The sequence below is a fragment of the Hylobates moloch genome, unplaced genomic scaffold (assembly GCF_009828535.3).
Source record: "Hylobates moloch isolate HMO894 unplaced genomic scaffold, HMol_V3 SCAFFOLD_21, whole genome shotgun sequence".
In the NCBI taxonomy this organism is placed as follows: Eukaryota; Metazoa; Chordata; class Mammalia; order Primates; family Hylobatidae; genus Hylobates; species Hylobates moloch.
In genome coordinates this window covers 10007680-10079307 of record NW_026652296.1, presented here as the reverse complement: position 1 = coordinate 10079307, position 71628 = coordinate 10007680, and the positions used below count along the sequence as shown (strand labels likewise).

The 71628-nt window shown below is 44.8% G+C and overlaps 1 protein-coding gene and 1 non-coding gene across 2 annotated transcripts; one reads left to right on the top strand and one right to left on the bottom strand.

The window, feature by feature from the left end:
- Window positions 1-4573: 4573 nt before the first annotated feature.
- LOC116461595 (U6 spliceosomal RNA) lies at window positions 4574-4680 on the bottom strand. Its single transcript, XR_004246127.1, has one exon. It is a non-coding gene; the product is annotated as a U6 spliceosomal RNA (small nuclear RNA).
- Window positions 4681-21699: 17019 nt separating this feature from the next.
- On the top strand, window positions 21700-44321 carry PARD6B (par-6 family cell polarity regulator beta). The gene is made up of 3 exons (XM_032142589.2): window positions 21700-22067; window positions 28115-28337; window positions 40252-44321. Exons 1-3 carry the CDS (start codon window positions 22002-22004, stop codon window positions 41079-41081), a joined length of 1119 nt encoding a protein of 372 aa, XP_031998480.1. The 5' UTR covers window positions 21700-22001; the 3' UTR covers window positions 41082-44321.
- The last annotated feature ends 27307 nt before the right edge of the window (window positions 44322-71628 follow it).

The window sequence follows — 71628 nt, the reverse complement described above, 5'->3', positions numbered from 1 at the left end:
AAGCAACATAAGTCTGAGAAGGAAAGTCATTTGATTCTTAAAACACTGTATCACCCACATGGTGCTGAAGGTGTTTCACAGAAACCAGGTAGGTGGCTGTGTGATGTTCATGCTCACCTGATCTGCTTTCCCTGGGCATGCGGGAGCTCCCATGCCACCAGGTTTTTAAAGGAAAATTTTAAAATAATAACTCCATTGATCTTTTGAAAGTAGAAATTGATGGCTGGGCATGGTGGCTCACACCTGTAGTCCCAGCCCTTTGGGAGGCCGAGCCGGTGGATCACTTGAGGTCAGGAGCTCTAGAGCAGCCTGGCCAATATGATGAAACCCCATCTCTACTAAAAATACAAAAATTAGCCGGGCATGGTGGTGCATGCCTGTATCCCAGCTACTCAGGAGGCTGAGGCAGGAGAATCACTTTAATCTGGTAGGCGGAGGTTGCAGTGAGCTGAGATGGTGCCAATGCACTGCAGCTGGGGTGACAGAGCCAGACTCTGTTTAAAAAAAAAAATTAGCTGGGTGTGGTGGCACACAACCTGTAGTCCAGCCAGTCTGGAGGCTGAGGCATGAGAGCAGGAGGTCAAGGCTGCAGTGAGCCATGATCACAGAACTGCACTCTACCCTGGGCAGCAGAGTGAGACCCTGTCTAAAAAAATAAAATAAAGTAAACATTGAGACAGAAGCCACTGCTATTTTTGACATTTCATGGGACCCTCTTAACACACCCCTGGCGGATGCTGGGACCACTGTTTGGGAAACCCAGGTAAAACCCACAGGGCTCTACATCCTAACGTCATCACTTCCTGGCTGTGTGACCTTAAGTTGCTACACCCTGTTGGCTCTCAGTTTCCTCATCCATAATAGAGGATAATAATAGTTCCTATCTCCTAGGGCGGTTGTGAGAATTAAATGGCATCCTGCCTACAAAGGCCTTAGCTTTGCACAGTCAACTCTCCACAAGTGGCAGTCATTAATATGGAAACCAAAGGTCGGGGGTTGGGCCAGAGCCTAGAGACCTTGGAAAGAACTGAGTATTATGCTAAGGGAGGGGGAAGGGAGGGGGCAGGGCAGGTTGCTGCCCCTGCAGCCCTCAGCAGAGGCCTCCTGCAACCTCTCTGGATGTGGCTTTTAGTTCTGGCAGGAGGTGATGAGTATCTGACCTGGGGATGCTGTTACATGCTGACAGGGGAAGACCAGCATGTTAGAGGTTGTTTTTTTGTTTTGTTTTGTTTTGTTGTTTTGAGACAGGGTCTCACTCTATCGCCCAGGCTGGTGTGCAGTGGTATGATCATAGCTCATTGCAGCCTCAACCCCCCAGGCTCAAGAGATCCTCCTGCCTCAGCCTCCCAAGTAGCTGGGACTACAGGCATCCACCACCATGCCGGTTAATTTTTGTATTTTTTGTAGAGATAGAGTTTCACCATGTTGCCCAGGCTGGTCTTAAACTATCCTCCTGCCTCAGCCTCTCAAAGTCCCAGGATTACAGGCATGTGCCACTGCGCCTGCCTGTGTTAGAGGTTTAGAATCAGGCAGCTACATAGATATGGAGAGTGACGGAGAAAGAGGGTTCAAAATAAAGTTTGAGTCCTGGATGACTGGAGAGATAGTGGTGCCGTTAACAGAGATGGATTACATGGGAGATAGGGCAGTGGAAGACAAATGATAATACTTAGGACACAAAGAGTTCGGAGAGGGATTAAAGCGTAGGGAGTGTCCATGGAATTTTGGTACATGGCCACTTCTTGACCTTAAATAACCTCCAAACCCACAGAAACATTATCTTTCCATATCACCCTAAAGACTGTGCAGCAGTGATGAGTAAAATGACTCTGACCTCAATTAATTCGAAATTCTAGGAACACGCCAGCTCCTTCGGAGTTTCTTACTAACGCTCCTTTCTCTGTCTCTGATTCCCCACTTGCAGCGCAGACAGTGCCCTCTGTTGGAAACCTCAACCACAAATCCCCGTCCTCGACTCCATGGCGAGAAGGACCTAGAAGGAAACAAACACCTCCCAGGAGCCTTTCACACACATTGTTCTCATTTTATCCTTGCAGTTGCTTGGTGAGGTTACTGTGTCCAACCTGGGGAAGCTGAGGCAGCTGCCCCAATCACAGCCAGAGCAGAGCTGAGATCGGAACTCAAGGCGGCTGCCTTCAAAGCTTGTGCTTCACTCCCTCTACCTAGCTGTAGCTGTAGGATGATTTGACAAGGGACTTGAAGATACAATCTCAAGGACAGAGGTTTTTTTTTTTGTTTTTTTTTTTTTGTTTTTTTTTTTTTGAGACGGAGTCTCGCTCAGTCACCCAGGCTGGAGTGCAATGGTGCGATCTCGGCTCACTGCAAGCTCTGCCTCCCGGGTTCACGCCATTCTCCTGCCTCAGCCTCCCGAGTAGCTGGGACTACAGGCGCCCGCCACCAAGCCCGGCTAAATTTTTTTTGTATTTTTAGTAGAGACGGGGTTTCACTGTGTTAGCCAGGATGGTCTCCATCTCCTGACCTTGTGATCCGCCCATCTCGGCCTCCCAAAGTGCTGGGATTACAGGCGTGAGCCACCACGCCCGGCAGAGGTTTGTATTTGACATGAATTGAAAGCCTTCCCACCTGATTCTGTGCAGGGCATCATACCAGTCAAGGTAAGTAGCCATGGGGCTTTTAAGAGGTTGACAGGAACATCAGAACCTTGCTGGATAGAGTCCGGAGGCTGTGTTCTTGGCTGGCCCTCCCACCACGTGACCTTGATCAAGCTCTTCCCCTGTTCAGCCTCTTGACCTGCAGAAGTGGGGGCAGGTTCAATATCGAACTTTCCAACGTTAACAACTGATCACAATTGGTACTATCTTTCAGGAGGATGATTTTGGCAGTGCATACAAAATTTTAAAAAGGGCACAACCAGTTAGCCAGACGTGGTGGCACATACCTGTAGTCTTATCCCAGCTACTTGGGATGCTGAGGTGGGAGGATCACTTGAGCCCAGGAAGTAGAGGCTGCAGTGAGCTATGACCACTCCAGCCTGGATGACAGAGTGAGACCCTGTCTCAGAAAAAAAAAAAAAAAAAGACACACCCACTCACTTCTTGGAATCTATCCTAAATAAATACACACATAATTGCATAGGATATACCACAGGATGTTCACTGCAACACTTATGAGTAATAATGACCTAAATGTTCACCCTCATAAGACTGCCTTGTGATACACCTATACCTTGGGAAACTACACAGCCACTAAAAAGAATGAGGAAGGCACATAGGTGGCAAAATGAAAGCATCACCAGTGATGTATGATTGAGTGTAACAAGACAGGTTCATTAACAAAAAACAAATTATACATGGCATAAGCCCATTGCCATATTTATATGTGCATAATAAAAGAAAATGTAAGGAGAGACTTTCCTTTTCGCCCTATGAAATGCTCTACTTTTATAATAAAACATTATTATTATTATTTTGTTGGGTTGTTGTTGTTTTTCTTTGTTTGTTTTTTGAGATGGAGGCTCACTCTGTTGCCCAGGCTGGAGTGCAGTGGCGCAATGTCAGCTCACTGCAACCTCCGCCTCCTGGGTTCAAGCAATTCTCCTGCCTCAGCCTCCCCAGTAGCTGGGATTACAGGCGTGTGCCACTACACCCAGCTAATTTTTGTACTTTTAGTAGAGATGGGATTTCACCATGTTGGCCAGGCTGGTCTTGAACTCCTGATCTCAGGTGATCCTCCCACTCTGGCCTCCCAAAGTGTTGGGTATGATTTTGTTTTTGAGACAAGGTCTTGCTCTGTCATAAGTCATGGCACGATCACGGCTCATGACTGACTGCAGTCTCTACCTCCCAGGCTCAAGCGATCCTCCCACCTCAGCCTCCTGAGTGGCTGGGACTAGAGGTACACGCTACCAAACCAGCTAATTTTTGTATTTTTTGTAAAGACTGGGTTTCACCATGCTGCTCAGCCTCCCAAAGTGCTGGGATTACAAGTATGAGCCACTACACCCAGACGATAAAAATTATTTTAAAATATTTTCATCTGTAGTATGCTCTACAAGGCAAGTCTATCTGGGTCAGTTTGAGGAAGCAGTTTGAGTTCTTTACATAATTTTTTTTTTTTTTTTTTTGAGACAGGGCTTGCTCTGTTGCCCAGGCTGGACTGCAGTGATGCAATCACAGCTTATTGCAGCCTCAACCTCCCAGACTCAAGCAATCCTCCCACCCCAGCCTCTCTAGTAGTTGGGACTACAGGCGTTCATCACACCTGGTTAATTTTTTATTTTTTGTAGAAACAGAGTCTCCCTATGTCACCCAGGTTGGTCTTGAATTCCTGGGCTCGTGCCATCCTCCTGACTCAGCCTCCCAAAGTGCTAGGGTTACAGGCATGAGCCACCGCACCCAGCAAGTTTGAATTATTAAACTACCAATGAATGGAACTTGATGAGAGATTTGCTTAAAATTCCTCAGATTCAGGTATATCTAGTGCTTGATGCTTCACCTTCACCCAATAACTTTATGAAGTAGACTATGTGACAAATAAATACATTGAGGCCCCTGGACTCTAATTTTTAATTTAAAAAATTTTTATTTATTTATTTTTTATGGAACACTTCACAGATTTGTGTGTCATCCCTGTGCAGGGGCCACGCTAATCTTCTCTGTATCATTCCAATTTGAGTAGCTGTGCTGCTGAGCCAAGCACCAGAATCTAATCTTTAAGGCTTTTTCTACTACATAGATAATTGAATCCTATGGGTTCCCACAAAACTATTTATGTTCCTATGGTCTGAGGTCTCAAACATATGAGGACATTTACCACACTGTATTGTAATTGTGTCTTCAAGTACAATACTACTCAAAATGTCCTCTGTTGATTCTTTTTTTTTTTTTTGAGACAGAGTCTTGCTCTGTTGCCCAGGCTGGAGTGCAGTGGCGCTATCTTGGCTCACTGCAAGCTCCACCTCCCGGGTTCACGCCATTCTCCTGCCTCAGCCTCCCAAGTAGCTGGGACTACAGGCACCTGCCACCACGCCTGGCTAATTTTTTGTATTTTTAGTAGAGATGGGGTTTCACCATGTTAGCCAGGATGGTCTCGATCTCCTGACTTCGTGATCCGCCCACCCTGGCCTCCCAAAGTGCTGGGATTAACAGGTGTGAGCCACTGTGCCCAGCCTCTGTTGAATCTTAAACTAAAAAATTAAAATTTGTACTTTGTATGTCTTTGAGGTTTTAAAATTTTATTTTTCTGGTAATTTATTTTTATTATATTTTACAGCAGTATCCACCTGCCACAGTTGGACAATTTAAAAAACCAGCACTTTAGCACTCTGAGAGGCACTGGGCTGCCGGAGAGAAAAGAGTTGTCTAAACTGAGGAAAGTAGCCAGGCGCAGTGCTTACACCTGGAATCCCAGAACTTTGGGAGGCCGAGACGGCAGATCGCTTGAGCCCAGGAGTTCGAGACCAGCCTGGACAACATAGCAAAACCCCCGTCTCTATTTAAGTTTAAATAAAGAAGAATTTAAAGAAAAAATAAGCTGTGGCCGGTGCTCCATGTTTGGTGTATGAATGAATACATCACTGAAGGAATGACTGTATGAGTGTGAGAGAATCAGCCACATGAAGAAAAATGCCCAGAATCCAGGTTTCTCATTTAGAGCCATTCAAAGGGTAAGAGCTTAGGACGTCAAGTTCATCACCAGACTTGATATGCACATCACTAAACCTGCACCCTTCTGATTTTAAAGATGGAGGCGGGAGACCTTTCTCCTCCAAGTCATAAAACTGAGCAACAAAGAAAAAAATACCACAAAGAGCCACATATAAATAACAAGCAATATTTACTGCTCGTGATTTTAAAACTCAAACTAGGTTAGTAGACTAAGATAAACATTCTCCTTACCATTTTCGCCAAGTAACAGGAACCACAGCCCATATGCACAAATATCCTATTTTAAGGACTGCTGGTTTTGGGGTTTTGTTTTGAGACAGGGTCTCACTGGAGTACAGTGGTGTGGTCGTGGCTCATTGCAGCCTCAACCTTCCGGGCTCAAGCAATCCTCCCATCTCAGCCTCCTGAGTAGCTGGGACTACAGTCGAACGCCACCACACCTGGCTAATTTTTGTATTTTTTGTAGAGACAGGGTATCGCTGTGTTGCCCAGGCTGGTCTTGAACTCTTTCCTCAGCCTCCCAAAGTATTGGGATTACAGGTGTGAGCCACCACATCCAGTCAAGGACTACTGTTTGAAGTGGAGGCTTTTGAACACACTTACCCTGGGATGATGAAACTGAGGAGTGAGCAGGATTTAGCCCTAGGGCACAAGTTCCTCAAGTCTACCTTGAAGTGCTTCAACTGTGCAGGAAACACCTTCCACCTAAAGTTTCTGCCTCTAAACAGGAGCAAAGACACCCCACTCAAGAAAAGTTCCAGGCACACTTTGCTCCGTTTTGGAAATTCCCACTGGCACTTTCCAGAAACGAGTAGGTTCCTTTAAACTTAAAGGCACCTGGGGCCAGGTGCTGTGGCTCACGCCTGTAATCCCAGCACTTTAGGAGGCTGAGGCAGGCGGATCACCTGAGGTCAGGAGTTTGAGACCAGTCTGGTCAACATGGTGAAACCCCGTCTCTAGTAAAAATACAAAAGTTAGCCGGGCAAGGTGGCATGCACCTGTAATCCCAGCTACTTAGGAGGCTGAGGCAGGAGAATCACTTGAACCCAGGAGGAGGAGGTTGCAGTGAGCTGAGATCGCACTACTGCACTCCAGCCTGGGTGACACAGTGAGACTCTATCTCAAAAAAAAAAAAAAAAAAAAAGGCACCCGGAATTACGAAAATTGCATTTTTTTTTTCCTGCAAAGTTGTGCAGTGGAAAACAATGTCAGAGCAGCCCTCAGTCCTCATCCCAGGCTACTCCCCTTCCTCTTGGCGTAAATCTTTTAGGCAAACCTATTTATTCTCCCCTCTAAAGTAGCAATTTCATGTCTGCAAATAGGATCATAATAATAATAGTACCTGGATTAATGTGAGGATTAAATAGCAAAATGTGTGTAGAACCTTTAGCTTGGGCCTGACACAGTGGGCCTTTGATGAACACAAGCTTGGAGCTCTCTCTAATCACAAGCCAAAGTAGAAACTCAAAGAAGTCTGGACCAGTGACAGATACCATTTATTCAGCACATGCCATGTGCCAGAAACAGTGTTAAGTAAGATCTTTATTAGCTGGTGGGATGCTTTCTTTTCTTTTTTTCTTTTAAGAAACAGGGTCGGCTGGGCGTGGTGGCTCATGCCTGTAATCTCAGCACTTTGGGAGGCCGAAGTGGGTGGATCACTTGAGGTCAGGAGTTTGAGACTAGCCTGGCCAACATAGTGAAACCCCATCTCTACTAAAAATATAAAAATTAGCTGGGAGTGGTAGCAGGTGCCTGTGATCCCAGCTACTCGGGAAGCTGAGGCAGGAGAATCGCTTGAACCTGGGAGGCAGAGGTTGCAGTGAGCAGAGATTGTGCCGTTACACTCCAGCCTGGGCGACAAGAGCAAAACTCTGTCTCAGAAAAAAAAGAAACAGGGTCTTGCTCTGTCACCCAGGCTGGACTACAGTGGCACAAACACAGCTCACTACAGCCTCAAAATTCTGGGCTCAAGCAATCCTCCCACACCAGCCCCTCAAAGTATTGAGATTACACACATGAACCAGCATGCCCAGCGCTAGTGGAATTCCATTTTTTTCTTTTTTTCCTGTGTGTGTGTTTGTTGTTGTTGTTGTTGTTGTTTGAGACAGGGTCTCATTGTGTTGCCCAGGCTGGAGTGCAGTGTCACAAACATAGCTCACTGTAGCCTCAACCTTCCAGGCTTAAGTGATCCTCCTTCCTTAGACCCCCAATTAGCTGGGACTACAGTCATGCAACACCACGCCTGGCTAATTTTTGTATTTTTTGTAGGGATGGGATTTCGCCATGTTGCCCAGGCTGGTCTCAAACTGCTGAACTCAAGCAATCCTCTCTCCTCAGCTTCCCAAAGTGCTGGGATTCCAGGTGTGAGCCATCACACCCAGCTTGGTAGAATTCTTAGTACAACTCTCTGGAGTAGCTACTCTCAATGTCTCATTTTATTTTACTTTTTGTTTATTTATTTTTGAGGCAGGCTCTCCCTCTGTCACCCAGGCTGGAGTGCAGTGGCATGATCACAGCTCACTGCAGCCTCGACCTCCCGAGCTCAAGTGATCTTCCCACCTCAGCTTCCCGAAGAGCTCGGAATACAGGTGTGTGTTATCACACCTGGCTAATTTTGCAGAGATGAGGTCTCACTATGTGGCCTAGGCTGGTCTCAAACTCCTGGGCTCAAGTGATCCTTCCACCTTGACTTCCCAGAGTGCTGGGATTCCAGGTGTGAGCCACTGTGCCTTGTCCTGCATCTAATTTTAGAGAGCCAGAAAGGTGAGGTCCCCTGTCCAAGCTCTCCCAGCTCAGAGAGCCTCCCTGCCTTGCTCCCCATCACCCCACTTTCATGACGTTCATGCTGCCCTGTTCTTGTCCTCTTCTGTGTTTCTCAGCCTGAAAGCGTGGGCATCAACTCTGGCCGGCTTTGTTGTTGTTCTCAAGCTTCTGTCATCATTGGTATAATTTTACATAAACTTGGCATTCCTTTAAATTTCAGAAAACATGTTCACTTCTTAAATATCTCCTGGGGGAGATAAGAGTTCTATAAATGATTTCATTCTCCCCGCCTTCGTGTTGAACTTAAAAAGGTGAAGTCACTGGATCTCCGTTAACAAGTCACGTTGTTTATTGGTTTATTTTCATTTTGGAAACTCTTCTCCATGGTTAACCACTCTTCCTCCTCCTTAAAAATTCCCATGAGGAATTCGGATCAGACGCTGGGGCTGCGGGGCAGATCCTCAGGAGGATATCATGTTTCTAGAAGGCTCCTGGAAGCCAACAAGCATTGCAACCTGACTCTTAATTGACTTTTTACCTGTAGGATTATCTCTGGGCGGGAGGAAAAGACACAGGCATGCTTTCTGGTCCCAAATAAAATGATGTATTTTGTGAAGGAAGAAAGTTTTAAACCAATAATTGAAATTCATTTGACCATAAAACAGGCAATATAAAAGGGTAAGGACTATGGAACCCAATTGCTTGGGTTTCAATACCACACAGCTCTGCCACTTATCTGTGTGATGCTGGCCAAGCTATTTAACGTCTCTGTGCCTTTATTTCCAATTTATAAATTGAGGATGATAACAGTCCCTAAATCCATATGTTTTGATGAAGATAAAATAGGGTACACAAGGGACTGGAAGGTTTCTTGGGACTCTCAGGACTAAAACTGGGAAAGTCACAAGCAAACTGATATGTGCCCATCACCTTAAGATGAAATGAGAGGCCGGGTGTGGTGGCTCATGCCTGTAATCCCAGCACTTTAGGAGGCCGAGGTGGGCGGATCACTTGAGGTCAAGAGTTCGAAACCAGCCTGGCCAACATAGTGAAACTCTGTCTCTAGCAAAAAATATAAAAATTAGCCAGGCATGGTGGTATGTGCCTGTAATCCCAGCTACTCGGGAGGCTGAGGCACGATAATCACTTTAACCTAGGAGGTGGGAGTTGCAGTGAGCCAAGATTGCACCACTGCACTCCAGCCTGGGTGACAGAGTTAGACTCCATCTCAAAAAAAAAAAAAAAAAAAGATGAAATGAGAGTGTATATGTATCTTTATTTTATTTATCTATTTTTAATTTTAAAATAATTTTTTATTTATTAATTAAGAAGGGGTCTCACTGTGTTGCCAGGCTGGTCTCGAACCTCTAGGCTCAAGGAGTCCTCCCACTTTGGCCTCTCAAAGTGTTGGGATTACAGGCATGAGCCACCAAGCCCAGCCTACATGTACCTTTAGAAACAACACCTGCACTTTTTTTTTTTTTTAGACGGAGTCTCGCACTGTCGCCCGGGCATCATCTTGGCTCACTGCAACCTCTGCCTCCCAGGTTCAAGTAATTCTCCTGTCTCAGCCTCCCAAGTAGCTGGGATTGCAGGCGCCTACCACCATGCCCAGCGAATTTTTTGTATTTTTAGTAGAAACGAGGTTTCACCATGTTGGCCAGGCTGGTCTTGAACTCCTGCCCTTGTGATCTGCCCACTTCGGCCTCCCAAAGTGCTGGGATTACAGGCGTGAGCCACCACGACCGGCAAACACCTACACACTTTAATGCTCCTTCATCTTTTCTGTTGCTATTCATGGCTGCCTCCAGCCATCTTGATTCCTTGCCATTTGTCACTGTGGTCCTCATTTCCTCAATATCCACTCTGCAGGGGCCCATGAGATGCCTTTTATTCCTATCACTACACTGACTTGTTTCCCAAAGTTCCAAATACGTGTCCTGGCCAGTCACAGGACAGCCATTAAGAGAATTTATTAAGTGCCAGGCAAAGAGCTTTTCAGCAAATCCTTCAGACATTTCTTCTTCCTCAATTTTCAGGCGAACCATAACTTAAAGGTTAAAATGGGGATGATAATAGTCTCCTCCCCTTGCGTGAATGCCCACAATGGTTTTTGCTTATCTGTCCACTCCTCCTCTGTCCCTTAATAGTTGAAGAGCCTGGTCCACGGTGGCTCCTGCCTGTAATCCCAGCACTGTGGGAGGCAGAGGCGGGTGGATCGCTTGAACCCAGGAGCTGAGGCCAGCCTGGGCAACATAGTGAGACTCCGTCTCTACAAAAAAATAAAATTAGGTGGACATGGTGGCACATGCCTGGGGTCCCAGCTACTTTGGGGGGCTGAGGTGAAAGGATAGCTTGGGCCTGGGAAGTCGAGGCTGCAGTGAGCCATGATTGTGCCACTGCACTCCTGTCTGGGCAATAGAGTGAGACTGTCTCTAAAAAAAAAAAAAAAAAAAAAACCCAAATAGTTGAATAATACAAATTATAGTGACAATTTTTTGAGTGCTTACTATGTATACTACTAGGCACTATATCAAACCCCTTAAAAATATCTCATTGGATCCTTATGAAAAATCCAAGGAATAGGTACCATTATTATCCCCATTTTACAGATGAAGAAACTGAGTCAGGGAGGCCAGCTCACTTCCCCTAGTGGCAGAACCAGAACTTGAACCCAAGTATGACTCCAGAGCCCTTGCTCCAAGCATTTCACTATTCTGTTTCCTCTTCCTTCTCCCGCCTCAACTGTGCTTTCTGGCCAAGTTTCTGCCTTGATAACAAGGCTCTGAGCAGGAAGCCTCACCTCTTCAAGACTCCCTCTGCTCTTCTCTTTTTTCTTTTTTTTTTTTTGAGATGGAGTCTCGCTCTGTCACCCAGGCTGGAGTGCAGTGACGCGATCTCGACTCACTGCAAGCTCCGCCTCCCGGGTTCACACCATTCTCCTGCCTCAGCCTCCTGAGTAGCTGGGACTACAGGCGCCCGCCACCACGCCCGGCTAATTTTTTGTATTTTTAGTAGAGACGGGGTTTCACTGTGTTAGCCAGGATGGTCTCAATCTCCTGACCTTGTAATCCGCCTGCCTTGGCCTCCCAAAGTGCTGGGATTGCAGGCGTGAGCCACCATGCCTGGCCTGCTCTTCTTTTTTTTGAACAATATAAACATGGTGTATTAACACCAAATAGTTGTGAGGATGGAATGCTTGTGAAATGCATAGAACAGTGTTCACAGCCACTGTGATCAGTATTATATGAGTATTTTGATTATTATTCCATCAGTATGTCCCTGTTGTAGACTGAATTGTGTCCCCCAAAAAGATAGGTTAAAGTCTTAACCTCCAGTACCTGGGAGTGAGAACTTATTAGGACATAGGGCCTTTGCAGATGTAATAAAATTAAAATGAGGTCAGGCCTGGCATGGTGGCTCACACCTGTAATCCCAGCACTCTGGGAGGCCAAGGTGGGTAGGTCACCTGAGGTCAGGAGTTTGAGACCAGCCTGGCAACATGGTGAAATCCCATCTCTCCTAAAAGTACAAAAATTTAGCTGGGTGTGGTAGTAAGCACCTGCAGTCCCAGCTACTTAGGAGGCTGAGGCAGGAGAATCACTTGAACCCGGTGAGCCGAGATCATGCCACTGCATTCCAGCCTGGGCGACAGAGCAAGACTTCACCTCAAAAAAAAAAAAAATTTAAAATTAAGTCATTAGAGTAAGTCCTAAATCCAATCACTGGTGCCCTTATAAAAATAGACACAGAAACAGACAGACAGACAGACACACAGACACACACAGAGAACACCACGTGATGCATGTGATGGTGGAGGCAGAACTCAGAGTGATTCAGCTGCCAGTCAAGGAACACTAGTGATTGCTGGCAGCCACAGAGGCTGGGAGAGAGGCACGGAACAGCCTGTCCCTCAGAGCCTCCAGAAGGAGCCAACCTTGCCAATACATAGATTTCAGACTTCTAGCCTCCAGAACTGTGAGACAGCAAAATTGTGTTGTGTTAAGCCACCCAGTGTGTGGTACTTTGTGAACAAATACAGTTCCTGGCCAGGTGCAGTGGCTCACGCCTATAATCCCAGCACTTTGCAGGGCCGAGGCAGGCAGATCGCTTGAGGTCAGGAGTTCGAGACTAGCCTGGCCAACATGGCGAAACTCTGTCTCTACGAAAAATACAAAAATTAGCCAGGCGTGGTGGTGCACGCCTGTAATCCCAGCTACTCAGGAGGCTGAGGCACAAGAATTGCTTGAACCCAGGAGGCAGAGGTTCCAGCGAGCTGAGATCAAGCTACTGCACTCCAGCTTGGGCGACAAAGCAAGACTCTGTCTCAAAAACAAAACAAAACACACAAAAAAACAAATACAGTTCCCTTCCACAGCCTAAGTCCAGACCTTCACATTCTGTGCAAGTTCCTCTTCCAAGGGTCTCTTCAAATGCAGGCCTGCCTGCAGCTCTCTTTCCTCAAATCTGTCTTAACACACCAATTTCTGACTCCTGGGTCAAAAACTTGCGTTGACACCTGAATACTTACATCAGTATTTCCTAAAGTTGCTTGAGACAAGGATCACCAGGATGATAGTCCAAATTACAGGTTCCCTGCTGGGCGTGATGGCTCACATCTGTAATTCTAGCACTTTGGGAGGCCAAGGCAGGTGGATTGCTTTTGCCTACGGGTTTGAGACCAGCCTAGGCAACAAGGTGAAACCCCATCTGTACAAAAAATACAAAATATTAGCCCAGTGTGGAGGCACGCACCTGTAGTCCTAGCTACTCAGGAGGCTGAGGTAGGAGGCTTGCTTGAACCTGGGAGGGCGAGACTGTAGTGAGTAGTGATTGTGCAACTGTACTCCAGCCTGGGCGACAGAGTGAGACCTTGTCTCAAAAAATAATAATAATTATAGGTGTCCTGGGCCCCACTCCAGACTACCAGACATGAGATCACAGAAGAGGCACTTGGAATCTGCATTTTTAATAAGCACCCAAGACAATTCTTTTCCTCAGGCACATTTGGGACACTCTGGCCTACAAGATAAAATCTGGAAGAGACTAAAGATCTTGCCTCGATGATCTCCGTAAAATGGCGCCAGCCTCCCCGTTCAAATGTCATCTCCCAAGCCTTCCCATTGTCTTTACATCCCTCCATGTGAACAGCCTGCCTCACTTTCCTCACCTTGATCAACCTCTGCTCAAACCTTTGTTCTTGCCATTCTCCCGCCCAGAACACCTCTTCCTTTTCTCCCATCATCTAGGTCTGATTCAGATGCCATAGATCTTAAAATTATTTCTAATTGTTCCGAGATGGCTTCTCAATGACCTCAGAATAAAATTCAATGTCCTTGTCATAGCCTGCAAGAGCCTGCATGATCTGGCCATGGTCAGTCTCTCTCTCTTTTTTTTTTTTTGAGATGGAGTCTTGCTCTGTCACCCAGGCTGGAGTGCAGTGGCACAATCTCAGCTCACTGCAACCTCCACCTCCCGGGTTCAAGCAATCCTCCCACCTCTGCCTCCCAAGAAGCTGGGATTACAGATGTGTGCCACTGCGCTTGGCTAAGTTTTGTATTTTTAGCAAAGATGGGGTTTCACCATGTTGGCCAGGGTGGTCTCGAACTCCTGACCTCAAGTGATCTGCCCTCCTCGGCCTCTCAAAGTGCTGGGATTACAGGTGTATGCCACCATGTCCGGCCTCAGTCTCATTTTAAGCCATTCTTCTCCTTCACTCCAAGCTCCAGGCCTGGTCGGGTACAGTGGCTCACGCCTCTGTCTAAGCAGAAGGCATGTGTGCGTGCATGCATGCACACACACAAGCACACACACAACACACACACACACACACACACACACTTGCTCCATTCATTTCAGTCACTGTACCCTGTTTGATTAGTTGCCAACATTTAAAAATCAAGAAGTTTCACATAAAAACATCCAGTCTCTAACTGGATGCAGTGGCTCATACCTGTAATCCCAGCATTTTGGGAGACCGAGGAGGGAGGATCGCTTGAGCTCAGGAGTTCCAGACCAGCCTGGGCAACATAGTGAGATCTCATCTCTACAAAAAAATATAAAAAACTAGCCAGGTATGGTGGCACACGCCTGTAGTCCTGGCTGCTCAGGAAGCTGAGGTGGGAGAATTGCTTGAGTTCAGGGTTTCAAGGCTGGAGTGAGCTATGATTGCACCGCTGTACTCCAGCCTGGGCAATAGAGCAAGACCCTGTCTCTGAAGAAAACAAACAAAAACCATCCAGCCTCTCTTAAAGAATCAGATCTGCCCACTTCAAAGCCCTCATTCCCACACAGCTGCAGCCATATGGACTGGAGGCGAGTCCCTCCTGTGGGGCGGAAGCTCTGGTCCCCTGCAGTCCCCACCCAGCCTCTCCTTCCACCCCACATTGGTGCACTTGCTGACTGTCTCTCACCCTTGTAACCCGGGCATTTAGCCTGTGCCTAGCTCTTAGCTAGACCTCACAAAATATGTGCTGAATGAATGAAAAAATACATGAATGGATGCCCTCCCTCCACTCTAAACCCCCCAGGCCACACCACTCATTTGGCCATTTAATCACAGCCTTCCTTGCAAGACTCACTAATTTGCTGCCCCACTGCCTGCCTCCTCAGTAGATATGATTAAAACACAAATCTGATTCTTTCATTCCCCAGTTTTAAATGTGTGGAGTCTCCTAGCATAAACTCTGCACCATGGCCTCCAAGGCCCTTCTCAATCTGCTTCCCACCTACTTTTCCAGTCCCGATCTCCAGAGAGGGCCCCCACCCAGCACATGCCCACACTCTACGCGCTGGCTGGGGAATACACCATGTTCTTTCCCTGCCCCCACACCACTGCCTGTGAAGCTCTGTCTCCTGGAATGCCTTCTCCCCTCTGTGCCTCTAGCAAACTCCTACTCATTCTTCAGCCCTAGCGCTAAGTCACTTCACCCGTGAAACACTCCAGACCCCCCCGCCCCAGGGCTGACTTAGTCATTCTCTCTCTGCTGCTCCCACTCTTCTCCTTTCATCCCCTGGCCTTAGCACTGAGTAATAGCTTAAAATAGCAGCTGGTGCTTTCTGAGCCCTGCTGTGTGCCAGGCACCAAGTGAGCTTTATCTCCCTTAATCCTCACGCCCATCCTGAGTCCCAGCCCCCTAAACCTGCAGAAACACAAGGATCACTTTCTCACCTCCAATGTCCCAGAGAAGCCATCTTGCTACCCTATTTTAAATTTTCTTTCTCCCTCCACTCCTCACCCCACCACCCCAGGCCTCCCATCCCACTTCCCAGCTTTATTTTCCTTCATGGCTATATACTTAAATTCATTTATTTGCAAATGTCAGCTCCAGGATTTTGTCTTTTTTTAAAACTACAATTTCCTTAACATCTGGAATACTACATGGGGCTGGGTGCAGTGGCTCATGCCTGTAATCCCAACACTTTGGGAAGCCAAGGTGGGAGGATTGCTTGAGTCCAGGAGTTCGAGAACAGCCTAGGCAACATAGTGAGACCCTGTCTTTTTTTGCTTTGTTTTGTTTTGTTTTTTGAGACAGACTCTCGCTCTGTTCCCCAGGCTGGAGTGCAGTGGCGCGATCTCGGCTCACTGCAAGCTCCGCCTCCCGGGTTCACACCATTCATTGAGACCCTGTCTTTACAAATTGTGAATTTAAAAATTAGCCAGGAGCAGTGGTCTGCACCTGTAGTCCCAGCTACTTGGGAGGCTGGAACATTTGCTGGAGGTAGGAGGATCACTTGAGCCTGGGAGGCAGAGGTTGCAGTGAGCTGTGATCACGCCACAGCACTCTAACCTGGACAACAGGATGAGGCTCTGTCTCAAAAAAAAAAAAGAAAAAAAATTAGACTAGTACCTGGCACATAATAGGTATTCAATCAGTAATAATAATTTTTTTTTTCGAGATGGAGTTTCGCTATTGTTGTCCAGGCTGGAGTGCAATGGTGCGATCTCGGCTCACTGCAACCTCTGCCTCCCGGGTTCAAGTGAATCTCCTGCCTCAGCCTTCCGAGTAGCTGGGATTACAGGCATGCAACACCACACCCGCCTAATTTTGTATTTTTTAGTAGAGACAGGGTTTCTCCATGTTGGTCAGGCTGGTCTCGAACCCCCGACCTCAGGTGATCCGCCACCCCTCGGCCTCCCAAAGCGCTGGGATTACAGGCGTGAGCCACTGCTCTCAGCCTTATAATAATAATTTTTTAAAAAAAGAATAGAGACAGAGTCTCACTATGTTGCCCAGGCTGGTCTCGAACTCCTGGAGCTGAAGCAATCCTCATGCCTCAGCCTCCCAAAGAGCTAGGAAACAGGCATGAACCATCACGCCCAGCCTCAATCAATAATTATTAAATCAAAGAAGGTAGATACTATCTTCATTTTACCCTGAGGAAACAAAGATTGAGACAAGTTTCCAGGGTTCCACAGCGGGGTGGTGGCAGAACAACATGTGACCCCTGAATGGTCAAGTCCTTAGCTGCTGTGCCCACCATCTCCAGGGAAGTCTGTGGTTCCCTCTCCATGAGTCTGACTTCTCAGCTTGACTCTGAGTTCCTTGGAGGCAAGCATTCTGTCGAGTTCATGTCTGTTTCTTTGTCTGATCCATGGTAGGTGCTCCAGGAATGTTTGTTGGAGCAGTCTGTCCATGGAGGGCGCAGTGCTCAATGGCAGAAATCAATCACAGTGTCAATTCTTTCGTTGTTGTTTTCCTTTATCTCATGCACAATGTTATACATACAGTTGGGGCTCATTACATACATGCTACATTAATGAATTACATTATGACAGTAGGTAACAAAAATAATTAGCAATAATGACAATAATATGTAACAGGGCATCCTTACTCTCTGTTGGGCACTATCCTAAGTGCTTTGTATGTGAATTAAGACAATTCATTGTCTTATTATGCTCATTTTACAGATGAGAAGACAGATGCTCAAAGAAGTTAAGAACTTGCCTAAGGTCACATAGTTAGAAAATGTCAGAGGCAGGACTCAACTATTTGTATCTGGCTTGAGTCATGCTCTTAATGATTGCTCTTGGCCTCTCTGAGGGATGTCTACTGAGAGGTTACCCAGTGTGAAAACAAAAAGAAGCATTTATTTATTACACATTTCCATTTTATTTCAATGAATTCCTTTCAAAGGCTTTGGTAGGCAACATTATTTGCTAAATGAAACCCACTAATATCTGTATCAGACTTGATGGTTTGCAGAGCAGTTTCATGTATAGTTAACCATCTGAGCCCTGCAACAATCTGGTGAGGTAGGCATTGCTGTCTACTTCTGTTTATAGAGAAACAGAGGAGAAATCCGAGGCTCTGAGTGGTTAAGGGAACAGGGTCAAGGTCACCCAGACAGCAAGGAGTAGAGCAACGACTCAAATAAATGTCTATCAGTTTAAAAAACAAAGATCCGAGTGCCTCCAAATATAAAGTTCTTTCATGCAACTTAAAATTAAATAAGTAAATAGAAAGCAGCTTAGCCAGTTTCTGGCACCTGGTAGGTCTCATAAATGTTAACTATCAACTATCTTCATCAACACCTCCTGGGAAGTGGAATAGTTTGGCTGATGACTGCGGCCTGTCTGTTGACCCTGATGGAAAGATTATTCTTTTCATTCCAGTTCATCCCTGGTAATGTTGAAATAATGATCAATCTCCATTATCCCTGGAGTACCATAGAATGTTATGAGCTGGAAGGGGTTGTGGAGATGATCTCATCAGGTCCTGCATTTACAGATGGAGAAATTGAGTCTGAGAGAGGGGTCAGAAAGCAAACTCGTGGCAGACCAAGCCAAGGGCAAGGCTTAGGCACCGTGCCTGGCATATACTGCCTCCTGCAAAGCTGAGTTTTTACCTAAAAGGGCTCTCACGTCCTAAAGGCTACAGAAAATAATTCATTCGTCTGTCTGTGAGCACCACCACCCCAGCCCCGCGCAAAAAGCAGTACAGTATTATAAGCCATTAACCAGAAAACAGATCATGTGACTTAATTCCACCTCTGCTAAAGGGCTTAAAATGCTTCGGTGAGTAGTCTGATATTCGTAAATATACACTTCAACTATTTCTCAAAGAATGATTAACCAGCTCCATCAGAATTGGAACTTGTGCAATCAAGGAGAAAAAGAGCTGGCAAGAGAAATTTATTGAAAAAATTTTTTACCAGCATTACAGATGACTTCTTGCCACCTTTTTTTTTTTTTTTCCTAAGAGTTGGAGGAAGAAGGAAAGGAAGAAGAATCATTACACAATGATGAATTAAGAAAACTAATTGTGGAAAATTACAAACTCCTTTCACCTCACAAGGTAGATTTCAAACAAACACGACAGGGTGTTTGTAGAACCCAAAGACACAGAGAGTATTGAAAAGGAGCAGAAAGCAGGAGTGTAACCTTCACTAACTTCTTTCAGAGAGTGGAGAGGCCTGACAGTGTATGGGCGTGATTATCTCTGGTAGCCCATTCTGGACTAACGATTTTGTGAACCTATAATTTAGAGAGTCCATAATGTCGTATGTTCACCTTACTTATCTCCCTAACCCACTGAGTATTAATTCTCCCAGGCAGGGGACTAGCTTTTCAGGCCACATGTCTTGATCAGCTTTAGCTTGAGGATTTGGGGGTGGGGAGGGATGATAGAGAGAAATAAGGTTAGCGTTAACCTTCAAATGGAAGAAACGGGAATATAAAATCCTCGTCTGTGCTGATCATGCTTCTCAAGAAAGGCTGAAATTCGGGCCCAGTGAACACACTTGTGGCCTTAACATCTCTCAGAATGAAAGGATTTTCTTCCTTCACAATACCTTTATCAAATTCCAACTATTTTCTACATTTCTTCCTTATACAACCCAGGCGCACGGATTGAAATAATTTTCCTTAAGAAATCCAGGAAGCTCTGGCCTGGCCCTCCCTCTAGAAAGGAAAGTCCAAGTAAAGAGGGATGCCACACCCGGGGAAGGGAGAGAGGATGTGACGACACCTCCAGGAATGCAGGGCCCACGCAGGTGCACTGGCACCCACGAACTTCCTTTTTAAGAGGTCCTGATAAATCAGTACCGATAACAGGAGTAAAACTCAACCAACCCAACACTCACTCACACAGAGCTGGGGTGCTGCTCCCAGGGCGTGGCCTTGCCAATCAGGGAGAGGAGGAGGAGACCTAAGAACAGAGCTCTCTAAAGGTGGTGACATGGTTTCTAGTCCAGCCATGATCAGAGTGTGGTCTCTGGGAGTCCCTGAGACCCCTTTCTTCGCAAGGCCAAAACTGCTTTCAGAAAACTAAGACGTCATTTGTTCTCATCATTCCCATTGTCTCATGAGTATACAATGGAGTTTTCCAGAAGGGACAAGACATGTGATGACATCATCACTCTGATGACTGTTGGAATGCATGCTTGTGTATTTCCATGTTTTGGACACATCCGTTTTAATTTTAAGATAAATATTGAAAGACATAATACATAAACAAAGTACTTTGGGGTCCTCCATGATTTTTAATAGTGTAAAGGGGTCTTGAGAACAAAAAAGTTGGGAACTGCTGTGCTAGTCCAAACAGGGGAGTTACAGGCCCTGACATGCACTTTATTTCCGGCTGAACTTGAGTCACCTCCTATGTGCTTTCGAACAGGGGGTGGCGGCAGCTTGCTTATTTATTATACAGCTTGGATTGGTGTCCTTTCCACCTGTGCTGCCACAGGTGGCCAGAAAAACCTTAAATTCCCCCACAAAGCGTCTGGTGACCTGAATCCTCCAGGGGTAAAAAAAATGAGCTTCTCGCCTTTGAGCCCAGGTGGGAAGAAGAGCCTGCAGAAAGGACACCCTCAGTGGCAGCACCCAGCAAAGACCCATCTGAGTACCCGCTGGGAGTCGAGTTCTGTGCTACTCAATGCCAGCAAAGCACAAGTGGTCCCTGCCTTTGGGAGCTTTCATTCTAGGCTGGTGGCAGATTACTCACAAAACTCAGATGCACACAAAAATGGGAAACCTGGAACTTGTCACAAGTGCTGGGAAATAGGGGTACAAGTGTTAGGAGGCCTCCGAGCTGGGCAGAGAGATGAGGGGAGGAAGGCACCCTAAACACTCTTCTTGCCAAATCTCAGGTTGGACCTTCCCCTCCACCTCCATTCCCCCGCCCCCTTCCTGGCTTGCAGGTTTCAACAGCTCTTGGATTCCCAGGTCCCACAGGGAGCCCTTGGGACCTGGGAATCGCCATCCAAAATCTTCAGTCTTCTCCTCGCCTCCCCATGACCAACAGGGTCTGTGTGAAGACAGGCGGGGCTCTGGGACTTTCAGAGAGGACGTTCAGCGTTTTGTTGCTCTGGGACACAGCTTGGTCACTCCGGGAAACGAACACAACCTAGAGGCTGTCATTTTGTAGAAACAGCGAATGGCCAAGGAACGGCGGGAGGAGGGAAAAGGAAGACTTTTAAAGAAAAAAAAAAAAAGCCCTGAAAGACTGGACTAGTAATCCTCAGGGAGGCTGGGCCCGCAAGGAGCCTTCCCGCGCCTCAGCCCACTTTCCTTCCCTCTCGACCTGACGGACTTAGGGCATGCAGAGTCTCTTCGGACAAAATCAAGCCAAGAGAGCCCTAAGCTTCTCCCCCAGCAACTGCGGCAGAGGCGGGAAAACTTGAATTTTGCAACCAAGAGTTGCAGCGGGACGCCTAAGCGACGATAAGGGGCGGTGGAGGGGCGTCGTTGGGGGCTGCAGCATTCCAAAGTGGAAGCGGGGAGGGGAACCGGCTGGAACCGAATAGCCCCGCGGCGCCTCGGCAACCGGCCGGGCGGCGCATCCAATCCCCTGGGCCGTGCGTGTGACTGGCGCGCGCCAAGCGGCGCCGGGCAACCAGGCGCGCGCCCGCGCGTGCGCAAAAGGCCCACCCAGCCGAGCCCTTCTTCAGGTGCGCTCGCGCTTCCGGCCGGCCTCCCCGCGTGCCTTCCCGGGGCGGAAACTCCGGAACCCGCGCATGCGCCTTCTGGCTCTCCGGCTTGAAGCGGGGCGGAGGTCCATGGCTTCAGGTGATCCCGGCCCTCCCTCGCAGCGCAGGACCAATCGTGCGGTGGTAGGCGGGGTTTTGAGGCGGCAGCCCGCCCACGCACCGCGCGAGGCGTGTATCGATTGGTTGGCGCCGCGGGCGCAGGTGCGCGCTTCCTATTGGGTGTGGGCGGAGCGCGAGCGATTGCGGCAGCTTCGGGGGCTGCAGGTGAGCGCGCGCACGCGCCGCGGCTGTGGCCCGCTTGGGTGCGCGCGCGCGGGCTCGCGGGGGAGGTGGCAGAGGGAGAGGTTGCGGCGCCTGTGGCCTCCGCTCCGCCCCCTCCTCCTCCTCCATCGCTGTCGCCGTCGCCGCCGGGGCCCAGAGGGAGGGAGCTTCTTCCCCGCCTGCCGCGCTGCCAGTCCGACCCTCGGTCCCGCCGTATGAGCAGCTGGTGGAGTGGAGCTCAGCGCGGACGCCGGAGCTGCGGCCGCCCCCTCTGCAGGTGCCTGTGAGGAGGCGCCCGGGCCGCAACCGCTTTCCGAGACCCCCAGTCGCGCACTCGCTCCCCGCGCTCCTGAGGGGCCGCCCGGCCGGAGGAGGCCGTCGCGGGGCTCGGCGTTCAGCATGAACCGCAGCCACCGGCACGGGGCGGGTAGCGGCTGCCTGGGCACCATGGAGGTGAAGAGCAAGGTGCGCGGGGCCCGGGCTGGGCGGAGCGGCGGGCCTGGGGGGCCGGGGCCTGGGAGAGGCCGGGCTAGGCTCGGAGCTCCGGGGGAGGCGACGGGCCGAGCTGCCCCGGGGTCTGGACGGTGTGGTCGGGAGACTGTAGGTAATAAACTTGCCGAGGAGGGGGCGGCGGGGGTCAGGGGGCGCTAGTGTCTGCCCCTGGCCCCGGCAAGGAAGAAGACCTAGTCCAGCATTTAATCTCATTTCGTAAATCTCATTCCCGTGTTCACGGACGGGAGTAGGGGCCAAGGTATATCCGAGGATGGCACACACTGAGTGGAATGCGAGGCGGCTCAAAAGGTGTAGGAGAATCCTGCCGCTGGGCTGTGAGTAAAGGGCCCTGGACCACCCCGTTGTTCCCACTTTCTGTGGTTCAGGGGCGCATCGAGGAGAGAGCCCAGTGAACTAAACAGCCCTTTAAAAGTTGGCTTTGCTTCCTGCTGGCGCTCTTTCTAGCACTAACTTTGGTATGCATTTAATCTGTAAAATTAGCACTATCACCTTACGTTGGAGTAGCACTTTACAGTTTGAGTCTAGATGCTCTTTTCATTCCATCCTGCTACCTACTCACATCAAGTGCTTTTCCCCTTGACCAACGGTATGCCAGTCTGCTGATAATTACTTCGGTATTCACTGAATTTCTAAATCTCAAGGCTCGGTGAGCAGGGTAGTCTGTAGGGAGGGATTAGTTAGGGAATGCCTTCCAAAGGGGGTTTTGAGCTGGAATTTGAAGGTGATCGGCAGCCAAGGGAACATTTTCAGCAAGCGTTTCTTGAGTTGAAGAGTTAAAAGGAGCTTAGATAATCTAGTCCAATTCTCTGAGAAGACTGAGGCTCAGAAAGGTTATGACTTCCCCAAGCTGTTTTTTTGCAAAGCGTTCATGCCTTTTTAATAACTTTTAGGCATTGCAGAATACAAAACAGGACACTGGCTGGGCCCTGAGAACATTTAAAATAGAATTGAGAAGGCCAAAACACAGAAAAGGAGAAAATTGAAAATATATCAATTTCAAAAAAAAAAGTAATGGAGCATCATAGATTGTAAGACTACCAAGGAGTATGTAAAATCAAGGAGTGATTTGAGTGAGGTACAGTGGAGTAAGGAAAGCTTCCTAGAGCCTCTGGGTAGAATAGTTTTATTGTCTAGGGTTGATAAGCAAAGTTCTGTAAGTTTTTGTAACTGAGAACCACATCGAGAAAATCGACATTCGTTTGTAACATTATTAAAAAATGTGATTTGAGGCTGGGCGCGGTGGCTTACGCCTGTAACCCCAGCACTTCGGGAGGCCGAGGCGGGTGGATCACCTGAGGTCAGGAGTGCCAGACCAGCCTGGCCAACTTGGTGAAACCCCATCTCTATTAAAAATACAAAAAATTTTTAGCCGGCCGTGGTGGCACGTGCCTGTAATCCCGGCTCCTTGAGAGGCTGAGGCAGGAGAATCGCTTGAACCCGGGAGGTGGAGGTTGCAGTGAGCCAAGTTTGCACCATTGCACTCCAGCCTGGGCAACAAGAGCAAAACTCCACCTCAAAAAAAAAAAAAAAAAAAATTGGTACGTAACTCATATGAGGATTGGCATTAGTTTCAGAATTAGTAAGAAAAGAAGCGTAGTTATAGCAATTTAAGGAATGTGCATGTCCATGTGTCCTCTGTGCACAGCATAGCAAATTGAAGTGACTTGCTTGAGCTATAGCGTTAAGATGACCCAAAATATATAGCAGAGCTTTTCCTCTAGCGGTGTGGTGGCAGTAGTGGTTCCATGCCCAGCGGTTGAACCTTCTTATGGCATTTCTGTTATAAGACTAGTTTGGATTTGTGGGCATTGAGGTTATGGAAAGAAAAACACTTGTGATATTGCATAATCTTAAAATTTTAAGTTTATAGCCCTAATCTTGGTAACAAGTCTTTAATTTTTTTCCATAGAAAAAAATGAGTAGGAATTCTAAGTTTACTGATAAATACAATCAAATAGTAATTTATCTCTAGTACTAAGAAACCTTGAGTGCTTTAAAACTGGAATTTCAGGCTTTTTGCCTTTCTCTTGTCAACTGTTTTGTGAATCTTTCACTTACTTCTGTCTAAACTACATGTTGTATATTTGAACTGCCATACTGCACTTTCAGTGAACTGTCTTTTAAATAGAATCATACACTGATTCTAGGAACATGAGCTGAATGAAGTCGGTCCCACTATTCTAGCTGTTGACAAATAGGCAAGGTATAGGTAGTGAGTGTTTCTGGTGTGTCTGTGACACCTTATATGTTTCAAATATATATTGCTGATATATTTATTTTCAGTAGATTGAAACATTTGTCACCTTAACCATTTAAAAAATATTTGGAAGGGTTTTTGAAACAGTATTTTCTTTGACATTGCTTTAGTGATATCACAGCTTGTTACAAAACTGATTGCTAAGAGTTTATAACCAAAACTAGGTAGTGTGCAGGTCCTTTTTTTTTTTTTTTTGAGACAGGATCTTGCTCTGTCACCGGGGCTGGAGTACAATGGCACGATCACGGCTCACTGCAGCCTCAGCCTCCTGAGCTCAAGTGATTCTCCGATTTCAGCCTCCTGAGTAGCAAGACAACAGGCATGCGCCACTACACCCAGCTTATTTTTATTTATTTATTTATTTATTTATTTATTTATTTATTTATTTATTTATTTTGTAGAGATGGGGTCTCTCCGTGTTGCCCAGTCTGATCTCGAACACCTGAGCTGAGAGCTCTAGTGATCCGCCCGTCTCTACCTCTCAAAGTACTGGGACTACAGGCGTGAGCCACTGCACATAGCCGGTCCATTTTTCTTTTGCTATTTTTAATTTTTTTAATCTTTTTAGGGACAGGGTTTTGCCATGTTGGTCATGCTGGTCTCTAACTCCTGAGCTCAAGTGAGATGCCCACCTAGGCCTCCCAAAGTGTTTGGATTACAGGCGTTAGCCACCACACTGGGTTCTGGTCCATTTTTAGGATCTCTTTTTCTTCATATAAACAGTAGTGTTGGCCAGGCGCGGTGGCTCACACCTGTAATCCTAGCACTTTGGGAGGGCAAGGCGGGCGGATCACCTGAGGTCAGGAGTTCAAGACCAGCCTGGCCAACACGGTGAAACCCTGTATCTACTAAAAATATAAAAATTAGCCGGACGTGGTGGCGCATGCCTGTAATCCCAGCTACTCCCGAGGCTGAGGCAGGAGAATCGCTTGAACCTGGGAGGCGGAGGTTGCAGTGAGCCGAGATTGTGCCACTGCACTACAGCCTGGGTGACAGAGGAAGACTCTGTCTCAAAAAAATAAAAAAATGCAATAAAGAGTAGTGTCAACATTATTATCTTCACACGTGGAAGGGAAAAATAGTAATGATAGTAAAAGAATGGAGAATGTAAATATACCTATAGTTCAATTTGTGGTACCAGCTAGTATGTGACTTTTATTTGGTAACTGATTTATCTTCCTAATTGTATCTCTAGTGTTGGGAAGATTCTTAATCAATAATCGTGATGATGTCCTTTAATAACCCTGGAACAGTCTTTGAGTCATAAAATTTCCTAATTATTATTCATAGGCAAATAGACTATGAAAATTAAGTTTGCATTTCTATAATGTACCAACAGACACTGGGGGAAGGGAGTCCATACACATTCTGGATGGCTAGGGCAAACTAGGCTATGAAACAGTTGTAAATGGTTCACCAGTGAATAATTGCTGATTGAATCTTAATTTTGTCTCTGAGTGTTTTTGTTCATGCAAAAAGTTCTCTTAATCCTATTGCTGTGTTGCAAGAAGCATAACAATTTCTGTTGTTTTTTTTCCCATGGCAATATTGGCAAAAGTGCACATATACCATGAAGCCATACAATTTTTTATTGTTTTTATCATAACAGTTAAGCAAGAGAAAATCTTGAGCGAAGAAATTTCATCCAAAAGCTTTAACAAAAACATTGAAGCCCTAAAATGTTAAATGATCAGATGTTATTCCCGTTCATATATCATGGGAAGTGATAAACCCTGTAGATGAATCAACAAGCACTAGGAACTTCATGTTTTGATACCAGAATAAAGAAAATGGAGGAGAAACTGTGACTTTTGATAACATCATGAGACTAACTGATATGAAGGGTGTTCCCTGAGTTTTTATTTACTTTGAAATGTGAAGGTGTGACTAAACTTTTTGAGAGCTTTAGGTATGAGTCACCTTATTTTCTTGACAGATGTGAGTGTTTATGTTTCAGGAATGTGTTTTGGGAACTATTTTAATTTTTTGTTAGAGGTAAGAGGTGTTTTTAGTGAGTTTTGATTTTAAAACTACTGAGGAGTATGGGTGTAAGCAGGGCAGATGAACTTTAGATAGAGCAAAACCAGTGAATCCAGATGTCCCATGGGGCCGTTGGGAAAATGAATTGACATATTTGTCAACTCAAATTATTACGGTAGGGGCTTTCTCTACATGATGCTTAAGGCAGTCCCAACAGTACATTAGTATTTCTCTTTTCTTTTTTCCCCTGGGACATAATATGTTTACGTTGGTATTTCTTGCTAGTAATAGATATGTGGAGGAAATACGAGTTCAGTGGTTAAACACATTTGGCAAACGTTTGTTTAAATATTTTTAAAAATCAACATAGGGCTTAAATGAGCCTTTAAAGTCCTGGTCTCCACAGTGATTTCCAAGAGCATAATTATGTAGCATTTCTCAAACTTATATGACTGGGACACTTTTTGAGGAAGGCTGATTAACTTTTCTTAGGTTTCCACGTTTGAGGAAATGCCACGCTATTCCCACAGTGTTATAAATCCTGTTTACTATGGACTAGACGAAGCCAGTCCTTAGTGTTTTTGTTTTTTCTGTTTTTTTTTTCTTTCTTTTTTGAGACGGGGTCTTGCTCTGTCGCCTAGGCTGGAGTACAGTGGCGCGTTCTCGACTCACTGCAACCTCTGCCTCCCAGATTCAAGAGAGTCTTCTGCTTCAGCCTCCTGAGTAGTTGGGATTACAGGCATGTGCCACCGCACCTGGCTAATTTTTGTATTTTTAGTAGAGACAGGTTTTGCCATGTTGGCTAGGCTGGTTTCGAACTCCTGACCTTGTGATCCTCCTACCTCAGCCTCCCAAAGTGCTGGGATTACAGACGTGAGCCATCGCGCCCGGCCTCAGTTCTTAGTATTGAATAAGAGTCACTTTTAATTATTTGACATTGGGAAAACAGAGGTGTGGGAAAACAGAGGTGTAGGGAAACAGACTTCAGAATCAGAACTGTTAAGGTAAGTATTGGGCATGATGGAGGCTGTCTTCCTCCCCATTCCGCCCCATTTGTGTGATCTCTTAATACCTCCCTGAAGTAATTATTCTCTTTACCCACTAATTGGTGAGCTTCTGGAGCAGGCTTGAGGCTTTCAATCTCTAGGGCCTAGCACTGTGCCAAACACATAAACACCTTGTGCGTTAATTGGATAGTTATAGGACATACATTTGATGTATTACTGAAGCTTCTTTTTTTCTGCATTAACATAGGGAAGATCATACCTTAATGCCACGTAGTTCACAGTTCTTTTTGTATATTTTGCTGTTGATTCTTACCACATCCCATGAAATCCTAGTTCCATTTATGGGGGGAGGACACTTAAATGCTTTCCTTTGGTCAAAATAAAGACTTGGGCAAGTCTTTGGTACCCCATGATGCGAGTGAGGAGAGCATTGCCGTCAGAGTCTGGGCTCCAGACAGGGTTTGAGCTGAGTCACTATGCAGAGCAGTCCGCAGTAAGGCCTAGGTACCCCAGGGATAGAGTTGAGCCTGCCTCTCTTGAAAGGAATGCTCTTCAGAGACACAGCAGTCAGGAGGCACATTCTTGTGCCTTTCTTAGGCTTTTTAAAATCCCTAATAGTAAGGTTCCTCACAATAGACAATCTTTCCTTAATTAAAAATACTTGCTCTGCTTGTTAATTTTTCTATGGCATGCATTTTCAAATTGGGTCTTTTTGCTTTTTTTTTTTTTAACTAATATGTTTGTTATGTTTATAGTTTGGAGCTGAATTTCGTCGCTTTTCGCTGGAAAGATCAAAACCTGGAAAATTTGAGGAGTTTTATGGATTACTACAACATGTTCATAAGATCCCCAATGTTGATGTTTTGGTAGGCTATGCAGACATCCATGGAGACTTACTACCTATAAATAATGATGATAATTATCACAAAGCTGTTTCAACAGCCAATCCACTGCTTAGGATATTTATACAAAAGAAGGGTAAGTATCACTGTTTAGAAAAATTGTGTTAGAAATAGAAATAGTGTATTTTCCCCTCTGAAAGGATACCCAGACTTTGCCACAAACTTAGTGAATAAACATTTTATGTGAATCTTCTTCTTATGTTAACTAACATGTAGGTTAAAACATTTGCAATATTGTTGGTTTAATTAATATCTTTATGCTTCACTAAGTGTACTTTAGAAACTTTATATTTCTAGTTACTTTTGTGTTAACCTCTTTAGTTTTATTTTTCCTTAAGTAGAATTGGGAATTTATTGAATATTGGGAATTTATTGAATCTTCACTTTATCAAATGGGTTATTCTCCATTCAGAAAAATGTGAAAAGAGTGTGACTTTGGAATCCAAAGCATTCCTGTTTTTTGGTGGCAACCAACTTTCAAGGGCTGTATTTACCAGTTAATAAATACCAGAAACAAAGCCATTTAATCTTCCCGAATCTCAATGTCTGCACCTATAGAAAGATTATAATATATTGTAGAATTACTATGAGGATTAAATGAGCTAAGTGCAGTGTCCTGGCTTATAGTAAGCACCCAGTAAATATTTTCTTTCTTTTAGGATACTTTTTAAGGAAATTGTGTAAAACTAGTTAATTATCTGGAAAATGAGGTGGGAAGTTACTATTATGGAGGGATGTAAACACTGATATTAGTCTTCCAAGAAAATTGAAATCACTATTTGGCAATAATTTTCTTTCTTTCTTTCTTTTTTTGTAAAGACTGGGTCTTACTATGCTGCCCAAACTGGTCTCAAACTCCTGGTCTCTGGTGATCCTCCAGTCCCCGCCTCTCAAAAGTGCTGGGATTATAGGCATGAGCCACCATGCTCAGCCAAGAATTTTCAAATGTATTTTGAGTCCTAAAAAAAATTTTTTTTTTTTAACCTCATAGCCTCTGTGTGTATATGTATGTGTGTCTGCAGATGGGCAGGGTAGGGCTTATTATGGTATGTACCATTTATTCCTTTCTCAGTTGTAAATGAAGTGGTTTGGGAAGCCAGCATGAGAGCATTGAGCCTGGTATTGGGATAAATTAAAGACTTACAGTATTTATAAGCCAACCCAGAAAGTAGCTTGAGAGCGGCCAGGCGTGGTGGCCCACGCATGTAATCCCAGCACTTTGGGAGGCTGAGGTGGGCGGATCATTTGAGGTCAGGAGTTCGTGACTAGCATAGCCAACAAGGTGAAACCCCGTCTCTACTAAAAATACAAAAATTAGCTGGGCGTGGTGGCACATGTCTGTAATCCCAGCTACTCAGGAGGCTGAGGCAGGAGAATCAGCCAGGAGGCGGAGGTTGCAGTGAGCCAAGATCGCACCACTGCACTCCAGCCTGGGCAACAGAGCAAGACTCCTCAAAAAAATTTTTTTAAAAAGAAAGTAGCTTGAGAGAATGGGTAGGGATTACCTTTAAAGGTGAAAACTATTTCTAATCAGTTGATAAGCATTAGACCACTCCCAGGGCTCTGGAATTCCGCTGATTATGTATCTTTGCTTTCCTGGGTTTGGAGGAACTAAAGTCCACCAACAAAATAAACCTCCAAAGATAACCTCTGCCTATATCACTTGACTTTTTTTTTTTTTTTTTTTTTTTGAGACAGAGTCTCGCTGTGTTGCCCAGGCTGGAGTGCAGTGGCGCCATCTCGGCTCACTGCAAGCTCTGTCTCCTGGGTTCGCGCCATTCTCCTGCCTCAGCCTCCCAAGTAGCTGGGACTACAGGTGCCCGCCACCATGCCTGGCTTTTTTTTTTTTTTTTTGTGTGTGTGTGTGTTTTACAAAATACTTTCACACACAAATTAATGTTCCCAAAGTCTCCTGAGATTGATCTCACAGGTAATTAACAGGGGTGCGATATAATGAGAGTATGACCTTAGGAAGATTCAGTTGGCTGTTCAGGATGAATTGGAGTGGGCAGCAGTCTTACAGCAGAGAGCCAGGAGCAGGCGGTAAAGAAGTGAGGAGACTGACCTAGAACTAGAGGGGAAGGGTGGGGGGAGGGGAGGAGGCAGTGGCGGGAAGATAGGAGGGGAAATACTTGGGAGTCATTGCACTCAATGTGGCTGCTTTGCAGTGAAGGAGAATCCAGCAGAGCATACCTTGATGGTTTGAGTCTGACAGCTGCGACAGTGTCATGAACAAGCAGAGTAGATTGATTTGGAAAAGAAAATTATGAATTTTGTCTTAGGACAAATAATCTTAACCAATCATGCAGGAGATTGGAAATGGTAGACAAGAGTTCAGGATAGAAATCCACTAGTTAGATTTGCCAGCTTTTTGAAAAGTGATAGTTAAAATTTTGGGAGTAGACATAAAGGCCATCTGAGATGAAGACCATAGATAGAACCTTGGAAAGCTATATATAGAGTGCTGGAAAAGGAGGATGAATTTAGATAATTATGGTTGAATAATAGGCTTTTCTCGTTAGCAACTGCAATTTTCATTAAAAAGTTAGTTGCTGTTTGGAATGTGCATTCAAATATAGGGTAGGTTTTTAAAGTATTGCCATCTGACAGAATTTTGTTAGATTATCCCCTTTGTTAGAAAGATTATGACAGTTGAGTTATACCACCACGTGTTTTGTTAATGGAATTATACCCTTGCATGATTATGGAAGTAATCCTAACATCTTTTAAGGGTAGTTATCTTTTATTTCCTTTTTAAGTTTTTATTTATTGGTGATGTAATTTTTATCAAGACCTTTGACAGTTTTTATTGTCATAGGAATTACAACTTAGAAATGTTTCTATGTGCAAATGTTTTCTATGTATTAATAGTAGAGGTAAAATGTCCAATATAATTGATAACCCTTAGAATTTGATTTAGAAATAGGCAATTCAACAGAAATATTTTAGATTTTAAAAATATAAATTTAATACAAATATGACTTTAGCAAAAATGAAAGTAAGTAGTCAGTTCATTCCTGCATAAAACCCTCTGATGATTTCCCATTGCAACCAGAATAAAATCCCTTCTGATTTGGACTTCCCAACCTCATCTTCCCTCATTCTCTCACTCCCTCATCACAGTCAGCCACATTGGCTTCCTTCCTGTTCCTCAGACTTGATAAGCTTGTTTCTTTTTTTTTCTTTCTTTTGAGGTGGAGTCTTGCTCTGTCACCCAGGCTGGAGTGTAGTGGCACACTCTCGGCTCACTGCAACCTCTGCTTCCCAGGTTCAAATGATTGTCCTGCCTCAGCCTCCTGAGTAGCTGAGACTACAGGCGCCCGCCACCATGCCTGGCTAATTTTTGTATTTTTAGTAGAGATGGGGTTTCACCATGTTGGCCAGGCTGGTCTTGGACTCCTGACCTCAGGTGATCCACCCGTCTTGGCCTTGAAGTGTTCTGGGATTACAGGCGTGAACCACTGCACCCAGCCATGAGCTTGTTTCTGTTTCTGTGCTCTTATGCTTGGTTATTCTTAAGGACAGTTCACCCTCAGCTCTTCCCACGTCTGTCTCCTCCTGCTTAGCTCAGATAACTTTGTCAGAGGAGTCTCTTCTGACTACCCTAACTAAAGCCCTCCACCTTCCCACCTTTACCACATCATCCTCTGAAGACCTGGAAGTATCTTATTTAAGAATATGTTAACTTGTTTCCTGTCTGTCTTGTTTACCATCAGGTCCCAGCATCTAAATCTGGCAGACTTACTTAGTGTACTATAATGCATGAACTCTTCCTTTTTTTCTGGGATGGAGTCTCACTCTGTCCCCCAGGCTGGAGTGCGGTGGCGCGATCTCGGCTCACTGCAAGCTCCACCTCCCGGGTTCACGCCGTTCTCCTGCCTCAGCCTCTGAGTAGCTGGGACTACAGGACCCCGCCAACATGCCCGGATAATTTTTTTTTTGTATTTTTAGTAGAGACGGGGTTTCACTATGTTAGCCAGGATGGTCTCAATCTCCTGACCTCGTGATCCACCCGTCTCGGCCTCCCGAAGTGCTGGGATTACAGGCATGAGCCACCGCACCTGGCCGCACTCGTTCTTTTAAGCAAAGTTGAGCAGATGCTTAACTAGAAATCTGATTTTATGTAAACCTTAATGAACATTTAATTCAAGAAACTAATATAAAGTATGACATTAAGTATAGTTACATTTTACTGCTTGATTACAGCACATTTTCTGTTTTCTTTGCTTTTTGATTTCAGTTAGGCATCAGTAAGGCAGAAGTTACACTTAATATGTACCGAGTGATTTTTTTTTTTTTTTTTTTTTTTTTTTTAAAGTCTCGCTCTGTCACCCAGGCTGGAATGCAGGGGCGTGACCTCACTCACTGCAACCTCCGTGACCTCACTGCAACCTCACTCACTGCAACCTCCGCCTCCCGGGTTCTTGTGCCTCAGCTTCCTGAGTAGCTGGGACTACAGATGCGTGCCACCACGCCCAGCTAATTTTTGTATTTTTAGTAGAGACAGGGTTTTGCCATGTTGGCCAGGCTGGTCTCAAACTCCTGACCTCAAGTGATCTGCCCACGTCGGCCTCCCAAAGTGCTGGGATTACAGGTGGGAGCTGCCTTGCCTGGCCCCAAGTGATTTATTTTATTTTAATTTTATTTTATTTTATTTTATTTTATTTTATTTTATGTTATGTTATGTTATGTTATTTTATTTTGTTATGTTATTTTACTTTATGTTATTTTATGTTATGTTATTTTATTTTATTTTATTTTATTTTATTTTATTTTATTTTATTTTATTTTATTTTATGTTATTTTAGTTATTTGAGACAGAGTCTTACTCTGTCGCCCAGGCTGGAGTGCAGTGGTGTGATCTCGGCTCACTGCAGCCTCTACCTCCCAGGCTCAAGTGATTCTCCTGCCTCAGCCTCCCAAGTAGCTGGGACTACAAGCGTGTGCCACCATGGCCGGCTGATGTTTGTGTTTTTAGTAGAGACAGGGTTTCACCATGTTAGCCAGGCTGGTCTCAAACTGCTGACCTCAGGTGATCCACCCTCCTCAGCCTCCCATAGTGCTGGGATTACAGGCGTGAGCCACTGCGCCTGGCCCCCAAGTGATTTTTGAAAAGCAAATTGCAAAACCATTTTAAAATTTAAAACTATGTGATCTTTTAACATCTGATACTCTACTAAAATTTCTTTAAATTCAATGTGTAAACTACTTGGAAGTTTAAGATAGTGTTTGTTGGATATCTTGAAAAATTTTTATAACAGTTTATTGTTAGAAGAAAAACCCCATACTCTATTCCTAGAGCAGTTACCATGGGAGCCAAAACAAAACACAAGAAACCTGGTATCTTAAAAGTTACTTTTGTGAACAGGATCCCAATCCCCCATTCCCTGTTAAGAGTATTAGAGTTTATCCTAATTGATTCGGGAGACGGGGAAGAGAAGGTACAGAATAGACTTTTCCGCTCTCATTGTTGAGGTTATTGCTGTGCACTAAAAATTAAAAAAAAAAAATTTAAAGCTTGCGCCTTTTAAAAATACTCAGGTCATTCCTGTCAGTTTGGAATTCAGCCAGGGAAATGTGTATTTTGAAAAGCTTCCCAGCCAGTCCTGATAATCAGCCAGGTGGAGAATCTGTTGATGTGCTACAGAACAGACCCCTCTCCAGATCTAGTCAGAATCTCTACATCCAGACTTCTTGCTATAACACCGTCTGTTTTTGGTTGACACCAGACACATACGTTTACCTCTTCGATTTATTCTAGTTTTATTAGAAACACTAGAAAGGCTTTGCTTTAAACTTGGTCTCACATAGGGCATGCCCTCACACAGATGTGACTTTGTGGCCCAGATTCTGGTAACTGGGCATCTAAATCATCTCTTAGACTTTGTGCATTGGACATTATTTTGTAGATGTCTTTTAAGGTTACATTTTTATGAATCAGTTTAGTTTAAAATTGTCTAAGGAATATACATTTTAGTAGTAAATTGTAAATTACAGTTTTAACAAAAGATATGGCCTAGAAATGAAAAAAATAAATTATAGCCTGTAATCCCAGCACTTTTGGAGGCCGAAGTGGGTGGATCACGAGGTCAGGAGATCGAGACCATCCTGGCTAACATGGTGAAACCCTGTCTCTACTAAAAATACAAAAAAATTAGCGGGCTTGGTGGTGGGCGCCTGTAGTCCCAGCTACTCGGAAGGCTGAGGCAGGAGAATGGCATGAACCCGGGAGGCGGAGCTTGCAGTGAGCTGAGATCGCGCCACTGCACTCCAGCCTGGGCAACAGAGCGAGACTCCGTCTCAAAAAAAAAAAAGGAAGAAAGAAATTGTGGAGTAGCATCTCAGTATGTGACATCAGTTATTCACAACAGAAACCTGGGTGTCACCTTTGACACATAACCTATTTTTTAGTCAGTCACCAAGCCTATTAAAACTGTGTTCTAGTTATTTTTCAGATTTGTCTCCCCATTTCCACGTCCTCTGCTCCAGGCCAGGTGCCATTGTAATTTACTGAAGTAGCTTCTTTTTTTTTTTTCTGAGAAGCAGTCTCGTTCTCGTTGCCCAGGCTGGAGTGCAATGGCATGATCTCGTCTCACTGCAACCTCCGCCTCCTGGGTTCAAGTGAGTCTCCTGCCTCATCCTCCCGAGTAGCTGGGATTACAGGCATGTGCCACCATGCCTGGCTAATTGTATATTTTTAGTAGAGATGGGGTTTCTCCATGTTGGTCAGGCTGCTCTCGAACTCCCGACCTCTGATAATCCACCCACCTTGGCCTGCCAAAGTGCTGGGATTACAGGCATGAGCCACTGCGCTGGCGGCGGTAGCTTCTTGTCCTCCCCCTTCACTTCCTTCTCCAGCCTGCAGCCAGAGTGAGCTTTGTAGAAAAACCAAATGAGTTCAGTATCACTGTCTTCCCTTAAAATCCTTGGTTTTCCTCCCTTTGCCCTTAGGCTAAAGTTTGTAAACGTTGGTACTTCTCAGGAGGCCTGTTTGTCTGTTTGGCCCCTGGCTGCCTCTGACTCAGCTCCTGACTCCCTCCCTCCTTCCCTCCCGCTTTCCACCCTCTGTTCTAGCTGTATTGGATTTCTTTGGCCTTCCCTCTTCTGGATATTGTCGAATCCTGTGCCTGGACATTCTTCTTGCCTTCTACTGATTAGCCCCTGGCTGGTTTTCCTCTCAGAATCACTTGCCTGGAGAAGCCTTGCCTTACCCCTGCAAGCCAGGCCAGGTCCCCTTTACATACTTCCCCAGCGTGGTGTGCTTATAGCTCTCGGCACCTTTGTTATAATTTAATTACAGTATTTGAAATTATTTGTTAGTTGCCATCTCCTCTTTTAGACTGTAAGTACTATGAAAGTAGGCACCATACCTATTTTATTCACCAAATCTGTACCACAGAGCACAATTCCTGGCACATAGTCAGTGTTCATTAAATATTTGGTGATTAATTATTAGGAATGTATTAGGAAAGAAGGGGTCTGCAGAATTTGAATATTTAATTTGCCTTAAGTGATATTTAATCTTTTTAAAGTTGCCAGATCTGGCCGGGCGCAGTGGCTCACGCCTGTAATCCCAGCACTTTGGGAGGCCAAGGTGGGCGGATCACCCAACGTCGGGAGTTCGCCACCAGCCTGACCAACATGGAGAAACCTCGTCTCTACTAAAAATACACAATTAGCTGAGCATGGTGGCACATGCCTGTAATCCCAGCTACTCGGGAGGCTGAGGCAGGAGAATCGCTTGAACCCAGGAGGCGGAGGTTGCAGTGAGCCTAGATCGTGTCATCGCACTCCAGAGTGAAACTCCGTCTCAAAAAAAAAAAAAAAAATTGCCAGATCTTTCTCATTTAACTATTTTATATTAGAGCAAGAGTTTGCAAACTGAGGCCTGCTGGCTGTTTTTGCATATAAAAGTTTCTTGGAACAGGGTCTCATCATTGCCCAGGTTGGAGTGCAGTGGTGCCATCTTAGCTCACTTTAGCTTCGACCTCTCAGGCTCAAATGATCCTCCCACTTCAGCCTCCCAAGTTGCTTGGACTACAGGCACAAACAAACCACCATGCCCAGCTAATTTTTGAAATAATTTTTGTAGAGACAGGGTCCTGCTATGTTACCCAGGCTGGTCTTGAACTACTAAGCTCAAGCAGTCCTCTCACCTCGGCCTTCCAAAGTGCTGGGATTACAGGCATGAGCCGTCATGCCTGGCCACATATTATTTTATGGATTGTCTGTGGCTGTTTTTACAAGAGGGATTATATGGCCTGTAATACCTGACATTTACTGTCTGACTCTTGACAGAAAACGGTTGTCAACCCCTGGATTAGAACATTTTAAAACATTATTTCGTTATTTGATTTCTTCCTCTGAACTTCAAATGGGGCATAATCTTGAACTTTGTTGACGACTGTACTATAATGGTTGCTGTTTTGTTACTGTATAGGGATGCTGATGGAGCTTATGTAGAAGTTTTTTTTTTTTTCTAGATTTGCTTTTTACTCACTATAAAGCTTTTATGTCTTATATCTGCCTGCCACTCACAAATGGATCCTTACCCTTTGCTCTGAATGTGTGGTTTATGACCCTCTATGAGCAAAGGAATGAGATTACTAGGCTTTTCAGAATTAATATTTAAAGAGTAAGAGGTTCAGAGGGAAGCCCTGCAAGATAAGTGAAGAACAACCACTATTTGTGTGTAAGAAAGTAAGACATCCAGTTTGATTATTTATAGGCCTTCTAGGTGGATCCTTGTCTGTTCAGTTAGCCGAGATCATTGGCTGAAGAAAAGGCTTGGGATAAATGCCGTGCTGCTGTTGCATAAGTGAGTTTATACAAGTGGACAATTGCTATGATCAAGTTTTCAAACTTTCCATCTCATTCTGAGTTTAATGCTCTGATAGTGTTAAGGTAGAAAGTCAACTCCAGTTCCTTGTGGACATTCACCTTTACACTTTAACACCCTGAACCCTGGCTTTCTGCCAAAATATTTTCTTTCCCAGTGGCTGGAAACTGATTAGCTAGATGGGAGAACAAAGGTGGCTTTGTACTGGGGCATATTGCTTTTGAGAATTTAGCAGAGAGCATTCAAATGGAGTCTGGATGTGATGCCAAATTATGCAGATTTGGAGTTTTTTTGGTTAGGTTTCCCATGAGTAGGTATGTAGGCAACGTAATGTTGTTCTCAGTTTGTATGGTCTGGAATTTCCCTTATAAATGTTATGTAGGCTTTCCTTATTGATTGTTTTAAAACAGAAATGTCTATGATTTTGAGAAAACACATTACCAGAAGACTATTCTTGATAGGTTTTTTTGCCAAAAAGGTTGTTGTACCAATGGATTTATATCCAAAGCCATATTATAAACACACTTCTGTCTCTGTAAGAGCCCAATGCAAATACTTATAAATGATTACAAGTGTCCCCAAGGGGAAATAAATGCCAAAAAAAAAGGTACCCCTAACCTTATATATTTATCTGAAACTAGGTTTTGAAGAGTGTTCACGCAGCATCAGAAAAGAATACTAAAACTGCCCGTACTCTGACATAATTGATACTTGGCATTCATTATTGTGACTGGGAAGATACTAGCCTAGTAAGAAAACCTGAGCTCTAGTTCTTTCTGTGTAACTTACATTGTACCCTTAATTTATTGGTTATAAGGTGAAGATTATAATAGTTTAGTAATGAGGGGGTTTACGATTAAGCAAGAGAATATCAATTGAAGCGCTATACAAACGCAAGATGGTAAGATTGGTGTTTTCTGTGGCAGCAGCTGAGACTAGGATTTTCAACTATTTCTTTTGTGGAGGAGGAGGGAAGCCATTTATTTTTTGTTTGTTTTCTTTTTTCTTTTTTTTTTTTTTTTTTTTTTTTTCTAGCCACTAGAAAACCAGGGAGAGGCATTTTTTTTAATTCATGTAAATTTCACTTTTTAGTTTATCCTCATTGTAGTTATTTTTGAAAATACTATTTTAACTTTTGTTTCTGTTGTTAGTTTCATTTTCTGTTTTACCTGTCATTCTCTGCTGAAATGTTTTGTTTATAGACTATCTTCCTTCAGCCATATAATTTAACCATATCTGGTGTTAGGTGTTCTGTTTTCCAAACTCTTAGTTTATTATTTAATTAGGTGGCAGTATTTAAAGATCGGAAGATTTTGCCTAAAAACAAGACTTTCTGGCATGAAGAAAATCTGCCAGGAACTGAGAAGCAGCTATGCCATCTAAATGAGGCAGGAACTCTCCGATTTGCCAGAGTCCTACTACTTCCTGTTGTCTGTGTCACCACCACTGAGGACAAAATATCATTGCACTTTATGCATAGTTTTTCACACAGTAAAGAAAAAAGTTAAAACTCTACCTTTGCCTCTTTCAAAATGAAAATGAGAGATCAAGAATTCCAGCCGGGCGAGGTGGCTCACACCCGTAATCCCAGCACTTTGGGAAGCTGAGGCAGGTGGATCACCTGATGTCAAGAGTTCGATCAAGACCAGCCTGGCCAACATGGTGAAACCCCATCTGAAAATACAAAAATTAGCTGGGCATGGTGGCGCATGCCTGTAATCTCAGCCACTTGGGAGGCTAAGGCAGGAGAATCACTTGAACCTGGGAGGCGGAGGTTCTAGTGAGCTGAGATCATGCCTCTGCACTCCAGCCAGGACGACAGAGCGAGACTCCGTCTCAAACAACAGCAACAGAAAACTGAGGGAGAGTGTTTATTTGCAGAATACCAAAATTCCTAAGTGTTTCTTTGATAGGCACCAGCATCAATTACATTATCTGCCCACTCAGCCTCTGATATTGGTATATGATTTTACTCTCTTGATTTACCCTGAGAATCAGATATCCCATTTCAAGTCTTTGAGTTGAGTATGAGAAACATGCAAATTGCAGGTATGTTTTTGTTTTGTCACCCAGGCTGGAGTGCAGTGATCATAGTGCGCTGCAGACCTGAATCCTGGAGTGAAGCCATCCTCCCATCTCAGCTTCCCAAGTAGCTGGGACTACAGGCAGATGCTACCACACCTGGCTAATTTTTTTTACTTTTCGTAAAGACAGGGTCTCACGCTGTTGCCCAGGCTGGGCTCAAGTGATCCACCCACCATGGCCTCCCAAAAAAGCACTGGGATTATAGGCATGAGGCACCGCGCCCAACCACATTTCAAGTTTTTTAAACAAGTGAAGGAAAAATGTATTTTAAGTAGCTGTTTTAAAATGATGTTTTAAGGCCAGACAGAGTAGCTCTCACCTGTACTCCTAGCACGCTGAGAGGCTGAGGCGGGAGGATCTCCTGAGGCCAGGAGTTCAAAACCTGCCTGGGCAACATAGCAAGACCCTATTCAAGAAAAAGTAAAAATACATATATATTTAATGATGTTTAAGAATGTAAGATCTGGCCAGGTGCGATGGCTCACGCCTATAATTCCAGCACTTTGGGAGGCCGAGGCGGGTGGATCATGAGGTCAGGAGATCGAGACCATCCTGGCTAACATGGTGAAACCCCATCTGTACTAAAAATACAAAAAAAAATTAGCCAGGCCTGGTGGCACACACCTGTAGTCCCAGCTACTCGGAAGGGTGAGGCAGGAGAATTACTTGAACCCAGGAGGCGGAAGTTGCAGTGAGGTCATGCCACTGCACTCCAGCCTGGCCGACAGAGCGAGACTCTATCTCAAAAAAAAAAAAAAAAAGAATATGTAAGATCTATCATAGTTTCATTTGCCATATTTAATGTTTAATAGTGAATGAGCTCTATCAAATTTAACTTCAACATTGGTTTATTTTGTGATGTGTATTTGAGATGGCCACCTAGTGGTTTTTTCTGGTATGGCATTTTACTACTGTACTAGATTATGATCTGATTAGAATAAGCTTATTAGCTAGTTTGTTTATATACCAAATATATTTTGAGTTATCCTTTCTGTACAGATTCTGCTGCAAGTGAACAGATATTTTTACAGCATTTCTATAATTATTTTGTTTTATTTTTAAACAGAAGAAGCAGACTACAGTGCCTTTGGTACAGACACGCTAATAAAGAAGAAGAATGTTTTAACCAACGTATTGCGTCCTGACAACCATAGAAAAAAGCCACATATAGTCATTAGTATGCCCCAAGACTTTAGACCTGTGTCTTCTATTATAGACGTGGATATTCTCCCAGAAACACATCGTAGGGTACGTCTTTACAAATACGGCACTGAGAAACCCCTAGGATTCTACATCCGGGATGGCTCCAGTGTCAGGGTAACACCACATGGCTTAGAAAAGGTTCCAGGGATCTTTATATCCAGACTTGTCCCAGGAGGTCTGGCTCAAAGTACAGGACTATTAGCTGTTAATGATGAAGTTTTAGAAGTTAATGGCATAGAAGTTTCCGGGAAGAGCCTTGATCAAGTAACAGACATGATGATTGCAAATAGCCGTAACCTCATCATAACAGTGAGACCAGCAAACCAGAGGAATAATGTTGTAAGGAACAGTCGGACTTCTGGCAGTTCTGGCCAGTCTACTGATAACAGCCTTCTTGGCTACCCACAGCAGATTGAACCAAGCTTTGAGCCAGAGGATGAAGACAGCGATGAAGATGACATTATCATTGAAGACAATGGAGTGCCACAGCAGATTCCAAAAGCTGTTCCTAATACTGAGAGCCTGGAGTCATTAACACAGATAGAGCTAAGCTTTGAGTCTGGACAGAATGGCTTTATTCCCTCTAATGAAGTGAGCTTAGCAGCCATAGCAAGCAGCTCAAACACGGAATTTGAAACACATGCTCCAGATCAAAAACTCTTAGAAGAAGATGGAACAATCATAACATTATGAAACCGTTGTTTGAATGTTTTCAGAGTGAGGATGCCATGAGGACTTGTACATTTGGCTAGTTTAAAAGCATAAATACCTCTGACCAGTGACGTGGAATAGGCATGAGACGAGTAACGTTGCAAGCTTACAATATTATTAAAGTAGTAGTTTAATAATTGTTAATATAGACTTTGGTGGATCAGAGGTGAATTTAAGTCCAAAACAAAGGGGCCTTTGTTGATGAAGTTACGTGCTTTTGCTATTTGTGGAGAATCAGATGTTAAAGCACATTCTTGGAACTATGTGAGAAGACTAGATCATTTCTGTTGGAAGTGGTTGCATATTTAACCTGCTGTGCAGAGCCCAGTTAATTTTTCCTTTAACTGTGTTTTTAAAATTCTAATGTGAAGTCTGATTCTCTCTTTTGGTACATTGGGGACCTCAGCTCTTAAAGATCTTATTATGTTCCCAATATTTTATTTTGATTTTTTTTTTTTTTTTTTTTTTTTTTTTTTAGTGACTGGGTCTCACTCTGTTGCCCACACTGGAGTGCAGTGACATGATCACAGCTGTCTGCAGCCTCAACCCCCTGGGCTCAAGCAGTCCTCCCACCTCAGACTCCTGAGTAGCTGGGACCATAGGCACGTACCCACACCTGTCTACTTTTTGTATTTTTTGTAGAGACAGGGTTTCGCCATGTTGCCCAAGTTGGTCTTGAACTCCTGGGCTCAAGCAGTCCTGCCTCGGCTTCCCGAAGTGCTGGGATTACAGCCACCATGCCCAGCCTATTTTGATTTTTGTTTTTTTAATGTTCCTTTCTAATAAATTGTAACAAATGATGTTCTCAAATGCATTTCCAGTTTATTTATTATTTTTTTTTTTTGAGATGGAGTCTCACTCTATCGCCCAGGCTGGAGTGCAGTGGCGCGATCTCGGCTCACTGCAAGCTCCGCCTCCCAGGTTCACACCATTCTCCCACCTCAGCCTCCCGAGTAGCTGGGACTACAGGCACCCGCCACCATGCCCGGCTAATTTTTTGTATTTGTAGTAGAGACGGGGTTTCACCTTGTTAGCCAGGAAGGTCTCAATCTCCTGACCTTGTGATCTGCCCTCCTTGGCCTCCCAAAGTGCTGGGATTGCAGGCGTGAGCCACCGCGCCTGGTTGTGCATTTCCAGTTTCTAAGAATCAAACCAATTGGCTGTTTTTAGGAGTTGCTTCCCATGTTACAAAGCTCAGGAAGCTTTTTTTTTTTTTTTTTTTTTTTTTTGAGACAGCGTCTCTGTCACCCAGGCTGGAGTGCAGTGGTGCAATCTCAGCTCCCGGATTCAAGCAATTCTGCCTCAGCCTCCTGAGTAGCTGAGATTACAGGCGTGCGCCAACACGTCTGGCTTATTTTTTTGTATTTTTAGTAGCGATGTCACCATGTTGGTCAGGTGGGTCTCAAACTCCTGACCTCAAATGATCCGCCCATGGCCTCCCAAAGTGCTGGATTGCAGGCATGAGTGCCCGGCCAGGAAGCTATCTTTTCTTGAGTTATGAAACTTTGCAACAGTTGTTCAAATTGGTGTTTGTCCTTCCTATAGCTTTCATATTTGCAAATTAATTCTGTATGGCTGTATAATTTATGTTTTAAAAGGCAATTCTCTTGACTTTGGAAATATGGAAGTCTCTCCTTTAACCTATTCTTGTTCCCATTCCCAGTCTCATTTGAAATCATTCCTTTTGTTGTTAGTGTGTGTATTTTTGTTGGTGTGCTTTTAATGCATCCAAGTATGCATCATTTTGGATAAAAAATACATCCAAATTAAGATGTTCTAACACATAGGACAAATTTGTGCACTTTTTATGCCACACACACAAAAAAAATTGGGTTTTCCTTCATGGGATTTCTAGAAACACTGCCTACACTTTATGAAAACTACATAGTATTCACCTGTGACAGGTAGAGTTTATCACTATTAATTTTATGAGGCTATTTATTACTTTGCAGTGCATCCACTTAGAACAAGCTAAGAGTAAGGCTGCTAACTTTAATTCCTTGCCTGATTTTATTGTACAATGTGCACAAGCACAATGGTATGCTTGTATATAGAAACTAAAAATATTATGAAGTACATAAGTTCCCTATGGCTTATGGAGAGTTATTTATTAATTAACTTTATGGTAGGGCTAGTATGAATACCTTTTTAACAATTGTGTGCTATTAAAACAATGAAGATTCAAATGACTCCGTTTTGAAGGATGTTTTCTCTATATGGTAAAATATATATGAAGAAGTCTTGATTACGTGAAGATCACTTGACTCAGAATACGTCAATGTATTTTGTTCACATTACCACTAAGCATATTATCAGTAAACTATTAACTGACTGCACATTATGTAATACGATGTACTTTTTGTTGAATTCACCGAAGTTCTTCCATTTATATACTATTTTTAATGGCATTCCGGCTTTAACATTCTGTGAGTCTTATAAATTTGACTCTTGAATGGCAAAATAATGTTAGTATGTAGAAGGTTAACTTTCATTTATAATATAAGTGGTGCAGGGGTTCAACATTTTAAGTAAAAATATTTTTACACACTACCTCTCTCTTTTTTTTTTTTTTTTTAGTTTTAACATCAGAACTTTTGGGGGGAAAACTACTTCAGGGCTTGACTTTTTGTACAAATTTTAACTGTAAAATACAGATTTATCTTGTATGCATTCATGGAAATCAAAGCTGCTAGTGCTTTTTATTTTAATTATCCTGTTAAGGGTATCTGTCAATGGTATTTTAAACTAGATCTCTGTTTCTTAAATTATTGGTGAAATAATTGGTTACTAGACATATTGTAAAACCAGTTGATCCTGGTTATACGATAAAATATCAGCTCATTGGTAGTCTGAATCAGTTATTTCAAGTGCACCTTATTCACAAAAGTATCAGTGGATCCAACATAAAATTTTATAGTACTAAATGTCAAGCCTAACTGTGAATTTTGTTCTGTATCTTAAGTAAATTTATGATAATGTTCTCGAGCTATCAACAAAATATATGTACTTTTGTGAGCTATGAATTTTCTAATTAAATTTTACATGCTATAACATGATTTTTACATGAATGATACTTTGTTTATAACTATCAAATGTCAGTATTTTACTACAATTTTATTATAAAGTGTACATTATCACTAAATGAACTTTGATTTTAAAAATCAAATTAGCTTTAGTTGTATATTATTTTTTACAAATAAAGATAGACTTGTATAAAGGCTACTTTCTTGTTTGAAATTATATGAAAAGTTGCCCACAAATACCAGGTGCCCATTATATAAAATAGGTAGGGAGAAAACCCCTGAGTTTTAACAAGATCCTTGCTTCCTTTTAATTGTTAAAAGGTGGACCCCAAATTGTATGTGCACTTATTGCAACTGTGTATGACCATATGGCTGTGGGCTGGAAGGTAACTTTTAAAATGTAGTTAATTCTGACAGTGTGAAAGGTTATGCAAGTTATTCACCCAAAGTTATCTTTAAGATTATTTGAAACTAGTTTGTAATGTGACAGCTTATCTTCTGAAATTCAAATTCACTTAGTTATTAATATTACCGTCTATATAGTATGGGCCTATGTGGGTTGAATTCAATTTATACTGAAAAACTTAAAAGGTCTGAGAAAAAGGCCAGGCATGGTGGCTCATGCCTGTAATCCCAGCACTTTGGGAGTCTGAGGCAGGAGGATCACAAGGTCAGGAGTTGGAGACCAGCCTGGCCAACATAGTGAAACCCTGTCTCTACTAAAAACAAAAAAAAAAATTAGCTGAGCATGGTGGTGCACGCTTGTAGTCCCAGCTACTTGGGAGGCTGAGGCGGGAGAATCGCTTGAACCCAGGAGGCCAGGGTTTCGGTGAGCTGAGATCACACCACTGCGCTCCAGCCTGGGCAACAGGGTGAGACTCCATCTCAAAAAAAAGAAAAAAAAGGTCTGAGAAAAAGAACAACCCTTCCTGAGCCATTTCTAATTCCAAATTAGCCACCCTGTCATTGGCTTAGTTGGTCATTGCACTAACTCTTCTGCCAACAAGTTTACGAGGACAATAGGACAATCCTAATTCCTTCCCTCCAAGTTAAAAACACTAAAAATCCCCTGAGTATAAATGGAACATTGTGCACACAGAACTCTTCACACCTTTGATTGGGTTGCATTCAGTACCCAATACTCATCTCTGGGTTTTGGGTCCGTGAAACAATGGTGCAGAATTAAAACATCCCTTTCATTCCCAAAAAATGACCCCAGTGCAATTTGCAACTTAAATCACTGTTGCTTCCTAGTTTCCAGTGCTGAGTAAGAGCTTGATTAAATTTGATTTTGAGGAAAAACTAGTTACAAAAATTTACCAAAAACCAGACCTCTCTGTTCTGCCTTTAGGTGCTCAAGTGTTTAACAGCAACTGACAGAACCACTTCTGATTGTGTTTCCCTTCTTTTAGTTTGATGCAGGGTTTAACTTGGAAGTATGTATACCAGCGACTTGGCAGCTGAGTTCTTCTAAGCACAATTTTGGGAGTGTTTTGCTTTTAAACATGGAAAACCTTTGTTTTTATCTTGTGATGGCATATCATGTGGTGATGATGGCTGTTATCTGTAGGGTAAAGCAAAACCCAGTGCCTCCTAGCTATGATCACATAACATGCTAAGTACTTAAGTACTGTCAGAAAAGATATTTTGGAAACTAAAATAAGTCTTCATTGCCCAAACGAAGTATATGTGCAGTCAAATGATTGTCATTGGGTGGATGTCTGGGCATTAGAAGGTAAATATAAAGGAAATTAATTGGTTAAAAGATCCTTAATATATCTACCAAATTCTTCCCTAAAAACAAGACTTAGATAATATTTTAAAAGCTAATGTGTTTATCCAGTTGCTTTACAACACAATTGTATTTTGTAAGTTAATATTAAAATTCAATGGAGTTTGTATTTTATTTACAAGCTATAGGTGTTATTCCATTTATAAAAGCTCTCTTTTGGGAATGAAGTTCACTCTAAAAGCAGTATTCTCTGTGTAATAGAAAAAAAAGGAAAATTTAATACCCTTATTATCTCGTTCATTATAATCCCAAGGGATGGATAACAAGATAATACAGCATGAGTACGTAAAGATAACTTTCTAAAAATAATTTTCAGTCATATAAATAATGTGCAAATTCGTTCTCCATATTAAAAAAAAAGTACAGAAAAAGCTGAAGTCTTTTGGCAGTACCATGCACATTTATCCATACCATATTCTGTTACAAAAAGGAATTGTGGCTTAAAATAAGAGTGACTATAATTTATAATCCAAATTGGGACACTTTTGAGAATGAATGGGTTTGCCATGAACTGTGCCAGTAGAACAGGCTCAGACCAGATCTGTCTCAGGTAGATTGCAATATGGGTCACCCTGTTACAGGGGCTCTCAAAATTTAAAAAAAAAAACTGCAATACACAGTAAGAAATGCATTGAACACTATAATCCAGGACACACACATCTATGTTTTCATACAATAATGAAAAATGCTCTGATTTTCTATTTTCACTTTTGTAGGATGTGTATTGGAATATTCCAAAAACAATGTCAGGATGCACTGTTTGAAAACACTGTGAAGTGCTTTACTTTTCACTTGAGATATTTGCCATGGGAAGGACTAGCATATTTTTCCCCAAAGGAGAATAAAGGTACTGTATTATCTGCTTGCTAGCTTTTTTGTTTGTTGTTTTAAAATAATTTCCAACGTAGAAAAGAGCTGCATGAAAAGCATAACCTTTGTCCAGGTTATATCAACATTTGCTATCTGTGTATTTTTTCCTGAACCACTTCAGAATTAGTTAAAGAGATTCTCCCCTTTTATCCCCTTTAGACTTAGGCATATATTTTCTAAGAACAAGGACATTCTCTTATATTTTTTCTTATACAACTCCAATTATCAAATTCAAAAAATTTAACATTGCTACAATATTATCTAATATATAAGCAATACTAGAACCTCATCAATTGACCCAGTGATGTCCTTTACAGAAATTTTTTCCTTTTATCCAGGATCCAACCCAGAATAAGGCATCACATTGAGTTGTCTCATCTCTTTTGGCCCCTTTAATCTGGAACAGTTCTTCAGCTTTTCTTTGCCTTTCATAATATTGACATTTCTGAACAGTAAAGACAAATTGTTTCATAGACCGTCCCTCAGTTGGGGTTTATCTGTTTCCTCATAATTAGATTCAGGTGGCCGGGTGCAGTGGTTCACACCTGTAATCCCAGCACTTTGGGAGGCCGGGGCGGGTGGATCACTTGAGGTCGGGAGTTCAAAACCCTGCCCAACATGCTGAAACCCCATCTCTACTAAAAATACAAAAAATTTAGTTGGGCATGGTGGCGGACATCTGTAATCACAGCTACTCGGGAGGCTGGGGCAGGAGAATCACTTGAACCCAGGAGGCAGAGGTTGCAGTGAGCCAGGATCGCACCACTGCACTCCAGCCTGGATGACAGAGCAAGACTCCATCTCAAAAAAAAAATTAGATTTAAGTTATGCATTTTTATCAGGAATATTACATAGGTGATATTATATCTTCATTTCACCATGTCAACAGGTACATCATATCAGTTTGATTCAATATTGGTTTATCAGGTGAGAAGTGATTTGGCAAAAATAAAATATGTTGCCAGGTCTGGTGGCTCATGCCTGTAACCCCAGCACTTTGGGAGGCTGAGGTGGAAGGAACATTTGAGCCTAGAAGTTCGAGAGCAGCTTGGGCAACATAGGGAGACCCCGTCTCTACAAAAAATACAAAAACTAGCTGGGCATGGTGGCATGCACCTGTGGTCCCAGCTACTGAGGAGGCTGAAATGGGAGGATCGCTTGGGCCCAAGAGGTCGAGGCTACAGTGAGCTGTGAGCTATGAGTGCCACTGCACTCCAGCCTGGGTGACAGAGAAAGACTTGTCTCAAAAAATAAATGAGATGTTCTAATTATGCTTGTGCTGATTAAAAATGTGAAGGGGAGGCCGGGCGCGGTGGCTCACGCTTGTAATCCCAGCACTTTGGGAGGTCGAGGCAGGCGGATCACGAGATCAGGAGATCGAGACCATCCTGGCTAACACAGTGAAACCCCGTCTCTACTAAAAATATAAAAAATTAGCTGGGCGTGGTGGCGGCGCCTGTAGTCCCAGCTACTCAGGAGGCTGAGGCAGGAGAATGGCGTGAACCCGGGAGGCAGAGCTTGCAGCAGTGAGCTGAGATCCCGCCACGGCATGCCAGCCTGGGCGACAGAGCAAGACTCTGTCTCAAAAAAAAAAAAAAAAAAAGTGAATGGGGCCAGGTGCAGTGACTCACACCTGTAATCCTAGCACTTTGGGAGGCCAAGGGGGGCAGATCACTTGAGGTCAGGAGTTCCAGACCAGCCTGGCCAACATGGCGAAACCCTATCTCTACTTAAAATACAAAAATTAGCTGGGTGTGGTGGCAGCCATCTGTAATCCCAGCTACTCAGGAGGCTGAGGCAGGAAAATTGCTTGAACCCAGGATGTGGAGGTTGCAGTGAGCTGAGATCACGCCACGGCACTCCAGCCTGGATAACAGAGCTAGATTCTGTCTCAAAAAAAAAGAAAAAGAAAAAGAAAACCTGAATAGATCCAGATGAAAGACGTGTGTTTTCTATATCCACGTGTTCCACATCTTTGATTATTTTCCTATTGAAGAAACAATAGAAAATGGTGACCTGGCACCAGTATTCTCGAGTGTCGTTTGCTTAACCACATTTCTGAACTCAGTAGTTACTTCCTCTGGCATTGGTCTGAATAAAAGGAAAGCACCCAAATGATACCTAAATCTGTGACTAATGGGGCTGGTCGGTAGTCAGAGTGTTCAGAGTGGGAGGCTGTTGCCTTGGGATTCTTTGGCTTGTGAATACACCTAACTCCAATTGACTTCCAACTTAGATTCAAAGGAATGGATTGGCTCGTGTAACTGAAAAATCAGGGCTAAGATTTCAGCACAGATCGGACACAGTCCTATCTGATAGAACTTTCTGCTCTGTCCAGAGGGGAGTCACTAGCCCCCATATGGCTACTGCATACTTGAGGTGTGGCTAGTGCAAATGAGGAACTGGATTTCAAATTACATGTCATTTTAATTAATTTAAATGTTAATAGCCACATGTAGACAGTGGCTACTGTATTATTTTACAGCACAAACTGGAATCCCTCTCCATTTCTTGCTTTTGTTTTCCCCTGTTACCTTTTTTCCCTTAGGCCAAGTCCCTCCTTATGGTGGCAAAGATGGCCTCCAGCAACCCTGGCAACATTCTGTCACGTTACCAACCACCTGGCAGGGAGCCTGTCTTCCCCCATGGTGACAGCCAAAGCCCAGAGACCACCCTCATTGGCCCTGTCTCAGTCATGTGCCCATCCCTAACCCAATCCCTATAACTCCTAATTGTCCTAGCCTGGGTCATGGGCCCAATTCTGGACCTATTGAGGGAGGGATGGTCCCCTAAAGAAAAACCAGGGATCGGCCAGGTGCAGTGGCTCATGCTTATAATCCCAGCACTTTGGGAGGCTGAGGCAGGTGGATCACCTGAGATCAGGAGTTTGAGACCAGCCTGGCCAATATGGTGAAATCCTATCTCTACTAAAAATACAAAAATTAGTCAGGCATGGTGGCGGACGCCTGTAATCCCAGCTACTTGGGAGGCTGAGGGAGGAGAATCGTTTGAACCCGGGAGGCAGAGGTTGCAGTGAACCGAGATTGCACCATTGCACTACAGCGTGGGCAACAAGAGCAAAACTCCATCTCAAACAAACAAACAAACAAACAAACAAAACAAAAAATCAGGGATCAGGGTTCTGTTACCACAAGAAAGAGGAAGAACTACAGGGGAGGGAACACAGTGGGTATCACTTGCAGCTTTTTTCTTTTTTTTTCTTTTGCTCTGTTACCAGGCTGAAGTACAGTGGTGCGATCATAACTCACTGCAGCCTCAAACTCCTGGGCTCATGCAATCCTCCCACCTCAGCCTCCTGAGTAGCTGGGACTATGGACGCATGCCACCACGCTCAGCTAATACTTTTTGGAGAGGCAGGGTCTCACTATGTTGCCTGGGCTAGTCTCAAACTCCTGGCCTCAAGCAATGCTCCTGCTGCCTTGTAGATTTAGAGTATTTGGGAATACATTTTTTTTCTTTCTTTTTTTTTTTGAGACAGAGTCTCGCTGTGTCGCCCAGGCTGGACTGCAGTGGCGCGATCTGGGATCACTGCAAGCTCCGCCTCCTGGGTTCACGCCATTCTCCTGCCTCAGCCTCCCGAGTAGCTGGGACTACAGGCGCCAGCCACCACGCCCGGCTACTTTCTTTTTGTATGTTTATTAGAGACGGGGTTTCACCATGTTAGCTAGGATGGCTACGATCTCCTGACCTCGTGATCCGCCCGCCTCGGCCTCCCAAAGTGCTGGGATTACAGGCATGAGCCACCGCACCCGGCCAGGAATACATTTTTTATAAAATGTCCTGCACAAAGTAAATTGGGGACAGACAGCAGTGCTCTATCAAAGGAAAATGGTGGAAATTAAATATAGAGACCAGTGGCAGTGTTCTACATTTAACGGAAAAACTTAAAACTCCTAATAGTGACTATACTAGGACTTCTGTTTTCAAGTGTTATTGCTTATTTTGATTCTATTTGAAATACATCTGCTGAGGTGGGCAGATCACTTGAGCCCAGGAGTTTGAGCAACACAGCAAGACCTCATCTCCACAAAAAATTTTTTAAATTAGCCAGGCATGGTGGTGCACACCTGTAGTCCCAGCTACTCAGGAGGCTGACTGAGGCAGGAGGATTGCTTGAGCCTTGGAGTTTGAGGCTGCAGTGAGCTATGATCATGCCACTGCACTCCAGCCTGGGCCAGAGGAAGACTTGTCTCTAAAAAAACAGAAAAGAAAAGAAAAGAAATATGTATATATATATATATATATATATATGAAATAAATCTGACACAAATTGAATATATAAAGAATATATAAATGCAATATAAACTTCAACCTGAAATGGCAGTTTCAAATTCTGTTACTTTCAAAGTATAGAAATGATAGGCCATGGGTCTCAGAGAGGAGGTTGCAAATTCAAATGCCCAAAGGGCCAGAGTGGGGCAGGGCAGGTGGGGCTGGTAAACAGAAGATGCCTGCCCCCAACAAGGCAGGGGCCACCACATTCAATGGGTGTCATTTGGGTATGTGTGGGCCCAGTGTTGTCAGCTCTTATAACTTCTTTTTTTGAGACTGAGTTTCACTCTTGTTGCCCAGGCTGGAGTGCAATGGCACAATCTCGGCTCACTGCAACCTCTGCCTCCCAGCTTCAAGCGATTTTCCTGCCTCAGCCTCCCAAGTAGCTGGGATTACAGGCAGCTGCAACCATGCTCGGCTAATTTTTTGTATTTTTAGTAGAGATGGGGTTTCACCATGTTGGCCAGGCTGGTCTTGAACTCCTGACCTCAGGTGATCCACCTGCCTCGGCACACCAATGTGCTGGGATTACAGTTGTGAGCCACCACACCCGGCCCTGCTCGTCTAACTTTCCAGAAGATGGTAGAAATCTAGATTTTCATATGAAATGTCCTTTTTTTTTTCTTTTTTTTGAGACGGAGTCTCGTTCTGCTGCCCTGGCTGGAGTGCAGTGGCACGATCTTGGGCTCACTGCAACCTCTGCCTCCTGGGTTCAAGCACTTCTCCTGCCTCAGCCTCCCGAGTAGCTGTGACTACAGGCACGTGCCACCACGCCCAGCTAATTTTTATATTTTTAGTAGAGACGGGGTTTCACCATGTTGGCCAGGATGGTCTCAATCTCTTGACCTCGTGATCCGTCCACCTTGGCCTCCCAAAGTGCTGGGATTACAGGCATGAGCCACTGCGCCTGGCCGAGAATCCCGCTTCCTAAATTGGTAAAATCTGATCCATCAGAATTGCAATTTTGATCAAAGCCAGTAACTCCTCACGCAAATCCTTCTATGTGTGCAGAAAATGAGCCTCTGAAAACTCCAGGCAGATTTTTTGTGCTAGGTTATCTACCAGAAGAAAGGACAAGAAAGGCTAGAATTTGGCTGATGGTTCCACCCCCCAGATTGTATCAGCAAAGCATTCCTCTTTTGCTCAGTCTCTTAGCAATGCTTGCAACTACAAGGAAACAGCATTCATACCATTGTTTCTAAGACCTGGAGCAGGTTACACTCAAACCCAGCACTGTTCTTATAGAACATAAGAGTTTTGTTCCCAGGCTGCTTCTCTGCCAGCAGGTGATACCCTTCAATAAATGGTAGGTAAGTTGCATATCAGGTTTTCTCCTGCATTCCCAGAGGGCTTCAGCTGCTGTCTCAGGTATGAACCCAAAATGACTCAGGCAAAAATGTGTATGCTTAGTGACTCAGAAACTAAATCATTAACTTTGTAAATACATGCACAGGTAAGGAGGAATTCAAGGAGAGACTTAGAACATAGGCCTTCCAGTAATGCCAGTGATGACGACTGTCTGAGTACAGCAACGCTGAACGGTGTTGCTTCTCAGGTGGACCAGCGACGAACCCTAGAATCACCAAGCATCTCAAATCAGTCATTCTCAGGAGCAACAATCCACATAGGGTAACTTACAAAGAATGTTGATTTCAATTGTTTGAATCCTTACCTGGTGAAACAAGAAAATGTGGAAAAAGCTCCTTGACTTTAAAAATACACACCCACACACTTTTTTTTTTAAAGGGACGAGGTCTTGCTGTCTCCCACACAGGCTCGTGTGCGGTGGTGCGATCATGGCTCACTGCAACCTCGAACTCAAGGATTCTGGCAATCCTCCCACCTCAGCTTCCCAAGTAGCTGTGAATGCAGGCATGAGCCATCACACTCGGCTAATTTTCTTTTTTTCTTTTCTTCCCCTCACCCCATTTTTTTTTTTTTGAGATAAGGTCCTGCTGTGTCGCCCAGGCTGGAGTGCAGTGGTGTGATTATGGCTCACTGCAGCCTCAAAATCCTGAGTCCAAGTGACCTCACACCTTAGCTTCCTGAGTAGCTGGGACTACAGGTATGTGTCACCACATCTGGCTAATTTTTGTTTTTTTTGTAAAGATGAGGTTTCACTATGTTGCCCAGTCTGGTCTCAAACTCCTAGGCTCAAGCAATCTGCCTGGCTCGGCCTCCCAAAAGTGCTGGGATTACAGGCGTGAGTCACTGTGCCTGGCCTCCACGTGACTTTCGACTAGTTGATTTTAAACTGGGCATGTGCATTTACACACACACACACACACACACACACACACACACACCTGATCTACCTAGATGTGAAATTAAACTTCTAGAGCACACGCATATACACAACGCCAGACAATATGGGAAAAGTGATTACAAACAAATCCCACTAGAAAATGACAAACTCTAATAATTTTTCAGTCCCCTTTTGAAGGCGAGAGGTTTATAAACCTCTGCAATTCAATTGCAACACATCAGGGTTCTTCTGGTGAGCTGGCCTCAGTGTCCTTCCTCCACCCTCAGGGTGCCTTGGCTCGTGTTCACAGGGCCCATGCCCAGTAGGGCTGGCATGTGTTTCCAACAGCCGAGCAGACAGGGCCAGCAGAGAGGGAGAAAATTAACGGTAAAGGGAGACGCGCCAGGAGAGCAGGCAGAGTGGCCGGGAAGCTGGCCAAACAGGAGAGGCTGAATGGGCGACATCAGCCCTTGACCAGGTCTCAGCTATCCCAGCTGTCCTTCACCACTCACTGTGTGGATACCAGGGGGATACAAGCCCCCTTTGCCTGGGCGTCACCAAGAATCCATACACCACGCAGTTTATTTTTATTTTTATTTAATTTTTTTTTTAGATAGTCTCACTCTGTCGCCCAGGCTGGAGTGCACTGGCGTGACCTTGGCTCACTGCAGCGTCCACCTCCTGGGCTCAAGTGATTCTTGCGCCTCAGTCTCCCGAGTAACTGGATCACAGGCACCTGCCACCACACCCGGCTAATTTTTGTATTTTTAGTAGAGATGGGGTTTCATCATGTTGGCCAGGCTGGTCTCAAACTCTTGTGCTCAAGTAATCCACTCACCTCAGCCTCCCAAAGTGCTGGGATTAGAGGCGTGAGCCACCGTGCCTGGCCTATTTTTATTTTTTGAAATAGTCTTGCTTTGTCACCCAGGCTGGGTGCAGCACAAATAACACGGCTCATTGCAGCCTCCACCTCCTGGGCTCAAGCGATCTTTCCTCCTCAGCCTACTGAGTAGCTGTGTGCCACAGGCATGTGCCACCATGCCTGGCTAATTTTTTTTTTTTTTTTTTTTTTTGAGATGGAGTCTTACTCTGTTGCCCAGGCTGGAATGCAGTGGCACAATCTCGGATCACTGCAACCTCCTCCTCTTGGGTTCAAGCGATTCTCTGTCTCAGCCTCCCGAGTGACTGGGATTACAGGCGCATGCCACCACACCCGACTAATTTTTGTGTTTTTAGTAGAGACAGGGTTTCGTCATGTTGGTCAGGCTGGTTTTGAACTCCTGACCTCAGGTGATCCACTAGCCTTGGCCTCCCAAAGTGCTGGGATTACAGGTATGAGTCACCGTGCCCAGCCGCCTGGTTAATTTTTAAATTTTTTGTAGAGACAAGGTCTCACCATGTTGCCTATGCTGGTCTTGAACTCCTGGGCTCAAGCCTCCCAAAAGGCTAGGATTACAGGCTTAAGCCACTGTGGCTGGCCATGTGGTTTTTAGACCAGCAGGTTCTGTAGAGCAAAACGTTCATGATTCTGAAGGATGACAAACCTGACAGACGAGGCAACGCCACCTTGACATTCCTCAGTCGTAGTGCCACATTGGTCTCGTATTTCAAACCTGGTTAGAGTTTGTCCTCTTCAGGAGAGTTTATGTGGCTGTTTTGCGGTGGAGGAGAGATGACAAAGCTGATAATGCTTATGGTGTGGGTATTTTCTTTTTCTTTCCTTATTTGCTTTGTGAAGACAAATAATAGTTAAGGATAGATAAAATTAGTCGGGTGTGGTGGTGCATGCCTGTAATCCCAGCTACTTGAGAGGCTGAGGCAGGAGAATCGCTAGAACCTGGGAGGCGGAGGTTGCAATGAGCCGAGATCACGCCATTGCAGTCCAGCCTGGGCAACAGAGCAAGACTCAGTCTCAAAAAAAAAAAAAAAAAAAAAAAGGGCGGGGGAATGGATAAAATATTTAACAGCGGCCATATATAATTCATTCCTGAGTCGACGCTCATTTCCAGGCCAGCAGTTCGCTCTCTATTAGGGGTTCTCAGAACATGGAACCACCGTGTTTCTTTGGTAGACTGACATTGTGCTTATTTTTACTCTTTTCTTCCTAAGGCTAATTGTTTTTACCTTTTCCTTGTTGAGTACTCATTCCTAGATGTTTTTATCAATAGGCAACAAAAACAAAAATCGTAGGCAGGGCTTTTTTTTGTTTGTATGTTTTTTGAGATGGAGTCTTGCTCTGTCGCCCAGGCTAGAGTGCAGTGGTGCCATCTTGGCTCACTGCAACCTCCACATCCCGGGTTCAAGCAGTTCTCTGCCTCAGCCTCCCAAGTGGCTGGGACTACAGGCGCCCACCACCATGCCCGGCTAATTTTTTGTATATATATATATTTTTTGAGATGGAGTTTCACTCTTATTGCCCAGGCTGGAGTGCAATGGCATGATCTCGGCTCACTGCAACCTCCACCTCCCGGGTTCAAGCGATTCTCCTGCCTCAGCCTCCTGAGTAGCTGGGATTACAGGCACCCACTACCACGCCTGGCTAATTTTTGTATTTTTTAATAGAGACAGGGTTTCACAATGTTGGTCAGGCTGGTCTCGAACTCCTGACCTCATTATCTGCCCGCCCCAGCCTCCCAAAGTGCTGAGATTACAGCCGTGAGCCACTGCACCCGGCCAATTTTTTGTATTTTTAGTAGAGATGGTGTTTCACCATCTTGGCCAGGCTGGTCTTGAACTCCTGACCTCATGATCCACCCACCTCAGCCTCCCAAAGTGCTGGGATTACAGCCATGAGTCACCGCGCCCGGCCAGGGCTTTTTGTATTCATGTCTGGGCCTTAAGGTTTAACTCAGAGCTTCAGAGACATAACTGGGAAGGAAAAATGTATATTTGTACACATAAATATTGTGTACGAAAAGTAAACCAGTTAAGGAAGCTGTATGCCCACAGAAGTAATATGCGATTTTAGGAGAAATTTTCGAAAAAATAAATTACTATTCAGAGATAACCACTCAAGTTTTTCAGCATATGTGCACATCAAATGTATATTCATATTGGACCTATAAAATTATTCTATAGTTTGCTTTTTTTAGAGGACAGTATATTGCACATGTACTTTCTCTGTCAATATGGCTCTGCATCATTTACAATGGCTGCATCATATTTCACTGTATATAGGTGCACCATCATTTTGTAAAACCAATTCCTTATTCTGAGCTGTTTTCATTCATTCGCCGTTATGAACAGTGCTGTGGTGAACAACTTTGTAAATACATCCTTTTGTTCCTTGTCCAATTATTTCCTTAGGGTAAAAGGAATCTTTAGGTCAAGGCGTACACATTTTTTTGGAAAGGGAGGGGGTGGTTTATGAATATATTCAATTTCCTTCCAGAAAGGTTGCTCTAATGTACACACTTACAGGGATCTATGTGTCTTTTTCTCCTTGAAAACACCAGTATTATTATTATTATTATTATTATTATTATTATTATTATTATTTTGAGACATCAAAATAATCCAGCTCCATCACCCAGGCTGGAGTGCAGTAGTACAATCACAGTTCACTGTAGCCTCGACCTCTCTGGCTCAAGCCATCCTCCCACCTCAGCCTCCCAAGTAGCTGAGACTACAGGTATGCAGCAACACACCCAGCTGATGTTTTTTGTAGAGACAGGGTTTTGCCATTTTGCCCTGGGTGGTCTCTAACTCTGGGTTTCAAGTGATCCTCCCCTTCAGCCTCCCAAAGTGCTGAGATCACAAGCGTGAGCCACTGTGCCCAGCGCACTAGTGATTACATTTCAGACTTTATTTAGATAGCACCAGTTTTCCACTAATGTCCTTCTTCTGGCCCAAGACCTAATCCAGAATACTGCATCGCATTTCATCCCGATTCTTTCTTACAGCTTCATAATATGTAACCAATTTAATTTATTTAACAACCCCCTATTGTTGGACCTTTGGGTTATATCAGGTTTTTTCTGTTTGGTTTTTTGTTTTGAGACAGAGTTTCACTCTTGTCGCCCAGGCTGGCGTGCAGTGGCACCATCTCAGCTCACCACAACCTCCGCCTCCAGGGTTCAAGCGATTCTCCTGCCTCAGCCTCCCGAGTAGCTGGGATTACAGGCATGTGCCACCACACCTGGTAATTTTTTATTTTTAGTAGAGACGGGGTTTCTCCATGTTGGTCAGGCTGGTCTCCAACTCCTGACCTCAGGTGATCCACCCGCCTCGGCCTCCCAAAGTGTTGGGAACAGGCGTGAGCCACAGCGCCTGGCCTCTGATGGATATTTTTTAAAAGATCACTGTGGTATTCATGTAGGGCAGACGGGGAGGGGGAGGCAGGGATTGGTCCTGGTGAGCAGGGGTGGAGGCGGGAAGGAGGGGACAAATTCAGGGTATTTCTGAGGAGCAGTGGAATCTCTTGACCAAGGCCTTCTTCAGCGGGGAGATGGAACTATGTCCTGAGGGACTTTGCAGCCTGGCTGGGAAGACAAGCTTCTTCCCCAGGGAATTAGACACCAGTGGTTAACAGATTAGCAACTTAACCTTAGAGACCAGACAGCAGTTTCCAAACTCTAAAACACAGAAGGAAAACCCATGACAGATTTGGCCACATAAGTATTTAAAGCTTGTATCTCTCTCTTTCTCCCCCACCCCCACCCCCGCCTTTCTCACACACACACACACACACACACACACACACACACACACAAACACACACGCACAGAACAATTTAAGATTAAAAGGTGAGGGGCTGGGAGAAAACTGAGAAAGGATGGTCATCTAGGATTTATCAGCCGCTCCCAGCAATCAGGAGGAAGAAGGCAGATAACTGGACAAAGGAATAGGAACTGATAATTCCCAGAAGAGGAGATTGGGAAGCCGGTAAACCTAAGGCAATATGCTTAATCTCATTAGGAATCAGGAAAATGCAAAGTAAACAAAGGCCCACCCCTAAGAGTAGTAGCAGAATGTAAAGGAGGGAAGTGGGAGCAGGAGGAGCCTCTCCCCTGGGATGGGGAGGAGCTGGCCAGGTTCTGTGGAAGCAGAAGGGGGTGGGTGTACTGCTGCGATGGCGCAAACATACGTCCAAGAGCTCTCCAGGGGGCCCCACCCTCACCCCCCAGACCATTTCTAGGAGTAGGGGCTGAACAGGACCCAGTGGAGGCTACCGCCCTGCATTGCAAGGGTTAAGGAAGATGCTGAAGGTCAAGTTCGAGGTCCTGCCAGGCACTTCCAGAGGCTCTGTCTCGGCCAGGCCAGTGGCCATACGGAACTGGGAGCAAGGAGAGTGGGAGATAAAACCCTCAGTTTCAGTGGTTTAGCGTGGGAAACACTAAAGTGATCTGTGTAACACAGCTCCTGGGTGGGGAAGGAGCCTGTGGCCTGGAGGTGGCTGGGGACAGATTCCCAGGAGGGCTGGAAGGGGTCAAGGGCAGGGCTGCGCTATGACTTCCCTGGGCACCGAGCATCTTGGCCTGCAGGGGCCCTTCCAATAAGAAATAGGACCCGGTGTGGTGGCTCACACCTGTAGTCCTAGCTACTCACGAGGCTGAGGTGGGAGGACTGCTTCAGTCCAGGAGTTGGAGGCTGCAGTGAGCTATGATCACACCACTGCACCCTGGCCTGGGCCACATAGAGAGACCCTGTCTCTAAAGAAATTTTTAAAAAATTAGCTGGGTGTGGCCAGGCACGGTGGCTCATGCCTGTAATCCCAGCACTTTGGGAGGCCGAGGAGGGCGGATCATCTGAGGTCAGGAGTTCGAGACCAGCCTGACCAACATGGAGAAACCCTGTCTCTACTAAAAATACAAAATTAGCCGGGCGTGGTGGCTCATGCCTGTAATCCCAGCTACTCCGGAGGCTGAGGCAGGAGAATGGCTTGAACCCGGGAGGCGGAGGTTGCTGTGAGCCGAGATCACACCATTTCACTCCAGCCTGGGCAACAAGAGCGAAACTCCGTCTTAAAAAAAAAAATTAGCCAGGTGCAGTGCCACATAGTTCCAGCTACTCAGGAGGCTGAGATGGGAGGATCGCTTGAACCCAGGAAGTCAAGGCTGCAGTGAGCTGTGATCCCACCACTGCACTCCAGCCTGGGTGATAGAGCAAGACCCTGTCTCTCTCTCTCAAAAAAAAGGAGAAGTACATATTATAAGTTGGTATAATAATGAATAATTACTGTTACTGGCACTGCACAAGTCCTGTAGCCGTGTTGGGTACCACTGGCATTATTGCTGTTTTCAGGTTTTTTTTTTTTTTTTTTTCAGTCAGAGCCTTGCTGTGTCACCCAGGCTGGAGTGCAGTGGCGCGATCTTGGCTCACTGCAACCTCTGCCTCCTGGGTTCAAACAATTCTCCTGCCTCAGCCTCTCAAGTAGCTGGGATTACAGGCATGCGCCACGACACCTGGCTAATTTCTGTGTTTTTAGTAGAGATGGGGTTTCACCATATTGACCAGGCTGGTCTCGAACTCCTGACCTCAAGTTATCCACCCACCTCGGCCTCCCAAAATGCTGGGATTACAGGCATGAGCCACCGCACTCGGCCTGTTTCCCGTTTTTGACAGTGAAACAAAGGTGCTTGGCCTGGAACAGCCACCACCAGGTCACCTCCCTCCCTCAGTGTCAGGGGTCTCTCTCCAGGCTCCAATTGCTCTCATCTCATCTCAGTCCCTCCTGCCTGTCCTCATCCTTATCACTGCTCCTGCAGCTGGAGACCAGGGTGGGGCGCGTTTGAGTTGGGATTCCCAAGTCAGCCTGTGTTTCTTGGAGGCCCAGCTTCCACTGCTCCCTCCCGCTACCCCATCTTTATCTTCCTTCACCCCCCACGCCCCCGCACTCTCTTCCCTAGCCTGGGCAAGCCCCAGCTGCCTTCCCACCTGGCACCCTGATACACAGCCACCGCACAGTGGCCTCAAAGGCTTCTTTCCCAAAGAGAGACTTTGTCTTCAAGGTGACCCCTGGCTGACCCCTGCATGGCTGGTGGGAGTGGCGACGGGGCAGTGATGGGGCCATTTGAATTAAAATGCCCCCTGGATAATTTACAGAAATTCATGAGTCATCTTTATCTGGGAAAACCCCAGTGGAGTGAGGTGGGACCCAGGGCTGCAGACTGATAGACAGAGGGAAGTGGCCTCCCTGGATCCCGGTCCTCACTCCCATGCCTGCTGTTGACCGATCTGCGGTCAGGAGGCGTCCCTTTGCCTGCAGTCCTGGGACAGTGGACCGCAGGGGACACTGGGGCTTCCCAAGGAGCTGCTTGTTGTTCTCTTAAATCAGAAATCAGGGCACTCATTGTCTGTCCATCCATCAGGCCGCTGTCTTCTGCAGAGAGACACCTTGGGTGTCCCCTCCTGGCTCCAGGTGGTGCTGGAGGATGGCAGAGCCAGGACCGTGGGCTGCCCTGAGGGTGGTTCCAACCTGCTCTATTTAACCAAGGGTCCTTTAAATTTGTCTCTTTTCATTTAAATATGCTCTTTAAAAACCAGCAGGCTGGGCATGGTGGCTCACACCATGTGGATCGCTTGAGGCCAGGAGTTTGAGACCAGCCTGGGCCACATAGCAAGACCCATCTCTATAAAAAATTTTTTTTTTTTTTGAGATGAAGTCTTGCTTTGTCGGCCAGGCTGGAGTGCAATGGTGTGATCTCAGCTCACTGCAACCTCCGCCTCCTGGGTTCAAGCTGGGATTACAGGTGTGAGCCACCACACCCGGCTAATTTTTGTATTTTTAATAGAGACGGGGTTTCACCATGTTGGCCAGGCTGATCTCCAACTACTAACCTCAGGTGTTCTGCCCGCCTCAGCCTCCCAAAGTGCTGGGATTACAGACGCGAGGCCGTAATTACAGGCATGTGCCCAGCCCCCCAAATTTTTTTTGAAAGACAGAAAAACTCCCTGCCCCCTGGAGTTAAGATTCTTGAGAAGGATACTTGATTAACTGATGAATAAGACAGTCAGAACAGTGATGAGCTCTTTGAAGGATACGGGTAAGGGGCAGGGCCACGTTAGCCAAGGGGGTCAGGGAGGACCTCTCTGAGGAGGTGGCCTTGGCTGTGAGGAGGCCTGCAGGCTGGCAGACAGTGATACGGAAGACCTGGGGGAAGGGAGGGGCTGCATGGCAATCAGTGGTTGTATTGAGAAGTCATTTTGCACATGTGGAAATATATTTCTGAAGTAAATTCCTAGAAGAGAGATTACTGAGTCAAAAAGCATATGACTTTCTAATTCTGATAGATACTGCCAACTTGTCCTCTTTAGGGTGCACCAATTTCTACTCCCATCCACCAAAGACAAGAGTGCCTGTTTCCCCACAGCTTTGCCAATCCTGTGGATTTTCACTAATCTGATGGTTGAAGAATGTATCTTATGCCCATCTGTGGTGGCTCATGCCTGTAATCCCAGCACTTTGGGAGGCCAAGGCAGGCAGATTGCTTCAGGTCACGAGTTTGAGACCAGCCTGGCCAACATGGTGAAACCTCGTCTGTACTAAAAACACAAAAATTAGCCAGGCATGGTGGTACACACCTGTAGTCTCAGCTACTCAGGAGGCTGAGGCAGGAGGATCGCTTGACCTATGAGGCAGAGGCTGCACTGAGCTGAGATCATGCCACTGCACTCCAGCCTGGGCAACAGAACAAGACTTCATCTAAAAAAAAAAAAAATGTATCTTATTAGGAATGAGATTGCACATCTCTTTATATGATTATGAGCTACTTGAATTATCTTTTCTTTCTTTGCTTTTTTTTTTTTTTTTTGAGATGGAGTTTTGCTCTGTCGCCCCCACTGGAGTGCAATGGCGCAATCTTGGCTCACTGCAACCTCCACATCCCGGGTTCAAGTGACTCTCCTGGCTCAGCCTCCCTAGTAGCTGGGATGACAGGCACTTGCCACCACACCTGGCTAATTTTTTGTATTTTTAAGAGAGACGGGGTTTTACCATGTTGGCCAGGCTGGCCTCGAGCTCCTGACCTCAGGTGATCCTCCCGCCTCAGCCTCCCAAAGTGCTGGGATTATAGGTGTGAGCCACCGCACCTGGCCTTGAATTATCTTTCTACTTGAATTAGCTTTTCTCCTAACCAACTTTTGGTATCCTTTGTTCATTTGATGTTTTCCTTATAAATTTCTAGAAGTCTTTTTTTTTTTTTTGAGACAGTCTCGCTCTGTCACCCAGGCTGGAGTGCAGTGGCACGATCCCGGCTCACTGCAACCTCCGCCTCCTGGGTTCAAGCAATTCTCCTTCCTCAGCCTCCCAAGTAGATGGGATTACAGGCTCCTGCCACCAGTCCCAGCTAATTTTTATATTTTTAGTAGATATGGTGTTTCACCATGTTGGCCAGGCTGGTCTCAAACTCCTGACCTCATGATTCGCCCATCTCGCTCTCCCAAAGTGCTGGGATTGTAAGCATGAGCCACCGCGCCCTGACTCTAGAAGCCTTTTAAATATGAAAAAGATTAACATTTTTTTTATTTTTTGAGTCAGAGTCCCGCTCTGTCACCCAGGCTGGAGTGCAGTGGCGCAATCTCGGCTCTCTGCAACCTCTGCCTCCTGGGTTCAAGTGATTCTCCTGCCTCGGCCTCTGAGTAGCTGGGACTACAGGTGTGTACCACCACACCCAGCAAATTTTTGTATTTTTAGTAGAGACAGGGTTTCACCATGTTGGCCAGGATGGTCTTGATCTCTTGACCTCGTGATCCACTCGCCTTGGCCTCCCAAAGTGCTGGGATTACAGGCATGAGCCACTGCGCCCGGCCCAAAAGAGATTAACTTTTAACTATGATATGTGTTGGGAAATATTTTTTTCCCAGCTTGTCATGTTACTTTGACTATGACATGTGTTTGCAAATATTTTTCCCATCTTATCATATTACTTTTCTATTTTCTTTTTCCCCCATCTTATCATATTACTTTCCTAACAATCAACTTTATTGAAGTATGATTTATGTTAATAATAAAATGTGCTTTGAAAGTACAGTTTGATGAATGTTGACAAATGCAGTACACGCATGTAACCACCAACACAAGACACATAACATTTCTGTGACTCTAATGTTATTTTAGAATATGAGTATAGTTGTTTTGGCCATGGAAAAACTTTTCTTTTCTTTTTGTCTCCCTCTGTGGCACAGGCTGGAGTGTAGTGGTGTGATCACAGCTCACTGCAGCCTCAAACTCCTGGGGTCAAGCAATACCTCTCTCCTCAGCTTCCCAAGTAGCTGGACCAAAGGCACGAGCCACTAAACCTGACTAATTAAAAATCTTTTTTTTGTAGAGATGGGTTTCTCCATGTTACCCAGGCTGGTCTTAAATTCCTGGGCCCAAGCCATCTCTTGCACTGCCAAAGTTATGGGATTACAAGTGTGAGTTATGGCTTCTGCATTTTGTGTTGTAGTAAGAGATGCTTTTACATTCTGAGGTTTTTACATAATTCATTCTTTACTTCTAGTCTATTTCTGCCTTCATTTTTTTTTTCATTTTGCTCTTCTATCTATTTGCAGTATAGCCTGAGCTTGGTGTAAGGTTTGAGTCTAATAATTTTTTTTCTAAGCGTCTATCCAGTTGCTTCAGCCTTGCTTGAACAAAGTGAAATAATAGTAGTTCACGAAATCTACTGGTTTATAATGTCACTGGTTTATAATACCAAAGGCTTGTCTCTTTGAATCCATCTCTAGACTTGGTATTCTGCTCTCTCATTCTGTCTCTCCAAAGATTTCCATATATATATATATATATATATATATTTTTGAGACTGAGTCTGGCTCTGTCACCCCAGCTGGAGTGCAGTGGTACAATCTCAGCTCACTGCAACCTCCACCTCCCAGGTTCAAGTGATTCTCGTGCCTCAGCCTCCAGAGTAGCTGGAATTACAAGCGCAGGCCACCACACCCAACTAATTTTTTTGTATTTTTAGTAGAGACGGGGTTTTGCTATGTTGGCCAGGCTGATCATGAACTCCCGGCCTCCAGTGATCCACCCGCCCCGGCCTCCCAAAGTGCTGAGATTACAGGCCTGAGCCACCACCCCCACCCATTTCCATACCATTTTAATTATTGAGGATTTATAGCGAGTTTTAATATTGGGTAGGTCTAGCCCCCTATATTAGTTTACTATTGTTTCTGTAATTTAATAGCTTAAAACAACACAGATTTAATATCTTACAGTTCTGGAGGGCAGAAGTCCAAAAGGGTTCTCATGGGCTCGAGTGAAGGTGTCCACAGGATTGTGACGTCTCCTCTCTGGAGGCTGTCAGGGAGGCTCTGCTCCCTGCCTTTCCAGCCTCTGCAGGCGGCCGGGTGTTCCCTGGGTCTTGCTCTCCTTCCGTTGGAGCCCTCAGTGGCTCGCTGAGTCTTTCTCACGCTGCCTTCCTCTTCCGCTTCCGAGAATCCCTGAGGTTATGCTGGGCTTACCCGGATAATCTGCCCATCTCAGCGGCAACTGACCAGCAACCTAAGTTCCACCTGCAACCTTCATTCCCTCTTGCCAGGTAAGAGCATATTCACAGGTTCCGGGCATCAGGAAGTGGACAATTCTGGAGGACCATTATTCTCCCAACCATGTCCCCATCATTGTTTTTCTTTTTTGTGTTGAGACAGGGTCTCGGTCTCTCGTTGTCACCCAGGCTGGAGTGCAGTGGCACCATCATAGCTTACTACAGCCTCATCTTCCGGGCTTGAGTGATCTTCCCACCTCAGCATCGGGATAGCTGGGACCACAGGCGCGCGCCACCATATCCGGCCATTTTTTAAAAATTATTTTATTTTATTTATTTATTTATTATTATTATTATTATTATTGAGACAGAGTCTGGCTCTGTCGCCCAGGCTGGATGCAGTGGCGTGATCTTGGCTCACTGCAACCTCCGCCTCCCGAATTCAAGTGATTCTCCTGCCTCAGCTTCCCGTAGCTGGGATTACAGGCATGCACCACCAAGCCCGGCTAATTTTTGTATTTTTAGTAGAGATGGAGTTTCACCAAGCTGGCCAGGCTGGTCTCGAATTCCTGGTCTCAAGCAATTCATCTGCCTCGGCTTCCCAAAGTGCTGAGATCACAAGCATGAGCCACCATGCCTGGCCTGTTTTATTTGGGTGACATTAAATCTATCTATTACTTTAGGAAGTTCATGATAAGCATTTTCATTTGGACGGACTCCTCTCCTCAGGACTATTTACAATTTACCTTATGTAAGTCTTGTAAATCTCTGAGGAGGCATATGCCTAGTCCTTTATCTTATAATTTGTGTCTTTTTTTCATTCTGTGTTCTCTTGGGTTGTTATTCTCCTAAAGAAATCAGTCTATTTAAATTTTCTGCCTTTCCAAATTATATTTTCCCAGGAAATTTGCCATCGTAGTCTCCTATGATTATTTACATTTCTTCTATTTCTGTAGTTATTTCCCCCAATCATTTCTTAGTTTGTGCATTTGAGCCTTTTGCCTTCTTTTCTTGATTAGGTTAGCTTGCTTTTTGTTTTATTTTCTCCCCCCTCCAAATAAGCAACTTTTGGATTTAGTCATTTATTCTGCTCTCACTATTTTCTTTCTTTCCTTCCTTCCTTCCTTCCTTCCTTCCTTCCTTCCTTCCTTCCTTCCTTCCTTCCTTCCTTCCTTCCTTCCTTCCTTCCTTCCTTCCTTCCCTCCTTCCTCCCTTCCTCCCTCCCTTCTTTCCTTCCTTTCTCTTTCTTTCTTTCTTGACGGAATCTTGCCCTGTTACCAGGCTGGAGTGCAACGATGCAATCTCGGCTCACTGCAACCTCCACCTCCCAGGTTCAAGTGATTCTCCTGCCTCAGCCTCCTGAGTAGCTGGGACTACAGGTGCGTGCCACCAAGCCCAGCTAATTTTTGTATTTTTTTTAGTAGAAATGGGGTTTCACCATGTTGGCCAGGATGGTCTCCATCTCTTGACCTCGTGATCCACTCGCCTCAGCCTCCCAAAGTGCCCGGATTACAGGTGTGGGCCACTGCACATGGCTGCCATTTTCTATTTTAATACTGTCTGGTTTTATCTTTATTAATTCCTCCATTCTCCTTTGATTCATTTTATTCATACTTATTTCTTTACATTTTATACTTTGTGTCCTTTTTTATTTACTCATGTAGGTTTTTAAGGATATACATTTTCATCTGAGGATATTTTTATTTGAACCCCGCAGTTTCTATATGTTGTTTTTATTACTTTTATTTAATGTGCTGCAACTTTGCTTTGTGCTTCCTCTTTGCCATAAGAGCTGTTTAAGAAAGTCTTGGTCAGGAGGGGTGGCTCATGTGTGTAATCCCAGCACTTTGGGAGGCCAAGGTGGGAGGATTGCTTGAGGCCAGGAGTTCGAAACCAGCCTGGTCAACATAGCAAAACCCTGTCTCTGCAAAAGAAAAACTTTAAAATTAGCTGGGCATGGTGGCGCATGCCTGTAGTCCCAGCTACCTGGGAGGCTGAGGTGGGAGGATCACTTAAGTCCGGGAGGAGGAAGCTGCACTGAGCCGTGATCGCACCACTGCACTCAGCCTAGGCGACAGAGGGAGACCCTGTCTTAAAAAGCAAGAAAAGAAGAAAGCCCCATTATTATGGTATTTTAAAAACTGCCCTGTGTTATTGCTTTGTGATCACAGAGTGCTGTCTGTGCTATTTTCATTCTGTGGAATTTTCCTCCAAATAGCTTACTGTGGGGTCAGTATTTGTGACTGTTCCATTGGTACTGGAGAGGCAGAGTATGTTGTATATTTTCAGGGTTCTCAGCTTAAAATATTTGTAGAATTCTGATCTTTTGCATTCTTACTTATTTCTGTCCACTTCATCTATCATGATATGAGAGGGGTAATTATTATAATTTTATGATTTCAATTACTCTTATTCAAAATTTGCTGGCTAATCTTGACAGCTAAGTTCACTAAACGTAAGATGCAAGTTGAGCCCAAAAATGTTAAAATGTAGGGGAAGGAAAGTGTCTTAGAATCAATAGGATAATGCACGCTTGTTTCAGCAGATCAACTGTGGGATGTTTTTACATTTTACAAGAAAAATCCCACTGCAGGTCTAGTTTGTGATTTTGTTAAATTTGTAGATTTTTTCTTTTTTTTTTTTTTTTGAGACAGTCTCATTCTGTCGCCCATGGTGGCTCACACCTGTAATCCCAGCATTTTGGGGGATTTGCCAAGGCAGGAGAAGCCTGGAGTGCAGTGGTGTGATCTCAGCTCACTGCAACCTCCACCTCCTGAGTTCAAGCGATTCTCCTGCCTCAACCTCCCGAGTAACTGGGATTACAGGCGCCCACCACCACGGCTGGCTAATTTTTGTGTTTTTAGTAGAAATGGGGTTTCACCATGTTGGCCAGGCTGGTCTCGAACTCTCGACCTCAAGTAATCCTCCCACCTCAGCCTCCCAAAGTGCTGGGATTACAGGCGTGAACCACTGCCCCAGGTTAAATTTGTAGATTCTTTTGGGGAAGAGCTGGTAGCTTTATGAAGTGGAGCCTTCTCTTCAGCAAATATGGTGTCTCCCCATTTCTTTCCTTCTTTTATGTTCCTTCATAGTTTTACGGTTTTCTTCTTCAGGTTCCTATACAGTTCTGTTAGGAATATTTCTAGGGACTTTTCTTTGTTCTCATATGAAGGAGGTATTTTTTACCACTATGTCCCCTAACTGGTTGTTGTTGGTTTATAGTAACTTCCCCTCCTGCTTCTTTTTTGTGTAAAGTTATTTAGTAAACAGCTTCCTCACTATTTCCAATTGGTTAATACTTCCAGAGGGATAAGACAATAGAGGATGCTTCCTTTTTACAAAAATGCCACCCGTATTTCATAATGAAGAATAACTTTTTAAATAACAGATTAATTTTTGTCCTTGCAAAAGTAATATATAATCACTGCACAGATTAATAAAATATAGAAGGATGCCAGGTGCAGTGGCTCATGCCTGTAATGTGCTTTGGGAGGCCAAGGCAGGTGGATCACTTGAGGTGAGGAGTTTGAGACCAGCCTGGCCAACATGGCGAAACCCCGTCTCTACTAAAAATACGAAAATTAGCCGGGCATGGTGGCCTGTGCCTGTAGTCCCAGCTACTCAGGAGGCTGAGGCTGGAGAATCACTTGAACCCAGGAGGCGGAGGTTGCAGTGAGCTGAGATCGCGCCGTTGCACTCCAGCCTGGGGGGCAAGAGTGAAACTCTGTCTGAAAACAAAACAAAGCAAAATTAGCCAGGCATGGTGGCGCGCACCTGTAATCGCAGCTACTCAGGAGGCTGAGGCAGGAGAATCGCTTGATCCCAGGAGGCAGAGGTTGCAGTGAGCCAAGATCATGACACTGCACTCTAGCCTGGGTGACAGAATGAGACTCTATCTCAAAAAAAAAAAAAAAAAAAAGGAATGAAGTTCTGATCCATGCCACAACATGGATGAACCTTGAGAACATTATAGTAAGTGAAAGCAGTCAAACACAAGGGCCATATAGTATATGATTTCATTTACATCAAAGTATCCAGAAGAGCCAAATCCATAGAGACATAAAGTAGATTAGTGGTTGCCCTGGAGGTGTAGGGGAATGGGAGGGTTGCAGAGTGATGATAAGGTGTGTGGGGTTTCTTTTTGGGAGCATGAAAATGGTGACTGCACAGCTCCACAAATTTACTAAATATACCATTGAAATGTACACTTTAAATAGGTGAATTGTATAGTATGTGAATTATATCACAATAAAGCTGTTAAGAATGATTCACAAACTCTACTCATTCAAAATATGTCAACTCTACTCTGCCAGATGGTTAGAACACGGCCCTGAACAAGACCAATGCCGTTCTTGTCTTCACAGGATTGCTATTCTGGTGAACTTCCTCTGGAACTCTATTCTATATGCTTGCAAAGAAAATACTTGTCTTGAACTTCTGAGCTCAAGTAATCCACCTGCCTCGGTCTCCCAAAGTACTGGGATTACAGGCATGAGCCACCATGCCCAGCCATTACTTATTTGTTTATTTACCTAGAGACAGAGCCTCGCTCTGTTGCCCAGGCTGGAGTGCAGTGGCACAATCTCAGCTTACTGCAACCTCCGCCTCCTGGGTTCAAGTGATTCTCATGCCTCAGCCTGCCGATGTAGCTAGAATTATAGGCACAGGCTACCATGCCCAGCTAATTTTTGTAATGTTAGTAGAGATGGGTTTTTGCCATGTTGACCAGGCTGGTCTAGAACACCTGAGCTCAAGTGATCCGTCTGCCTTGGCCTCCCAAAGTGCTGGGATTACAGGCGTGAGCCACTGCACCCGGCCTAATTGACATTTCTTGAAGAATAGCAGTCTTCAGGTGATTGAACAAACCTGCTTATTCGGAATCTGCATTTTAACAAGATCCCCAGGTGATGTCATTCACCTGGTACATTCCTTTCTTAAAAGCTTTTTTCTTGTTGTTTTTAGAGACAAGACTCATCATGTTGCCTATGCTGGCCTCAAACCCCTAGGCTCAAGAGACCTTCTCCACTCAGCCTCCAGAGTAGCAGGCATGCACCATCATGCCTGGCTCATTCAAATTTGGGAAGCACAGATCTAGAGGTCAACCTTTTATCCAAAGCAGAAACCCTGTGTGATTTCATTTGTCACACTTTATGTCGACTCTCTATGCAAAACACAAACCCCATCTGTACCATCCCTATGTATCAGCAACAGGTTGGGAAGTGACAATTGAGCTCTGCTAGAATTGTCCCACCTGTCGGGACTCACTGTGTGGAGAGCCCACCTGTCCACTTGTGTGTGTCTCACCTTTACTTTATTTTTAATTTTTATTTTTGAGATGGGGTCTCACTCTGTCACCCAGGCTAGAGTGCAGTGGCGCAATTTCAGCTCACTGCAACCTCTGCCTCCCAGGTTCAAGCTATTGTCACGCCTCAGCCTCCCAAGTAGCTGGGATTACAGGTGCTCGCCACCTTGCCAGGCTACTTTTCGTACTTTTAGTAGAGACATGATTTCACCATGTTGGCCAGGCTGGTCTTGAACTCCTGACCTCAAGTGATCCACTCACCTCAGCCCCCCAAAGTGCTGGGATTACAGGCGTGAGCCACCACACCAAGCCTATTTTATTTTTATTTTTGAGACAGGGCCTTGCTCTGTCACCCAGGCTGGAGTGCAGTGCCATGAACATAGTTCACTGCAGCCTCCATCTCCCTGGCTGAAACAATCCGCCCATTTCAGCCTCCCAAGTAGCTGGAACTACAGGTGCACACTACCATACCTGGCTATTTTTTTTAAATTTATTTTTAGTAGAGATAAGGACTCTGTATGTTGCCCAGGCTGGTGTCGAACTCCTGAGCTCAAGGAATCCTCCCACCTTGGCCTCCTTTGGGATTGCAAGCGTGAGCCACTGCGCCTTGCCATTTCACCTGTAGACATCCTTTTCCTTATTTCCAGGTAAAGTCAGCTTCCCTTTGGCAGTGCCTCTGTATTTGTTTTCTACTGCTGCCTGACAAATCACCACAGACTTAGCAGCTTAAAACAGCACACATCAGCCGGGTGCGGTGATTCATGCCTGTAATCCCAGTACTTTAGGAGGCCGAGACAAGTGGATCACCCGAGGTCAGGAGTTTGAGACCAGCCTGGCCAACATGGTGAAACCCCATCTCTACTAAAAATACAAAAAAAATTAGCCAGGCATGGTGGTGAGCACCTGTAATCCCAGTTACTCAGGAGGTTGAGGCAGGAGAATTGCTTGAACCCAGGAGGTGGAGGTTGCAGTGAGCCAAGATCATGCCATTGCGCTCCAGCCTGGGCAACAAGAGTGAAACTCCATCTCAAAAAAAACAAACAAGCAAGCAAACAAACAAATAACGACACACATGTTATCTCGGTTTCCCTGGGTCAGGGGTCTTGGAACAGGTTACCTGGGTCCTTGGCTCAGAGTCTCACAAGGCTGCCATCAAGGTGTTGGCTGGGGCTGTCTGAGGCTCCAGGCCTCTTCCAAGTGCATTCAGGTAGTTGACAGAACTTAGTTCCTGCAGCTGCATGTCTAGGCACCTCAGCTCCTGGAGGCACCTGCAGCTCCCTGCCACGTGGACCCCAAGGGCAGGCCACAGCATGAATGCTCACTTTCTTCCAGGCCAGCAAAGGCCTGTTTCTCTGCCTTCCTCCACCTCTAAACCCTCCTTTAAGGGCTTGTCTGATTAGGTCAGACCCACCCAGGATCATCTGGTTTTTTTTCGTTTTTGTTTTTGTTTTTTTGAGACAGTCTCACCATGTCACCCAGGCTGGAGTGCAGTAGTGCAATCATGGTTCACTGCAGCCTCAACCTCCTGGGCTCAAGCAATCCTCCCACCTCGGCCTCTCAAGTAGCTAGGACTACAGG

What these genes read in the sequence shown, in the direction of transcription:
- PARD6B (XM_032142589.2), top strand. Translation starts at nt 22,002, where the DNA reads ATGAACCGCAGCCACCGGCACGGGGCGGGTAGCGGCTGCCTGGGCACC. An exon ending in CCATGGAGGTGAAGAGCAAG is followed by an intron (nt 22,068 to 28,114) that starts GTGCGCGGGGCC and finishes TTATGTTTATAG; the next exon opens with TTTGGAGCTGAATTTCGTCG. An exon ending in GATATTTATACAAAAGAAGG is followed by an intron (nt 28,338 to 40,251) that starts GTAAGTATCACT and finishes ATTTTTAAACAG; the next exon opens with AAGAAGCAGACTACAGTGCC.